Raw genomic sequence first — 70,866 nt, forward strand, 5'->3', positions numbered from 1 at the left:
TGAGGTTTGATTTTACCAAGTTATTTTTGACTTTTCATTTTTTTTAATGATATTTGACCTTTTGAATTTTTTTAAAAAGGCATTTATATAATATTTACAGGGCATTGTGATTGTTGAATGATTTTGAAAGTATTTGATAGTTAGTCAAAGGTAAGTGACCATTAAAAATTATTTTAATTTAATTTTCAAACAGTTAGAATTATAGCTTTTAATTTTATTTATCACAAAAATGTCTCTTAGCCTTTCTAAAGTTTATAAATTTCTTAATTTTTATCTTTTTAGTTCATCAGATTTTTTTTATTTTTAAGTTTTTTTTTATTATTTAACTTGTCAAGTTCAAATATGAGAGAGGTCACCTGATCTTGGGAAGTAGTGAAGCTTTTATGGTTCAAAGTCTAATTGTATCATGAAAACTCAATTGTGAATAAACTCTTTTCACATATTCAAAAATCCCCAAGTGATGCGATTGAAGTTTTAAAAATAACTATCTTAAAAACATATCTCTAAATTTAAGATCTCAATTCTTTTAAATTTTATTTTTGATTATCTGTTTTTTATCACCATTTGTTTCCTTCTAAAAGGCTAGGAGTAATTCACGTCTAAGTAAAAATGCAGACATCCCATCATATGTCAGGTGATGGGATCTATTCCCGCCTAAATATTTTGGTGGGGTGCACAGTATGCCTAGTTTAACACTACTGCATTAACTGCCTTTGTTATCAGCCACAAAAATACGGGTACGAAATACACAAATTGAAATTTGCTTAGGATAGGACACGTGGACTTACATTTTTTTTTGGCGGGAATGGATCCCATCATCTGGGTCCGGGCCTGAGTCCCACCGTGTTCAACATAAGATAAACTAGACTCGGACCATACCCATTAAAAGCATGCTATTTTAACTTTTTTTACATTGAAAATTAGCGGATCTTGGGTGAAACCCAGGTAGAGCCTGGGTCTGGCATTAAATTTCACAAACCATACTTGGCTCTATATATTAATCGGGCCCTTTGAATCCGATCCATTGATATGTGTCTAACTTATGCAGGTCAATTGGTTAGACAATATGCTTATAAATAGGGGTGGCAATTTCTGACCCGACCCGCCAACCCGCCTCTTAGGCGGGTTCGGGTTGGGCTTAAGCCAACCCGTTTAATAAACGGGTCGACCCGCGTAACCCATTTATTAAACAGGTCGGGTTCGGGTTGGGGGTATGCCAACCCGCCAACCCGGCTGACCCGTTTAATAAACGGGTTAGGCGGGTGGGTCAACCCGCCAACCCGTCTGCCCGACCCGCCAACCCGACCCGCCAACCTGAAAACCCGTTTACCCGACCCAACCCATTTATTAAATGGGTTGGCGGGTCGTGTCGGGTTACCCATTTAATAAACAGGTCGGGTTCGGGTTGAGGTATGCTGACCCGCCAACCCGACCCGATTGCCACCCTTACTTATAAACCTTATGGTTCCATTCTAATAGTGGAACATGTAAAAGACTCACTTTTTTTTCCTTTTAATTTTTGTGAGCAATCTTGAGCTTGCCAAAAATAAAAAAAATAAAACTTGAATTCTTGCTAATACTTTCATTCCCAACCTCAAACTCTACAAGTGTCAATTGGATGCTCGACCCCCTGGGGTCGAGGGGTAAGTCCTCGGAGTTTTACGCTGACAAAACAGCAACCATAATTAAGTACGGCAGGTTGAGCCAGCGCGGCTAGGTCTCTGCATCGTGGGCGGTTTCTCCTATTAAAAAAGAATTATAATAGAAATAAATAAAAGCATGCAAGAGGATGAGGTTTAGTAAACAAATCTGCTATGCACTTCTAAGAAAGAGCAAAGTGGTTCCACTACTCAAAAAGAAAATCTATGGGAGAATAATATAAATAACTAAAAATACATTTTAAATAATAGAAAAAAGTATGAAGACTCTAAAGAAAAATATAAAATATATAAAATAGTGTTTTATCACATTAATGTTGCAGTAAAATATAGTGTTCTCAAAATAAGTCTGAAATCTGAACCAGGTACTTATGTGCCCTTTTAAAGATATTTGATATTTTTTAAATGAAGATCAGATCGGATAGGAACAAGATATACAAGCATATTAGGTCCGGATCCAAATCTAGCAATATTGAAGTATGCATACTATTGAAAAGGACAAGGAGATCCGTTTTGTTTCAGCCTGATCCTTGAAGTGTCAGTCAGATCATTGTCGTTGATGTGGCTCTCAGCTATGGATTGCTAGAACTAGACCTGGACCCACCTGGATCCGATCCATTTTCGTCCTCCTATTTATTGCTACCTTGTCCTTAAATGACTGAACATAAATACAAAGGCATTGTGTGCAAGGGGTTCAGACTGTACCCAACCTGTCAAAAAAGCTGTTCATTGTTTCTTCTTTAGCAAATAGACTTATAAACTTCCCATAATTGACACAAAATTTTGGAATCTCCCTCATAAATGTTGGGTCATGGATCAGTGTTATTGTGTGAAACGTGGGCTCATCCTTGGATCCGATCCAAAATAGGTTCTCAAGCATGCGGTTGACAGTAGTGAACATATTGGCTCGTCAAAGCTAGTGCTATCATTCTCTCAATATACGCAGGCCTGATCTAGGTTGGGGTCTCACATTAATGGACGATACCGGTTCTAGATTATCCAAAACTTCATTTAAAACATGTATTTTTCATTAAAACTTTGAAAATGTGCAAAGTTTCTTACAAGAACTGCTGGTTTTTTTATCAGAAGCATGTAATTTAGTGTTTGATGCAGCAACACAAAGATTTATATATTTAAAATATTTTTCAAAAAATTAAATTATATATCCAATTAAATCGGATCATAAGTTAAAACCACAATGATTCTTGAATCTAATTCTCATAGTACCCTAACTTGTTTTTCAAGAAAAAATCTCGTATATATGTCACTTTTTTTTTTACCCTATTTGATAAAATTAAAATCTGAATTAAATCTGTACGCATTGTTAGCCGATTTTTTTTTATACTCATTTTATTTATGAAGTTTTTTCTACTTGTCTTTTTTAACCTTTTAAATAACGTATTCAATATTTAACAATGTGTCGTGATTGCATTAAGTGCTAACCATGTGATCGACATAATTAATGATCGTAGTTTTATAATGACTAGTGATCTTCTTAATTTTAAGAAATTTTACAAAAAAGAGTAATATTTAAGTGGAATTTTAAATACACCCCCAACTTCTCAAAACTCTCAAAAAATGTCCCAAGTTTTTCTGATATTTTTGAAAAAGGTAAAAGGTGGGCCTCCATTTGGAAAATTCCCTTAAATTTAGGGAATGTATTTATTCAAATCACGAGATCTTGATTTCTACTCCGTCGTTGACATCTCTCTCTCTCTCTCTCTCTCCGCTTCGTTCTGCGTCTGAGGCAAGTTTCCTCTTTGAAGAAGGCACTCTCTATTTTCCTGTGTTTCTTCTTTTTCTTCTTTTCTGTCAACACATATGTCCCTTTTTCTGAAATAATTTTTTTCGTAGATTTGTGCAATTCTTTTGGTTTCTACATGGCGTGTGGAGAATGCAAATTTATTCGTTTTTTTTTTTGAATAATTTCTTTGCCTGTTATTTGAGCTGAAAATCCGATCGAGTTTGATCTAGGAAATCCGAAAAGTGAAAACCCAGTTTTTGTTTGGTTTTGTTGCTTTAGAAGTTCGAATTTCCTGCGGGAATTGCTGTTTCCTTCAAGTTTCTGGGAGTTTTGTTGCGCTTTGAATCGCGAATTTCTGTTTTTTGGGATTTAGTTAGCTTGAATCTTGATGGGGTTTATGATTTCTCCAACGAATTAAATGATAGTAAAAAAGGTATTGTGTTTTCACAGAAGTTTCTTGGAATCATTCGTCCTGAAAATTTGATTGTTTCTTGGGTGCGGAATGCTGTGTTTGTTGAGGAACTGGGAACGAGAAGTTTGTTTGAATCGTTAATCGGATGAATTTCCCATGGAATTGGGTCGGAATTCTTTGAAGTTTCTTGGAGATTGAGTATTGGGAATTTCGATACTTTGAATGCGAATTAGGAGGTTCTGATGAATTCGGAATAAGGGGATCTTGTGAAGCTTTTGAGTTTCGAGGGGTTCGGAAATGGCTGTGAATCGAAGCATCGGGCGCGCTTCGACGTTTCTGCTGGTCGTGGTGGTGATTGGTTTCTTCTTTGCTTCTTATAACATGATATCTATGCTGATCCACCAAAGAGGGCAAAATGTAGGTAAAGACTCGGGTAGTGTGACCGGTGGCCGGTCGATGCAATTCATCAATGCTGTGACTGAGATGCCGGATTCGTTGAAGAAGTCGGACGGTTCGAAGGCGCCATTTCATGTGGCGCTTACGGCTACTGATGCGCCTTACAGCAAATGGCAGTGTAGGATAATGTATTATTGGTATAAGAAGATGAAGGAACAACCGGGGTCCGAGATGGGAGGATTCACTCGAGTTCTGCATTCGGGGAGTCCGGATAATCTGATGAATGAGATCCCAACTTTCGTGGTTGATCCTCTTCCATCAGGTCAGGACAAGGTAAGAATTAGGCATGTTTTTCCTTTTCAAGCTTATCAATTCATGTGCCAACCGTCTTTTGTACTCTATGAATGTGCCTGTGATTTGTTGGATTGATTGGAATCGAATGTGGAATCTCGCAGTTTGCTCACTTAAACTGTCTCTTGTTGCTTGAAACTGAAATGGTGTTTTGGTAGGGTTATGTTGTGTTAAACCGACCATGGGCCTTTGTTCAATGGCTGCAGAAGGCACCGATTGCGGAAGAGTAAGAGTTTACGCAATGCGTCTCCATCTTTTGATTGTTTTGTTTCTTGCAAGCTCATAATAAAATAATGGTTCTTGGTTCTTTCATTTGAACTATGAGAAATGCAGCTATATAATGATGGCAGAGCCCGATCACATATTCGTTAAGCCGCTGCCAAACTTGGCAAGAGGAGATTATCCAGCAGCATTTCCTTTTTTCTACATCAAACCAAATGAGCACGAGAAACTTATTCGAAAGTTTTTCCCGGAAGAGAAGGGACCGATAACTGATATAGATCCTATTGGAAATTCTCCTGTAATCATTAAGAAGGTGAGCTTTCTTTCTGGCTGCCATGGTAAATTGTTATTTTTCCAATGGTGGGTTACCCTGATGGTTATTGGGTTATTGTTATGTTGCTACTTGGATAGCAACTTGTAGCGGATTTGAGTCCACCTCTATTAACTTGCTTCAACCATATGTTTGGTATTTCATACTCTGAAAGTCATTTTGTTAGAGGCGCTAAGTTACCTATCTATTTCAGTCTCAACTGCAAAAGATTGCCCCTACTTGGATGAATGTTTCACTGAAAATGAAGGAGGATGAAGAGACCGACAAAGCTTTTGGATGGGTTCTGGAAATGTATGGGAACAATTTTATATTCTTTTTGTTGAACTTTTTGTACTGCTACGATATCCAGCACTCGAATTATAATTCATCATGTTTGCTTTCTGAATTTCTCTGATGTTTCTTATTGAAAATACAGGTATGCTTATGCTGTTGCATCTGGCTTGCATGGGGTGTCACATATTCTTCGGAAAGATTTCATGATACAGGTGTTTTGTCTTTATCCATGTTTCTACTTCAGCTTATATATGGCCATAGTCTATCAATGGAAATATTCATTTCATGATTACTTTTTAGATGGTCTAAAGAGATTTTTGCAACTTGATCTTTTCAGCCACCTTGGGATTTAGAGATTGGGAAAAAGTTCATTATACATTATACTTATGGTTGTGACTATAATATGAAGGTAATACTACCGTGCCTTTATGTTTTCCTCTTTGGAATATGTTTAATTTTTTTTGCTCAAGAAATACAATCATTGGGTGTTTTACATTGTCAGGCAATGAGCTTGTATTTGCTTGTTATATGATGCTAGCATTGGAGGTGATGTGAATTCTTGATAACACTTCTATTTAGCTTTTGATCATGAAATTTGAACCTTTTCTTATTCAGGGGGAGCTGACATATGGAAAAATTGGGGAGTGGCGTTTTGACAAAAGATCGTATCTCCAAGGTCCTCCACCAAAAAATTTGCCCTTGCCTCCTCCTGGAGTTCCTGAAAGTGTGGTATGTCATAGGCTTCTCTTTTTCTTTAAAAATGTTCCAACTTTACGTTTATGTGAATTCATAAAGGACAAGGTTTGGTAATTAAGCGTTAAAAAGGATTTTTTTACTTACTAATAGAATAAGTGGGGGTGGATATGGGAATAAAATTCAGTATCCGTGTGGTATAGGCCATGATGCTTATCACTGTTTAGCACTATGACTCTCAAACATACATGGTAGCACTGAGTTTCTGACGCCTACAAGAAAAGGTTGTTAGATTTGAAAACTATTTGGGAATTAACTAATAAATGATATCTAAAAAAACTTGGAAATTAAAATAAATATAGTTATCCTTTGCCTTGGTAGTTTGTTTACCTCATCCAAAGATCTTGAAGTGCCACAGATATTATGGTTCATATATTCCTCTACTCGATCTGTTCAATAGTATTTTGCAGAGAATTTTCCTTGCACCTGCTAGTCTTCCTTTAATGCTTACTTTTGTGCTACATGTTGCATACAAAGTTATATATTGTTTGTTTGCAAATGAAATCTATAAGCGTGCAAAAGAAGAATTATATTTTCAGCGGTTCCAAGCAACATCTTGAAGAGAAAGTTTATGAACCGTTAGTCATCTTGTAATCTTTTTAGTCTATTCATACGTATTATCTTCCAAATTATCTTTCATATGTTTGCTTGGCTGACAACAACCAGAAAAGCCTTCATTTTCATGTTGTTGCTTTCACAAAAATTGGGCCACTTTGGGAGTAGTTAAAAAGAAGGAAGATTTTTGGAAAAGAAACCTGTCAGACCTTTAGATGTATCAGATAGTTGGCAGGGCTTATTCTTCAAATTCAACACTTGGATCATGAAATAATTTCCCTATTTGCAATTACACACCGTGTACAAAAAGCTGTTCTCAACTGTCATATAAGGTGGTTAAACTCCTCACCGTCGTTGGAGCTGAAAGTCCTTATTTTGAATGGCATAGTCAGAGCACAACAGGCTTAAGTTTGTCGGTCATTTTTTGCAGTGATGTGTATGTATTATACTTTTACAAATGCTGGATGATACTTTGGGATCCTAGGTAGCTGAATGTTCATGTCTATGGTGATGAGCTTCGGTTATTCTGATGCGACCATAATTCTTTTGCAGATATGTGAGGCATGTTTGCTTCATTTATTGATTGATTATTGTACTTGAATTACAACCGCCTGAAGAATGAACATATAATTAACCATTTAAGAAAGCTGGATTAGTTAAATATATGAAACTTAAGGTTATTAGGAGATGAGATTAGTATGTTGATAAAGCTTTATTAAAAAATAAGTATATTGATAAAATCATACTTTCGTAAGTTAATGTACTACATGATTTGTTTATCTATCTATGCAACTTAACTATAATGATATAATTATTTGTTAAGTTATTAACAAAGAATTGTGAATAGTGCATGAAGTATGATTGATATTGTATTTCCAGCCCTAAGTTTCTCCTCTAATGTTTTCTTGTTCTTCTTTTCCATCCAAGGCTTGATACAGGTTTACTATCAAGCTTCTTTTTTTGTTCCTCTTGATGCAAGAATGACCTTTTTGAGAAGTTGCTGCTGCTTAAGAAAACTACATTATCAGCTTTTGTAAACTACACAAAGAATTTTTTTTTTGAATAATACTGAGGTTCAGTGGATCTCACACTAAGAGGATTCAGGATGTGAGTGGTCATCTTTATTAGGACTAGAGTAGATTGTATAATGTTTGATCTAGAGCTCTTAGTATGTAATCTTTCCATTACATAAGCCATCTTTATTACTAAAATACAGTAGTAGTAACTGAACCTATCTCCGGTCATAAAATTTAGTAAGTGGGAGCATATGTGGGGCTGTGGGAGAGGCACTAGGATTGTGTTAGTTGTCATTTTTGCATATAGAGAGCCTAAACTGTACTAAGAGCTAATTTGTTGTTGAGCAATCTATATGTTTAGGTGTCTTAATGTGAAATCCGGAAGCTTGTTTAGATTTCTTTGGTCATCATTTTTTATATTTAACAAGTTTTCTGTAATATAAAACAATTCAATAACCTGCTATAAGTTTTAATACTTAATTTCTTATTGATTTGAGTATGGGCAATTTTTTGGTGCTTTATATCTTGTTTCATCTAGGATTAACAAGAAGTTTGCATATGGGATCCTAATTTATGTGATTCAACATAGCATAAGGTAAAACTTTTGTGCACACACGTTTTTCCTAAAAGTGATTCCTTTAAGTTTGCTAACTTTTGTTATGAATATGTTTGTTCATGTATCTGGTCTATCATAATAATGACGGACTGCATACAGGCTGTTGGCTACCTAGCCAATTACTTTTGTGGTCAGTGCTATGAAAGGATCTTGCTATTGAAAATAATGTATAATAGGCATTGCATCACGGTATTGAGAATTGTCTCAAGGATTGTGAAAGATGTTGGCTACAGCATCAAATTTTAATCCAATATGCTATGCATGGTCACTTCTGAAGAAGCAAATCTGGTAATTCTTCAGGTATATATGATCTAATTGCAATAAAATTGTGGTGTCCATTCTGAAGTATTGATTTCGATTTTCACATACATGAAAATAACATATTATTAGAGGCCTTTGTATAGTCTTTCCTTAAATTATTAGTGTGATCTGTAATTTATATGTATCCTGTTTCCATGTTTTCTCCAGGAAATTTGTTAAGAAATTCATTCTAGCAATCTTGTATGTGAAACGTATCAAATTGTGAAGGATTACAATAGTCCACAAAGTTATGATGACTTTGTAGCTTGTAAAATAAATTACCACACTTATCTTTCTGGTCTTTTACTGAACCCAGTAACTTGGGTCTTTTGTTAGCAAATTGTGGATGCACACGTGTATAAACAACTTCAAATTAAAGGTATTCTATTCAAGAAATGTCTTGTTCATCTTTTCCTTGCATTTGGCTTACACTGATCCATTATGGCCTTCACGTTGTTAAATCCTCTACATCATCGAGGAATGACATTCTCTTAAGAAAGTGTAATAATCTTTATGTTAAGAATATTGTATCATGTATGTGTGTTTTCATAAGCAAAATTTCAATGTATAGATCCTTATATCTTGCAGTTCTGTATTAGTAAACTTTGTAGTTTGTAAGAAGATGAGTATTTAAATGTCCTAATTTATTGCTGTCTTGTAAAGATAAGGAATTTAAATGTCCTGTTTATCGCTGTCTTGTAATTATGCATTTAAATAAAATATATGACCTATATAATTTGCCAATTCATCTAAGAATCTAGTTTTATTAACATTCACTTTGGAGCATTATTTACATCAAATTTCATGCTAGGTTTAAAGAACATGCAGGTGCTGTTTCTTGGCTGGAGCTATTTAATTCGCCTAGCTTAATTAGCTTTGACTTTTTCGAATGAATATGCCTTTAACACAATATTCTCATAATTGTGGGAATTGATAATTTGTGGCTGTATTGTCTTCCTAGCTAATGGTTGTCTATTTGTCCTTTTCTTTTGCAAAAATTCATAGGTGACACTTGTAAAGATGGTGAATGAGGCTACAGCTAATATCCCTAGTTGGGATGAAGGAAAGTGATTGTTGACGAGCAACTGGAACAAAGTCTTAGTTTTGCGGGATTGTTCATCAAAAACAGGTCTCCAAATGTACAAGCCGCATGTCTTGATTTGTTCTAATCATGTAAGCAAGATTGAAATGAAAAATGTAAAAGGCCCATATCATGTTGTGATTCTGTTTTCAGATAAGCTGTAAGCATGTTCAGGTGCAGTAGAAAAAGTTGGAAAATGTTTTTGATGTCTCATTTTCTCATTAACCAAGTTTGGAAGCCTTACTTGGGAAGCATCTTTGTAGCCTACAAAAGTTTCTTCTTCTTCAAGCATTCATGTGTAATGATATCTTGTCAAATATGAAATTTGGAACCACATGCTCTCTTCGTTTCCATCAATTCAAGACAACCATATAGTCCAGGCCATTTGTGCCTGGAAGGAAAGCTGATTATTAGCTTTTATTGCCAGAAAACATCCTTGATCAATAAAAACATCTCTGTTTATCCATTGATTGTCTCACTCGAGAAAAATGTTCTTTTCTTGCATAAGTGATCAGAATCACTGTCAATCGAGGAACCACCTTACATGCCTTGATGGCTATTTGCTTTATGCATTTACATCATGATCTTGGTGGGCATATTGCTGACAACTTAGTTGTAAGAAAATTTTGAACATTTTTATTTCAAGTATTTTAGTTCATAATAATATTGGATAAAAAAAACTCATGCTGACTAACAATCCAGCTTGTGTCAAGTATCTTGCCAAAGGTCCACATTGTTTATATTGTTTCCTTTTGTTCCTTCCCTGACAGTGGAAAACCTAGTCCATAGGATGCCTTGTTGCAACAAAGTTTGGGTTACTAAACTCCAGTAGGGAGCCATCTTTACCCACCATTCCAGCTATTGCGAATATATCCAGTGTTCCACATCCAACCCAATCTTTGGATTCAATATAACCGATGATCGGTTATATACAGGATAACCTGATCTCCCATTGCACCATCTATGGTGGGATTGTTTTTGAGGGTGCATCCCCATGCATGAAGTTATTAAAGGTCAGAATCACCCGAAAGTTGAGAGAATGGAAAATGCTGAAGAAAGTAAAGATCGAGAGCAGCGTCATGCTTGCAGAGGTGTCAGTTTAGCATGATCATATTTAACGATGCTAATAGTATCTTCTAATGACAGCTCGTAATTGGAGATCATCCATCTCAATCACGGCATCGTAAGCAATATATGTATATGTTTGAAAATATCAATAAAATGAGAATGTATGCCTTCGAAAAAAGCTTTAATAATTGAAAAAAATTCATCTAGGGACCCTGTTTTTTCTTGATATTTTGAAAAGAACCTTCTGATGTGAAAATCATTGAAGCATAGCGAGGTGCTCCACCAGAAACTGAGGCAACACGTAAGCCTCAATTTTTTTTTGAAAACTAAAAAAAAAACTATAAAAAATATCTAAAACTACAAATAAATAAAAGAATCTTTTATTGATAAAGCAACAACCAACAAGAAATAAAAAATATGAGATTAACATATAAATGTAACTGCGACAACTTGATCTGCATAAGTATTTAAGAAATAAAATATGAGCATTCATTTAATAAAAAATTAACATTAACAAGTTGTTGAGAGAGCAGGGAGAGACACAGGGAGAGCAGAGAGATGTAGGAAGAGAAGAGAGAGAAACAAGAAGAGCAAAGAGATGTAGGGAGAGCAGTGAGAGAGAGTCACAGGGAGATACTGAAAAACGTAGAGAGAGTAAAGAGACGCAGGGAGAGAGAGAGAGAGGATTGGTATGTACCTTATTCTTCTTTGCCAGAAACGCAAGAAGACCAAGAGACGAGAATAAGAGAGCAGGGGGGAGGTAGCCTGAATTTTTTTTGAAGCTATTTAGCCCCAAAATTGAGTCAAATGAGGGATTTGACCCCATTTGACTCATAACTGTGAGGCACGCCTCATGCTTGAGGTGCACCTCACCCTATATGAGGCGTACACCTCAGGAAAATTGTGCCTCAGGCTTGTGCTTCATGGTAAAAAGGCTCTCAACTGAGGCACACTTTCTGCGCCTTGAGGTACTTTTTGAAGTGAGGCACACTTTTTGCGCCTTGAGGTACTTTTTGTGTCTTGAGATCGGGTTGGGTCAGGTATACCCGACCCAACTACACCCTTAGATGCTACTGAAGTAACAGTAAAGTCAGGGTAATTATAAATCACCAAGCTGGTTGCATCAGTCCTTTGCCAATGTATCTTTTGCCTAAAACACATGAGTATTGTTGGTTGCTTTAATCATAGTAATCCTCTGAGTATTAAATGCCTGCAAGTTTGTTATTAGAGAAGTATTAAATGCTTCATCAGTAGTGCTAATCTGATTAAATTAACAATATAAAGCCTATTGATTGTGGACTCGGTCAAACCCTTGTTATGATCCCAAAAGCACCTTGGCTAGGTCAAATAGCCAAATCTGGCCAAGCCTCCCCACAAGTCGCCAACTTTCATTACCCTCTTGCCTGAACAAAAACCTAACTAAGATGTATTTTTTATGCAATATTACATGAGATTGGTTAGAAGACCAGGATTTTCTTGAAGATGCTCCAGTTAACCTAATTAACTTGGGAGTCTTTATAAAATGTTTCATTGTCATTGCCACGGGCTTACTTTTTTCAATAAACTAGTGCGATGTGACAATCCTTCCTTACCATCGCAAGCCTACTTATCGCTCTGTCACGGGCATAAAATGCTTCACAAACCCGTGACGCGTCAAGCTGGCCAGCCTAACGGCCAAAAGCCGCGTACCAACACCTTTTCGTGTGCTGAATCATTTTCATTAACCCTGCGCACCATCCCGTGCACAACTGCCTAGCGGAAGCTGATCAAGCGCATTTCCAAATGCGCATTCCATGTAGTCCATGCTGCTTAGTGCCTAGCCGTCCCATACCAGCTATCACTTCCGAAAGATGCACAAACTTTACTTTAGCATTGCGTGCCATGAAGCGTATTGCGACTCCATGCGCACGAAATAGCAAAACCTCACCACTAAAGAAACACGACCTTGCGGCCCCCAGTCCGAAAACTAGTTGATGATTGAACATCATAGCGAAGAGCACCACCGAAACTCATTCGTCGGTGCCTAGGCATTCACTCGCCTGACCCGAGTCACCAAAATAAGTTGGAATTATCTAAGGTGATTTCTGGGAGAATTAGCCCTAACCCACACGCACCCCCGTGCGTTCAACCGCTACGCGTGGGAAACATCTTGCAAGCTGAGAGGTCCTTAACCAAATCTTCAAAGGCAACATCCTCTGATCCGCTGGCACTGCTTAACCAAACAACGCTCTACGTCTGTGCCGCCACATAGAGATGCACTAACGACGATACCGATGCCTATCGCATGCCATGCTACCATCGCACGTCACCAATCAAGCGAACGCATACCACACGTTCCTACACTCGATGCATTTTCTACTTAGTAGAGCTCTGCACTGCATATGCCCCATTCTGAAAGATCGGCTCAGAACATTCTCCCCCACCCAAAACCATTGTCATCCTCGACAATGTTGGTACAACTAAGAACACAGTCTTCACTGATATGCCAGTTTCTTTTTGTACTTATCTTTGGTTTACTCTTTTTCTTCAGCCTACTCAACTTGTTCTGGTTTACATCCACCATCACCGCAACCTTTAACACGCCAAGTCTCATACCTTTAACGCATCTTCGATCACTTAGACAACAGTCTTCTACTTTATCAACATCAAACATTCTCTACTAGTGAGACCCTAGTGTAGTCTCAAATACAAACGGGTCATTCTCGTCCGCACGACAAACTTGTTATCTTGATGCTTATGGCTAGGGTGCTTTCCAACCCCAGAAAGGGCAAATCCAAGCCCTTCATGGTCCTTATAGAGAATGACAAACACCAATGCGTGCCGCATGGATATCAACTTCCTTAAGCACAAACTTGCAATTTTTCAATGGTCCAAACTTGTCCTCAAGTGGGGGAACCCCAATGCGGTCCTTCAAAGTATCTTCGTAGGCACTCGCCCTCACAAGGGCACTTTGCCCCAATGCTGCACTCCACTCCCGGAGTCATCACATTGTACTGTCTCTCAGAGTCAGCAAAACGTTCCCGCAGGAACCAACGGACTACGAAAAATAACTTTTTCTACACGCGCAATTCATTAAAGATCTGTCAACTCAAGAGACAACAAACAACGAGCCTTCTACTCAACGTGGGCACTCCACTAACCTACAATCTTGGGAGAGTATTTCAAAGTTTACTCGAGTCTCCCATACCCAAAGGTGCAAATCCATCCAGCCGAATCCAACGTGCATTCTCTGCATGCACAAGGCAAACGACACACTCTACCTATAAGCCTAACACACAATTGGTAGAAATCTTTAGCTTATCTATGTTTCCTTAGTCAACTGAACAACAACCTTGCACTTCTGCTTATCATCGATAAGATGTCCCATACCATCTTGCCAACATCCTGCTTCTGTGCTCAGTCAACCACACTTCAACTGCACAAAATTATGTAACCGAGATAAACCATCACTGTCCTCTTCAGTGTCGCACACAATGAAGAACAAGGTTTCCATAAATCTTTTTGCTCAGATACCAATTTATCACGAGCTTACTTTTTTCAATAAGCCAGTGCGGCGCGACGATCCTTTCTTACCGTCGCAAGTCTACTTATCACTTTGTCACGGGCATAGAATGCTTCGCAAACCTGCGACGTGCCAAGCTGCCCAAGCTAGCCAGCCTAACGGCCGAATGCCACATACCAATACCTTTCTATGTGCTGAATCATTTTCATTGGCCCTACGCACCACCCCGTGCATGGCTGCCTAGCAGAAGCTGATCAAGCGTATTTCCAAATGCGCATTTCATGTAGTCCATGCCGCTTAGTGCCTAATCGTCCCATACCAGCTATCACTTCTAAAAGAGGCACAAACTTTGCCTTAGCCTTGTGTGCCATGGAGCGTATTGCGACTTCATGCACACGACATAGCAAAACCTCGTCATTGAAGGAACAAGACCTTGCGGCTCCTAGTCTGAAGACCAATTGATGATTGAACATCATAGTGAAGAGCATCACCCAGACTCATTCGCTGTCGCCTAGGCATTCACTCGCCTAGCTCCGAGTCACCATACTCGATTGGAATCACCTTAATTGGAATCACCTAAGATAATTCTTAGGAGAATTAGCCCTAACCCACACGCACCTCCGTGTGTCCAACCGCTACACGTGAAAAACATCTTACAAGCTGAAAGATCCTTAACCAAATCTCCAAAGGCAACATCCTCTGATCCGCTGGCACTACTTAACCGAATAACGCTCCACGTCTGTGCCGCCACACAATGATGCACTAACGACGATATCGATACCTATCACATGCCGTGCTGCCATTGCACGTCTCCAATCAAGCGAACACATACCGTACATTCCTACACTTGATACATTTTTCACTTAGTAGAGTTTCACACTGCACATGCCCCACTCTGAAAGATCAGCCCGAGACAGTCATTCTTCTTGAAAATAAAATACTCGTTTGACGAAGCCGATCTAGTGTTTGGGGCCGAACATCTAACAAGGAATTCGGCTCAACCGATAGGACTATTAAAAAGAGGGGCCCCACGCCTGCCCCCACCTATTAAAAGGGGTCTAACACTTAAAAGTTTTCGCCCTGAACACTGGATCGCAACTGTCAATACATGTGTGATCATCTCCTCCCAGCAAAGAATTTAAGGTTGTGGCTTAATAATAATGAAATGGATTCCAAATCATCATGATTTAAAAAGAGGGGAAGTTGCGGCTACTAAATTTATTATAGAATAGAAAAGAAGGCAAGGGAGAAAGAAAAACATGCTGTGTGTAATGAATGTTATTTAAAAAAAAAGATTAGATGATGGTCTGGTTACGTTTTCAAGCCATTTATTCATTAATTTCTAAAAAATATTCTTAATTTTTTTACGTGTGGCAGCATGAAAACGTTGGCCTGTGATTTTGGATTATACCATTAGGCCCTGTTTGGAAACTAGACGTTGGAGGTAGCCGCAGTGGGAAGCAAGGAGTACAAAGTTGTTTGGGATGGATGCAGTTGTAGGAAATGATGGCACTAGATTGTCATTTGACACCTCCAGTTTCACATATCACTTCTCACCTGGACTGGACTAGGTGGTAGTTACCAAATACTACACCAGTTCTCACACCAATGACTGCTCGACGACCTTCCCAATGCTCTTTGAGTTTTAATTTCAGCTTTTTCATCCTCATTCCAAACAGGTGAAAAGTGATAAATCCTCAATTGAACCGTTCCATTTGTCCCAAACAACTATGTGGATTTGCTAAAACCACAAATTTTGGGGATCCCGTAACTACATCCTTAGCTGCCAACGACTGGCACTTTCCAAACGGAGCCTTAGCCACACTATTAGAGATGCAAATGTGTCCATCGAAAGTTTGGAGTCCTCAAATTGGACAAAGTCTTTTTTAAGGTCATCCGTGTAAAGCTTATAAGAAAATCTCCTACCTGAAATTCGGAAGAAAATTTCTTACCTGGCATTCAATCTTTTTAAGTCAGCCTTTATAGTCATTATTATCATATCGCATATTTGTTTGACAAAAGTTTGCGTTAATTAATTGGCTAAAGGAAAATACATATCAAATTTTGATCATCAAGGACATTCTTCTAAGGATGTCAACAGGTAGGATGTAACCCGATATCCAACCTGAATCTGAACCCAATCCAATTGAAACCCGAATCCGATTAAGTGTAAATATCAAGTTTTGGACTAGTAGGATTTAGATTGGGTTCTATCTTTTTCCATCCAAATCTGATTAAGTCAGATCAGATTGAGTCGATTTCGGTAATGCCTAGATCCAACCCGAATCCAACCGGTTGACATCCCAACATTCTTCTTATGTCAAAATAATTTCTTTTAGCGCTAATACTTGCCACTAATGAATGTAGAAATAACTGTTTTTCCTATTTTTTTACCTTTTTTTATAGATGGGACCCAATGTATGTGATCTACAAAGATTTGTTTAGTAGAAAAATGAGTTTTGAAGCATGCAATTGTGACATGTAAGCAGGATTTTTTAAGGGCCTTAAAAATCAACTGCCCACAATGTACCAAAATTTTATGATTAAGAAGATCACATTTTCACATCAAAAAACATGATTCAAGCTGTGATCCTTAGCAAAGAAACCATGCTGAACACATCTATATGGTCTGGTTAAGTAGATACAACTTGAACCTATGATTTCCAGCTCCATAGTTCCATACTTTCATTAGTACCAAATATAAACCCTGCCTTATCATTGTTTAAGAATAGTAAGTAAATTCTTGCGCTTTATTTAGCAAGCACATAATATCATGCTATACTTTTGTATATATTTTTTATCGTGATCACGATGGTAAAAGTACTCCTGCTTCACTTGTGTATTTTGCATGCTAATTTTTTCAAATATCTGTAATTTACTGTAATATAAGCTTTTGGGGTTTTAATATAGTTTCCAATGCCCATTTTGTCTCTATATATGCCTGTTCTTACCCAAGAGCGGAGCAATGACTAGCCACAAATCAAAGCTTTATTCTTATAAATAGAGAACGTGTATATTTTGTAACTCTCTCTCTCATGCAGAGTAACTAGGGAGCACATAGCATGTTCATGACTAAATTTATTCTGAGGAGCACTGCCAAATCTAGCAGGAAACGTTTGGACCTGGGTCCACCCCGAATTGCTGGCAAAACCTTCGGTAGAAGTTGACCCTGCTAGCCACTTCAACTGGCCTTCCACCATTGCACTCCCCACTGTTTATAGCCATAATTGTTGAGGCAAAGCCACCGTCGGATGTGATCCCATTGTGGCAGTTGGACATCCAGAACCAGACTGCAGTCTTGAATGATATGACAGCATCCTGACCCACAATCTCTGGGTTACCCAACCCATCGAACCCAATGGCTTGTCCGGCTGCTCCATAGTTGTAATTCCTATACATTCACACATAATTAAAAATATATGAGAGAGAGAGAGAGAGAGAGAGATCAAAACTAGGGTGATGACACAACTGGAGTAGCAGGGAGGTCATGGCTATTATTACCAAGATAGTTGGATGGGTCCTCTGCCAAAGTATCTCTTGCCTGGAGCACATGGGTATTGTGTGTAGCTTTGATTACAAAAGTCCCCATCAGGGTTTTTCTCTTGTATGGAGCAAAAGCCTACACAAGTTGGTAGTTAGAGAAGTATTAGATGCTTCACTAGTGCTAATGGCATTGAACAATAGTTTAAAAGAAATCAAATAAACAATGTCTGTTATGTGTGCATGCGGTGAGTGCCACAGAAGGTTAGAGTGACATACTGCCAGTTTCATGCATGACATTAGCAAGGAAGGCAGCCAGCTCCCTCTTTTGAACATCGCCACCCCCGGTGGTGCCGAAGCCGGGGAAACTCTCGGCAGCTGATATGAAAGCATCATAGGTGTAGAAGCCATACCCCTCCTCGCAGCCACTACTAGGAAGCAGGCTATTGAAGAAATCAGAAGTGACTATTGTCCTAGGAGAGTCCTGGGCCAAGCCCACCTCCAAGACAAGAGCCACAACCAACACTCCAACAAGCCCTATGTAACTCTTCATTTTGAACACTCAAAAAATTTTTTTTGCACTTAGATGAGTCTCTTACGGTGGTATATTTATAGGCAACAAGTCATTTGTGGGGCAGTTCGTGTAGGAAAGACCTTAACAAGTGTCTTCCCCTCTCTTTCCTAATTAATCTAGGAAGCCTCCAAGAAACAGCCTACTGATTCTATAAGGGCAATGAGACGTGGAAAAAGAAGGCAAGACTTGCGCGTAGTTAGCACGCTTTGCATTCAATTATCTACGTCTATGTGGCCTTAGACCTCACCCAACACAAATCAATATAAAAGTACTGTGATATCATGTTTATATTTACAGCTGTCATCAGCAGATCCGGTTTTGGTCGGATACCCAACCCGACCCAGACCTTAATGCCGGGGTATGGGCATGAAAAATTCCTATCCGAATATTATTTGGATTGGCCCAAAACTGGATTTCTTATCAGACTCACTTGACCAGAATATTTTACATGTTTTTCTTTTTGTGTGTGCAAGTAGTGAAAGTATAAGGGTTGGGCTTCCGTCCGGATCGGGTGCAATAGGATTGCACCGAAAATATGCATTAAGTACCTGATCACCCTCCATCAGGTCTTGGGCCCCACACCTGACAACCCTATCCCTAAGATGGAGGGTGATGAGGTGCTTAATGCACAATTTTTTGTGCAATCATATTGCACCTGATCTTTTCACTGGGTTTCTGATTCATTTTCTAGAAATGACATATTTCTACGTACCTTTTGTGGAACCGATGATGTTACGAGTCCAAGTGAATGATTGACTTGTAAACACTGTCATCATCAACCTTGTGAATATGAAATTTCTAGTTTACTTCTTGGGAAATTTCAATTGATAGGGAGGCGGCGACTTGTGAATAATATGAAATCGAGTCTTCGTTATTTTTTAATTCAAAAATTAAATAATGATGACATCTATGTAATATATTAATTTTATATTTAAAAATTATTTGAAATGATAGGAGAAAAACCATCACCAGCCTTGAGTAATAAAATATTTTTTCATAATTAAAGTTATAACCTCAATTAAATATTTTATTATTATTTTTTTATATATTGCATCACACATTTTGTAAGTAAATTTGTAACTTCAATCACCCTTTTTTTTTTTACACTTCTTTCTTTTCACTAAACTTTACTGACAAAATCTCATCATGAATATTTGAAAAGAAATTGAATTGATTTAAAAAACTTAATATTTTATTTAATAACAGAAATAGACGAAATGGTTGTCAGTTTCATAAAAGAAACAGATAAAAAAACTTAATATTTTAGATTTCTTCCTTTAAATTTCTTTCATTTCAGTAAAAAAAATGGCTATGTGAGTTCGAGCTCGAGCCCAGCAAAAACTCCGCTTGTTTGGCTGTTCGAACTGCTCATGAGACAAGTACGAACAAGTATTGTTCGTGACAGATCCGAGCCAAGCTAAGCTCGTGACGAACACGAGCATAGTTCAAGCTATTCCAATTATTTAATGAGCCGAGACCGAACAGCTCCTGTTCGGTTCGTTCAGCTCGTTTACCAGCCCTGCTCATGTGTTTATAAGGTGCAGAAAGATATTTAATACGTAGTTTTTTAAATTTCTTTTTCTAAGATTTCAGAAGCATCTTCACCGTAAAGTTTTTTCGTGTGTATCAATTTCTTGGGAATTTCTTTGAAATGGTACGTATACCTTTGAAATGTAGAATCTGGGCCGGGTCACTATTTGAATATATTGTATGGGTAAGATGTCAAGAGCTTGATCGGTAAAGCCATGGTTGAAAGTGGGAAAATAGCAGCCAACAATAATCAATATAAAAGTACTGTGATATGATCATGTTTTTATTTAGGGATGTCATCAGCAGATCGGGTTTTCGGTAGGATACCCAACCCGACCCAGACCTTAATGCCAGGGTATCTGAATGAAAAATTCCCATCCGAATATTATTTGGATTGGCCCAAAACCTGACCAAACAAAACTGGATGTCTGACCACACTTGACCCCAGTATTTTACATGCTTTTTTTTAGTGTAAGTATTGGTTTTGAACGCCCTTTAAATTAATTACAAGGGTTGGGTTTCGGATTCATTTTCTTGAACTGACATAATTTGGGTTTCGGATTCCTAAGCACTAGACCACAAAATGATTTTGTCATCCTGCAATGGATGACAAAACTTGATGGCAAAATGTTTTTGTAGTCCCGCAATGGATGACAAAACTTTTGCATGTGAACTAAAAAGGAAAAAATGATAGGCGGAGACGACAAAACTTTTGTGATCTAGAACAGAAAGGGAACAATGCAACGGGGGAAAGACAAAACGTTTATGCCATATATAGAGAAAAAAAATTGAGTTTTACTAAAGTTCTAAGATTTACGTCTATTTTTTAAAGTTTTTCTAAGCTAAGATGTGTGAAATAACCTAAGATTTTGGAGATTTCAGCTTTAGAACCTGAGAAAATGTTTTTCAAAATATCAATACTTGGGCATCGCCAAAAAATTGGATGAATACATATGCCTCTCTTTGTCGTTAATCGAATGTGATTTTATTCATAACAAAGAAATAGACACCCCAACATCTTGTGAAATGGGGTCAGACTGACTTGAAAACCAAATAAATTATTGAGATGGATTGGATCACACTGAATGAAGTCAAGCCGGTTTTGAAAACAGGTTGCGTTGTCAAGATCGTTTGGGTCTCACCGAACGAGGTTGGGCCACTTTTGAAAACAAGTCGGTTGTCAAAACTATTTGGGTCTTGTCTAAACAGATTATGCTAGTTTAAAACTGAGAATTGGGTTGTCGAGACTGTTTGGGTTTCATCGAACAAGGTCAGGTCAATTTTAAAAATCAATTGGGTTGTTTAGTTCGTTTGGGTCTATTTAAAAACAACTTGGTATTGATCTTGACTTTTCTTAAAATGAGGAACTTAAGGGTTGTTGTACACCATCTCATTAAGCAGTATCCATCCATATTATTGACTTGGTATGAACTTGCAATTGCTCTTGTCTCCTATTGACTACTTTATTTCCACAGGAGAGGAAAAATATTGGGCTATCAGAGCAAGGCGTATCACAAGAAGGAGACACAATCCATAGGCGCTCCTACTGAGGAGGACCAAACAAATGTAGGGTGTCCCATCTTAGCGAGGGAGGTCAAAGGCACTTAGACCATGTGGTTCAAGATGCAAAAGGACATAGTTCTTCGTGCACACCTCAATCCTAGGATTCATGTGACTAGACTCTTGCATTTCTATGATGCATGATCTATGCAATAAAACTTATGCTTTTGTGAAAAAGTGGCTACCCTTGAGTGATTGGCTTGTGACAAGAGGGAATGATGATTATTTAAGATCCAATCAAAATTTATTTTTCTTTAAAATTTTTGAGAACATGTTTCACAAGTTCATTATTCTTATACTTGAGACTTTCTTCCTCTCAGGTTGGTATAAAATAGCAATATTTGGCTTCACATACATTTTGTTTCTCTCATTCTGCCTTGGTTTCACGCGACTAGATATATAAATATGAGATTAAGTATCAAAACATTTTTGTTAGGTCTAATTGTTCCTACTAAGACTCAAACTCTAAAGGACTAAAGCTTGACAAGAATACATCAAAATACAGTTTTTACCCCTAAGTGAGTTCTTTGAAGTCTTTATTTTGATACGAGACCTAACAATCATGGGTCTTATGCCTGCTCTGTTCAAGAGAAATACTATTACTATCTAATATTTGACTTTAAAAAATATTATGACCGGAGCCTGTCACCTTGTCATATGTCAAGAGATTAGTATTGACTTTCTTCAAACAAACACTTTTTTATTCTAACCTCAACCCCTAAAAATACAATTTTTTAAGATTTAATAATTTATAAAAAATGTAGACCATTGATTTTTATACCTTGTAAAAATCTACTCACTTGTCAAAATTCTGTGATTTGATAATGAATACCTATAAGATCAATAAGGTAGATCACATCTATGTGATCAGATTCAGTAAAAAAAGGAAAGAAGATTAAACTTTCGTTCATTATTGAATATATGATTTGACCGAATCAACCTTTGACTTGACCTAATTATGCCAAAATTTGTCCGATGGCTAAGTCAGCTCACGACCTGACCAAGGCGTGTGAGTTCCGGGTCATTCACTGGATTAACCTAGCAAGAGAATGAGTATGGACAAATCAACAGTCACCTCGTTGATCCGGTGAGTTTTCAAATACTGATCGGAATGTCTCATGCCCATCATATTCTCATCTTTGAAACAGGTTTATCCACTTGTGCTAAGGTAACTGGTGATGTGAGTCAGCACATGACTTTGTAAAGTACTCCGGCCAGAACACAGAATCTACCCTCATTATTAAGTGGTTAATGAAGGAAGAATGATCAAATCAAGTGGTCCTAGGCAGTCAAGGTTCGATTCTCATGGGTGTTGCTCCTTTACTCAAGCCAATGCATAGCATAGGCTCCTCGGGCAGGGGTACTAGCCACCGGGTTTTACGCTGCCAGCATGACGACCATAGGCATGGCAGGCTGAGCTAGTGCGACCAGGTCTTCAGGTGCAATTTCTTAGGGTTATAAATTCAAAAAATAAAAGGTGATCCTTTTCATCAATAGCAGCACCTTACATGGGCATCACCATCGTGCGTGACTGCCAATGTGTTTCAATCAACTTAGACCATAAACCAGCCAAGTTCCAAGCCATCTTACATGGGCATCACCATTAAGGGACCTCTCTTGTGCTTGGGTAGTAAAAATTTAGGTGCCAACTTTACGCTGTAACCGTCAGATAGGAGAGGGTGGTGTATGTTCGCCCCCGATGATAGAGACTCAAGATAATCTTACATGGCTATCGTTTATATAAAATATTATTTTTAACCTTTGGTTTGAAAATGTGTGTTTTTGCCTATTTTGGAAAAAACTTCATTGAGAGGTCTACCTTTTGCCCCTAATTACAAATATAGGTCTCACTTTTCTAAAATTCCTGATATGAGATACAGTAGAACAATTCAGGAAAAAGTAAACGTGTGACTCATATATTTGGAATTGGGGGCAAAAGGTTGGCATCCCTCCCTATTTAATTATGCTACAGGGAGCAGTTCAATAATTTTGTCATACATAACTCACAGTTGTCCTTAATTAATCCATCTGCGGTGTCTATTTAACATTTTCATTTAAAAGTTAGGTCTTGAAATGTCTTTTTTCAGAAATCATGGAACTCCTTTTAAAATATCAGGCAAATGTGAGTCCTCTAAATGGAATGTTCCCTTAAAAATTTAATATGATGCTAAAATTGAAGGGCTTGTGGAGAGTTTCGGTTGATGTTCAACATGCACCACTTTATCATTCTTTTCTTTTTTGGACAGAAAATATAAACAAGGTAAACTTTTTGCTTCTTATTATTGATAGAGTACAGATATACCTCTCTTTTCTGTTTACCTACTAGAGAGAGAGAGAGAGACCAACTAGTGATTACAAACTTTTTTTCATCTCATGGTCATCTCTTATAGGGGGTTTATGGCAGATCTAGCAGCAGGAGATATTTTGACCTGGGTCCACCTCAAATTGCTGGCAAAATCATTAGTAGAAGCTGACCCAGCTAGCCACTTGAGCTGGGTTTCCACCATTGCACTCCCCACTGCTTATAGCCATAATTGTGTAGGCAAAGCCACCGTCGGATGTGTTCCCATTGTGGCAGTTGCTGTTGGACATCCACTGCACTCTTGAATGATATGCCAACATCCTGGCCCACAATCTCCGGGTTACCCAACCCATCGAACTCAATGGCTTGTCCAGCTACTCCTTAGTTGTAATTCATATGCATACATGTGCATAATCCCTATACTAGTGAGGGTACCCGGGGCTGCTGCCCCCATTTTGGTCACCAATGTGTATGGTCCACGTACTAGCCCATTCAAAAAGACTTTTTGGAAGGAGCTTAAAGGAATTGGGAACAATTTTGTCCCGGGCTAAACTGCACATTGGTGCTTAATTAGGCGGTGATTTCAATTCACCTCTAAGGTTGGATGATTTCACTTTGGCCCAATTGTACTCGAGGAATATGCGAAGGTTTGCGAGTTTTATCGATGATCACAGCCTTACGGACCTTCTCATGCAAGGAGCACACTTCACTTGGTCGAATAAGAGGATGATGGCCCCTGTATTGTGCTGCTTGGATAGGTGCTTGATTTTCCTACCAATGTTGCAGCAATTCCATGATATGCATAATATAGCTGAACATTTTTCTATCTCTGATCATGCTATGATTTAGTTAAATTGGGGGTAGGTGGTCTTCGCACCCAAAAATCATTTTGTTTAGAGTTGTGGTGGTTCCGGGAGTCGGGTTTAATTGATGATTTACAGAAACAGTGGCTTGAGGCTCCATGCTTGAGTAGATGGGCTGTCTTAAAAATCCATGGTAATCTTGCCTTGGTGACAAGCAAGCTGATCGATGGGAACAAAATGAGATGTTTGGCCAAATTCAAGTATGTTGAGACTTGGGAATTGCAATTGCAGATTATCCAAGAGAAAGTGAAATGTGTTCATGACGCATTGGAGGCCATTAGGTTGGAGAGGTTGTGTCAAAATCTAATCCTAAACATTGGTTGATGGAGAACACATAAATTCATTAGATGGCGTCAATCTGCTAAGGCGCATTGGATACTTTCACATGAGGGCCACTTTGAGGAGAAGAGCCAATGGTATTTCATCGATGGTCATTTATATATGGCCAAGTTTTCCACGGTGAGCAAATCTTGGCGGTTGCTTCCACGCTCTTTTTGCAATGGTTTTCTAAGCGTGTTGGTATTGATTTCGACATGTCTGCCATGAATTTTAATGTCTTAAATGAAAGAAACCCATATGGCCAGCATTGTACCCTTCTCACTTGAGAATATTAAAAAGGCAGTGTGGAGTTTGCTCAATGGGAAAACACCTGGGGTATATGGGTTTCCTATTGAGTTTTTTAAGGAATCATGGGACTTTGTAAATGGTGATCTATTGCAGCTCATGTCTAAATTTCATTCTAATGCAAAGGTGCCCCACTCTTTGGCCAAGTCCTTACTCATTCTCATCTTGAAGGACCCGCAAACTAATGATATCGATATGTTTAGACCCATCTCCTTGGTGGGTTCGGTGTTCAAGATTGTCTCTAAGCTTCTGGCTTAGAGCATGAAGTTGTTTCTCAACCCGCTTATTTCTCAATCTCAAAGCGCCTTCATTCCGAGTAGGAGGTTACACGAGTCATGTATGGTGGCATATTAAGCTTTACACTCCATCAGAGAGCTTCAGGTAAGAAATCTTTCATTTTCAAAATTGATCTGGAGAAAGCTTTTGATTTCTTAGACTGTCATTCTTTATTAAATTGTATGCAAAACATGGGATTCGGAGGAAAATGGATGTTCTCGATGGTCGTGTCAATTAATGGGACGAGAGGAGAGTTTTTAAACCACTGAGGGGGCTGAACCAAGGTGACCCGCTTTCGCCTCTTCTCTTTATCATTGCCATCGAGGCCCTATCGGTTATGCTCTCATCCCTCCAATCCCTTGGATTGTTCTAAGTATGCATGATCTCACAGTGTGTTACTATTTCACACCTTTTTGCAGACGATTTATTCATTTTGGGTGAGGCCACAGAGCGCAACATGTGGTCTCTTTGGATGGTTATAAGATGCTTTGCTGAGATCTCGGGGGGGGGGGGGAGTCAAGTGTTGGTGTTGAAGGACTCCAATGGTGAGTTACCACACTCACTACCAATATTTTTAATTGTCAAGGTGGGATTGCTACTATATTCTCTAAAAAATATTTGTCGGATGGTTGGCCTTGGAACTAGTCGGTAAATAGTAGATGGAAGAGGGGATCGGGTGTTTGGAAAGGGTGGATCTTTGTGCTCAACGATTTTTGTCAAGTAGTTCGAGTGGACGATGGTGGGTCGACCCTGTTTTGGCAGGATCATTGATTGGGTGATGGTAGACTTCGTGATGCTTTTTCTAACCTCTACGAGGCAGCTAGAGGGAAATTTTTGAGGGTCCAGTAGGTATGAAGCGTACATGGGAATTTGTGTTGCGGAGAGATCCCATGCCTAGTGTTGTGCAACAGTGCTTGGCTTTGATGGACGTCCAGTCGGACCACCCCTGCTGGTAGCGGCATGATGCTCTTGTGTGTGTGTGTGCTGACTGGGGATGGAGACTTTAAAGCATCTTTGTTCTATTGCGCTTTGGGTGACCATGTCTTGCAATGGCTTCCGAACAATGCACTATGGGACGGGGGCCTACTGGGTAGAGTGCTGCTTGTGTGTGTGTGTTCTTCGATCTTAGGTAATTATTTCTTTCATGGTTCTAAACGACATGGTAAAGCTTGTTAGGTGTAAGAAGGAGGGTAGAGAGAATTCAAAGGAGAAACTGGGCTGTTTTGAAAGAGGTGGTCTTGATGAGGTGGAATAGTCCCATATTGCTTTTGCTTGAGTTTTCTGAGAGCTTTATAAGCAATTAGTGGACTCATACACTTGTTCCTGAGAACAAGGGAGTGGGATGACCACCACACACACGCGCGCGCATCTGCCCGCCGTGCCGAGCCGGTTCGGGTTCGGGTAATTGGCCCTTTAGGGCCATATCCAATATCTTTTTACCCAAAGTTTCTTTGGATTCGGTAACGGGTTATGGGAATGGTAGCGGGTTATGGGAATGAATAATGGGAGAGGTTGAGACAGGCGATTTCTGGCCGAAGCTCTGCGATTTCCCATCTCTCTGTTACTCTCTCTCTCTCTCTTTCCTTGGTTATCCCGAAAGGGGTTGTTCTGCAACTTTGGTTCGAAGAGACCCTGACTTGCACAGTATGTGGGGGCGAATCTTCTCTAAGGGGAGTACTTTCGTACGCCTTAGCCTATTACATAAACTAAACATGTTCCTGTTGTTTTCTTTATATTCTATGCATCTGTTTAATCTTATGCTGTCGTCTGGATTTTGGTCTGATGCGGAAAATGTCATGCTTGCTCCCTGTTACTGTTTCTGTCATCTGTTAATCATGTTATTTACACTGTTGTATTTCTTGATTTATTTCGTGTTTTATATCATGATGACGATTGTGAAACTGTGTGATCTGAAAAATGATCCAACAAAGCTATCTTTTCATTTATTAGTATGAACAACCTGGAGATCATGTGGTTTCATCATTTAAGTTCCTTTTGTTATGGGTGTGTTCTTGCATTTAGTTTGTAATTTTAAGTATTTTTTTTCATGGGCATTTAGGAACAGCTTGAAATTAATGTGAGACTTCTAATACATTCAGTAACACATCTGGGTGTTTGAACTTTGGATGCACCCTGCTTGCTTGTTTTTAGTCTTATGCTCATGTCCTCTTGATTCCCTGCTGCTCTTGCTGCCACTCTTGATAACTGTAACATAAAAATGCAGTGTCAAGTTTCTATATGTGGGCTATATCATGTGTTAAAATCGTGTGGGAATCATTCATAAAGTTGGTGTAAGATAGGCGAAGTGGCGACAAACTACTCGTCTATGATATGTTCAGCCTAATGCATGACTTTTTAATTGTTATCATGCATTAGGTTTCTTTTATATATCACTCGCTAGTGTCTTCTTTATTCATCTTTAGCATGCATAAGTGATTGCATATAAGTCCATTGTTCCTATAGTATTTTCTCTTCAAATAGGTTTTATCTTAATTCTCGGTCTTGGATGTGGCAGTATTTTCACAACTGGACAAGCAATAGGTAATAATGCTTTCATGGAGAGACAAATTCACATACTGAATGATTCATGTCAGGGTCGCAAGCCTAATCTTCACAAGAAAATCAATAATGATTAGTCTTTGTTTTAAGGGAAAATCTTAGTATGTTTCATGAATGGATGCAGTCCAGTATATGCTTTCAGGTTCTCATATACTTGAGTCGACCACTCATTAAACTCTATACCAAGCACAAAGAGCTTGCCACAAGTTTATAAATTGCCTTCTTATAAGGATAAATCTTTTGTTTTTATGTTCATATTCATGCAATGTTGGTGTAAGAGAGAGAGAGAGAGATATGAGGGAGAGAGAGTGAGACAGAAGGGGTGGAAGCTTGCAACAGCAACCTCGACCCTCAACAGGAAGTCGGCAGAGCCAACTCGGTTTGGGGGTAAACCCGACCGAGTTGGGTCTGACAGGTCTCAGATGAGTCGCTCTGGGTGAGACCTAGACCAACCCAGAAAAAAATTAAAGGGTCTTGGCCAACTGAATTAGTCTGGACTGAACCAAACCGGTCTGGGTATGAACCAAGACCAAGTTGAGTCTCACTAAAACTGACTTGGTTCGGGTTAGTCCAGGCTGAGTATGTTCAACGAGTCTTAAACCCGACTCAGTCGATCGAACCGGTTATGATTGAATTAGACCGAGTCGGGTCTGATAGGATCTCAATTCCCTGTTTGGGTTTGTGTTGAATTGAACCAAACCAAGTCTGGGTCCAATTCGATCCAGTTGACCTAGATTGATCCAAGTTGAACCAGATCCATACAGAATTGGGTCTAGATCTAGTATGGGTCTGGATGAATCAGTCCTAGATCCATATCAGAACTGGATCTTATTCGAGACTATTCATATTAGTTTTGGATCCAATATATAACTGAACCTTAATCCAATCTATAGCTAGATGGATTAGTTCTGGATCCATATTAGAATTGAGTCTAGATCCAATCTGATAGTTCTGGATCTAGATCAAGACTAGATCTGAACCTATTTTGTAATTTATTATAGATCTAGTTTGGAACTGAACTGGATCTAGTTCAGTCTATTTTTTATTGGGATAGAACTGAATCAATCCAGTTTGTTCCTAACTGAGACAAACTGAACTCAGTTAAAATGGTTGAATCCAATCCTGTTACACCAAACTGGATATGGATCCACACTTCTTAGTAAGTGGATCCATTATGGATTTTTGAGAATTCAATTGAGTTTGAACCCAAATCCAGTTGAGTTTGGACTATGTTCAGTGAACCTAGTGTTCCAAACTTAGACCGAAATGACTTAGGATGAGTTAGGTCAAATCAAAGAGTTAAAATGACCAAATTACCCTTATGTATATCCAATATCCAATTAAGTAAAATGGGCATAACTTCGCACCCCAAACTTATAATTGAGTGAGATTTGGTGAGTTGGATTCATATCATAGAGAGAAATCTTCATGTTCTATGGTTTTGACCAAACTAAGGGCACAAAAATCAAGGCCTGACAGATCACCTCGAGAGGGGTATTTTTTATAATTTTGTCAAAATATAAATAATGTTTGTGTATTCATATGAACATACTTATGTGATGATCAGATTGTATTGTTAGAGCCAGTTTAGACTCTATTGCGACTAGAGTGTAGCATTCACATTTGAGGTAAGAGATATTATAAGTAACCTTAGCTTTGAATAAATCATGTCGCATTGTGTATTATCATTGTTTGTTGTATGTTTGCATGTTTAGAATGTATCTCTTGAGTATGAGCATGATATGCACAGAATGATCATGCAAGAGTTAATTGCAATGAGATGAATGCATGCATATGTCGGTGATGATATGTTATGCATGTTAGAAATAACGATTATTTTTTTACAGTATATCTGTGTTATACTCTTTGAATAACATGTATGGTGATGAGAATTGTCATTAGCCTTGAGTCTCTTGAGTTTAGTGGTGTTATCTGAATTTAAATTAAGATTAGCATGCTTAACCTTTTAAATCTTGAAAGGGACGACCTGTGGAAATGACTACCTGGATCGCAGCCAGAGTGCAACCACCATGGAGAGTGGGTTGCTGATGATTTAGCATGATACAAAGTGTAAACCCTAGTATGATTAAGATTAAGAATAAGACCCATCGTGATTATTTCATGATGGCACTCGTGAGATAACGTGTGAAACACAAGCTTGAGAGTAATGTTCAATGTAATGAACTTAAGATATGACTTAAGGTTTTATATTCACAAAGTATCTAGGACTCTAGACAACTACAGATGGTTGAAATCCATTTATGGTTAGAATGTAACATAAACCATGCCGAGTTTGAGCCTGACCTCCCGACTAGTTACCGATGGAGCCGACTAGCTACCGGTGGGGTTCCCTTTGTTGTTTCACTGCAGTGCCTGGTGATCCGGGGATCACTAAGAATGTATGATTTATAGTTTAGCTAACAATGTATAATCGGGGTATTCTACACAAGTTATTATACTCATAAACAACTATAACCGGTATAGCTGACCTAGTGTTAAACTCTGTTGTGAGTGACTGTTAGATTAAGAGAGTTAAGGAAGAAATTTAAAATATACAAATCTTTTGTGGTATATCAAAAACTTAACTCAGAATAGGGGCTTAGAGTTCATTACAATTGTAAGTTAAAGTTATTTATTGCTTATAAATATTTATTATTTAGTTGTAGATTTACCTCCCTAAATAGTTACAATTATAGGTTTCAAGTACATGAGCGGAGGCCGGTGGTGATCAACTACTTTGACCATGCAACAAAGATTTTTGTTAGTTTCCATGAATGTTCAATTTTTTGTCATTGAACATTCATGTAATCTTTATTTTTATATGTTATGAATGATGAACCTTGTTAAAGAATTTGAGTCTATTAAAAAAATGTAGCCATGTTTTCTCTGTGCGAACTGTGTATATTTTTTCTTTGAGAAGTAATACCACACTCCTCTCAAAATGAGTGGTGGTTCAAAAACCCTAGGCACATTTGGAAGCAAGAAATTTTTTTATAGAAAAAGAAAAGTTTGACTATGAGAAGTTTTGATACGATAACTTTTTCAAACAAAAAATTTTTGCTTGTTTGTGTAGCATAAGAATGATGTAATGAAAAAAATGTGTATTTGTGTGTGTGAGAAAGAGAGAGAGAGAAAGAGGTGGGTCGATCACACACCCCCATCATCTCCTACCTCATTGTCTGCCTCCTCCTTATCCCCTTCTACATAGGGGAATGTGGAGAGCACGGTGCGGTGGAGCTTTGCCTGATGGTGGGTGGTGGCCAACCGGTGCAAGAGCAAGAGCCTTCCTGAAGGATGGAGAGGCTTCCGATGATGGTGTCATGGAGGTAGGTGGTGTCGAGGGCCATCTTAACGTGGATGGTGTCATTGGGATCGCAACCGACACTGTTTCAAAACTCGGGGGCCTCGGGGAAGGCCGGCAATAGCCGTTGTTTTTGCTACTGATTCTGCTTCTTTGGTGCTACCGGCTTAGCCGATGTGAAATGCATGAAGGCGGTAGCAGTGATGAGAAAGTGGTGGTGGTATGGTGGTGGCGGTGGAGAAGTGTTGCTATTGACGTTGCAGGGGATGGTGGTGGAGGATAGGAAAAATTCCTTCATCCCTCCCCCCAATGGTGGAGGAATTTTTACTATAAAAATTTATACTTTTTAGCAAAACTTTCTTTTTGAAAAAGATGTAATTTTTTTCTTTCCTACCCTCACTTTTTTCTACTATTTTCTCACTTCTAAACTTGCTCTATAGTGAAGGCATGGAAAAATTATGAAAATGAAGTCCATACTACAGGAGCTATGCCGCTGCAGTCTGTAGAGAGGTATATGGTAGGCAAGGCCCAAGCTACAATTCCAAATTCTTTGACAAAAAAGCTAGTAGTAGTTCATTAAGATGTGTTTACATCTTTAGTCTATTGACCCCAACCCAAAAAATCGTATACCACAAAGAGAAGAAAGGTTCATTTTAGCATCGGTGTTAATCAGGTTAATAGTTGCTACAGTCGTTTGTATGTGCAAATGAGTCGGCAACTTTAATTTTTTTTTATAGTTTTTGGTCCAAGAGACCCCATGGATGTGATCTACATATTGTTTTTAGTGGGAACCAGTTTTTGAATCGCCAGAATCTGACCTGTGTACAGGTTTTCCGGCTTTGCAAAAATCAACATTTGAAAATGCACTGATTTTTCTAGACTCAGAAAAGCATAAAAAAAAAAAAATGATCCATCAGTCGTTATCCACTTATGTACACATCTACGAGGTAATTAGATTGAGTCAAAACAACTTGTATCGTGATATTTTAACTAGATTGTACCTACAACCGATTGTATTAAATATAAACCTGCGTTAATAGCTCACATGGTCTGTGTTTTGCAAGGATGTCTAAACAAATCACAATTCCGAAGAAGCATTTTTCATAAATCTTGCATTTTTTCTGCAAAATCTCGGCAATAAAAAATAAATTAAAAATAAAAAAATATTTTTATAAGAAAATACATTAAAAAATAAAATCTCTGGGGTTTTCACGATAAATATCTGTTAAAAATGTAAATCTCAGCAATATTTGTTATGCTTTGAAAATCTTGCAAGAAATTATCGTTTTAAACTTTCAAGCAATTTCTCAAGATTTTTTATAAATCTCGCAATATTTGTCACAGACCTTTATACCAGGTAGGGGTGGCAATTTCTGACACGACCCGCCAACCCGACCCGCCTCTTAGGCGGGTTCGGGTTGGGCTTAAGCCAACCTGTTTAATAAACAGGTCGACCCGCGTAACCCGTTTATTAAACAGGTCGGGTTCGGGTTGGGGGTATGCCAACCCGCCAACCCGTTTAATAAACGGGTTAGGCGGGTGGGTCAACCCGCCAACCCGTCTGCCCGACCCGCCAACCCGCCAACCCGACCCGTCAACCCGCCAACCCGACCCGCCAACCTGCCAACCTGATCTGTCAACCCGCCAACCCGACCCGCCAACCTGACCCGCGAACCTGAAAACCCGTTTACCCCACCCAACCCATTTATTAAATGGGTTGGCGGGTCGTGTCGGGTTACCCGTTTATTAAACGGGTCGGTTCGTGTTTGCCACAGCCGACCCGTTTAATAAACGGGTCGGGTTCGGGTTGAGGTATGCTGACACGCCAACCCACCAACCCGACCCGATTGCCACCCCTAATACCAGGGATTTCAAATCCTTGAACTAAGATCCTTTGCTCACATAGACTCGAATCTCAACATGGGGCGGACACTACATTGGCATGCCCAAAGCCAACCCAGATCCTCGGATCTGAGATTCGAGGATCCTAACTGCCCCTTTAATTATGGAAAAGAAGCTTCTAACGGGCAACCCTGATATATATGCATTTTCTGATGCAGATTGGGCAGTAGTGTGGCAAGTCACTCTAAGATCCAACCCCATAATTTTCATTGATACTAGTCTCTTTCTAGACAAATTTTTCAATAGTGAAGAAGCATACTAGGACTTTCCCAGTTTGAGGAGGATGCTGCAGATGGTCCAGCGTCATGAGAAACTAGTTCTAAACCAGATCGGTCAATTGGGCGCCTGAGAAAGGCCAAGATCAATTTCAATTTGGTTCAGACTATCAGGACAGGACCTAGTCTATATTGAACTTGGCCGAGACTTTCAAAAACTTGCACCACAACCCCATGAAATTAAAGTCCTACCATATCAACCATACATGGACCCAAAAGTGGGTCAGTCCATGTCCATGGGGCCCTTCCCAATGTCCATCCCTGGGCATGAATTTTTGAGAGTCATATCCATTATTGCCTACTTTCTGACAGTTATAACTAGATAGATATGTACTCCATTTTGGATTAATTAAATACATCATTGTTCTGCCTAGCTTCCATTTCTTAAGATTAAGCTGTTGTCGGTCTATAGTGCATAATTAAGTGTGCTTTGTGCTTGGTTCGCTGAATTCATCGGGCCAGCTTGGCCCACTTAGGCCCATGATGGGCGGGCCATGGGTCAGCCATTCAGCAATGTGCCAACCAAACCAGGCCCAGATCCGACCCGTCAATTGATGGTTCTGGCTAACGGCCGATTGGACCGCTAAATTAAATTAATGGGACAGACCAGTCCGTGACCCATCCCTACACTTTTAGGCCGATCTATTTTTCCTAGCCAATGTCGCTGTTACGGGCTTATTTGAGGTATTTACATCAAGAAAAGAAAGGTGAAAACATGGCGCGCTGGAACAGTCGCAGGGGCACAACACTAAACTAAATTGGAGTATCCATGTGAAATATCTGTTGCCATACTGGGTGGTGCAATCTTTGATAAGTTGATGGAGCTAATTTTAACATCTCAATTCTTGTACCATCTTAAGTTTTCACATTTTTCTACATATTAAAACAGTTGAATTGGTATGCCTAACCCCAGATTGATTATCTTAAACAAAGCAAAAAAAAACTTAGGCCCATGAGGGTTTCGCTCATCTAACCGCGGTGACTCAAGAACGTCACCAAGTTGAAGGGACATCACGAGTTCGAAACACATGGGTTTGCATCCCTTGCTGCAAGGCTGAAGCTGGGTGTACTCCCTAATGAGCAAGGACATGGGTTTTTTTTTACATCAATTAACTTGCAAGTGAGTGAAGCAGTTGTCCTGGGTTATTAAAAAAGAAAAAAAGTGGAGCAGGTCACTGTTCTTCCATCTTGACCCACATCTTGAATATGCATAAACAAAATCCTTAAGATCCATAAAATTAATAATGATTCCTAGAAATAAATCTAATTGAACATTCAGGAATCTTGGATTCAAATACCACTCTTGTATCGCCAGTGCGATAGGACAAGGTCTTCATGCCCGGTGCGGTTTCTTCAGGTTATAAATCCAAAAAAAAATATCACTCTTTCCAAATAAAATAGAAAAGAAGAAACATGAAAAGAAAGTAGCATTTATCCAACATTTATGAAGACAGTTGTTTCACATTTATGATCACTGGACCTGCGGATAGCAAACCACGTTCTCCACAATCAAGTTGCAGGATGGGTCCATCTGGGTCCTGTGTTCCTTAACTTTCAAGTGACCTACAGCCTACAATGCATGTAATGGAATTGATCAACTCTTGCATCTAAGGTCGTGTTTGAGACTGGTTGAGGTCCCAAGGACTAGTAAACGCAAAAGTGTTCAAAGATTCAAACAAGAGTAAAGGGCTGAGCCAAACTTTGTTTTATCTGTAGATGGCTTTGGAAGCTTGTGGCAATAATTCTCGATGACCCAAATCATTTAATGCACGAGTTGTTTGGCATGAGAATTAATGAAGCCAACAAGGACTTGAATACTTTTTAAGGCTAAGAAAATGTTATTGAGAAACCAAGAAACCTTTCTTTATTGGTAAAAACTTCCAAATATTTTTTTCTCAACGTCTAACATGACGTGGTATTCAAGCTTGAGTTCAGCCTAGAGAAATGGTTCTTTTTAAGCTAGTGTACGTCACCTTGGGATGTTGCAGGTTCAAAACCCAATAGTATAGTTGTATAACTGGTAGGGGTCTGCCTAACCCCACCCTGCCTTTCAAAAAAAAAAAATGTTTTTTTGAAAGAACGGCCTAGAGAAATGGTATTGTCAACTTTCCACAACTATCTTGGAAGACTTTGAAAAGTTTGTTTTTCTCTCCAATTATGTTTTGAAGTAGGAAAAATAGGAATTTTTTGTCAAAAATGTGAAAAAAAAACACGAGGAATTATTCCCATGCTATCCCATATAAGAGAAGCGCTTAATTTTTTCATCCCGTTTCATGAGCGGAGAGGGGGGGCGCTAAGCGCAATTCTTGGAATCAAATATTTCATTATAAAAAGTGAATGAAAAGATATCCAAATCCAAATCCAAATCGCAACAATGGATGGATCTATCGTTCTATTCATATAGAAACCAATGGATCCTTGGTATAGAAAGAGATATACTTTTTTAATGAAAAAAATATTTCTCCTTAATTTTATCTTTTCGCTCTCAAGAAATTTTCTGCTGCCCTATACCTGATGGCCAAACTGCCCACCGAGACAAGGATGTCTTCACTCGTATAAGGGAGGTAAAAAGCATACCGAAGCTATCCCATTTCTCCCCACTTTCAAACATAGCCTTGGGCCACATTTGAGAGTTAAGGTCTATTTGTTTCATGCAATTTTCATGGAAAATTGCTGAGCTAATTACACCCCTTTCCCTCCCTTTCTCATTATAAAAGTGAAATAAACAAACATTACATGGACACCAGTTTTTTCCCACCACCTATCACTTTTCACGTGCAAATCCTTCCATACTTATTCCTATATAAAAGCACTCTAATGTGAAAGGCTGAACTGGAGGAATTTTTGAAAAATTAACGTCACTTCTCACGAAAATCTTCCATTATTTCCTCACCTCTTTACATGGGATGTACGGTTATGAAAATCTTCACCATTATCTCTCCACCTCTTCACATGAGGAAACTCTTTCTACATTCAACTGGTAAAAATCGTAGAGAAATATGCAAATTTCTCTCGTTTGGAAGTGAATGGTAAGATTCTAATTTTCCCATCTTGTACGGATCTTTCACATTTTTCCCACTTTCAAGCGTGCCCTGGTAGAAAGGGAAAAGTATGGAAGAATGAGATATTTAATTTGTTTTTGCTAAATCATTGTAAGACGATAAAGAAATAATCGTGTCCCAATAACATCATGATAAATTCAAATCTAGTGTCAATGAGGACAAAATTTTTTTATCACGAGAAACCCTCGCCGGTGAAAGCCACGGGTGGGACCCCACGACCACCCTGCCTTACGTGTCAATGAGTGACAATTATAACCATCATTGTCCCACCCATTGGGATCCCATCTCAACGGCTGGCGGTTGGTTAAGTAATTAAATGGATCATCATCAGGCGGCATATTGGCAAGTTGCAATATTTTGGTCTTACTTTTAGTGAGTGGATGTAAACCTACTTATGTAGAGACTAGAGAAATGCTTAGGTTGGGTATTCTCATATCACTGGTTACGGTTATCTACTTGACACTACTACTAATTTTCATGGTTTTTCAATTCAAGCATTTAATTTCACTATAATTTAATTGCCTTATAATGTAATTAACTTAAGGAGCCTTCTCCAGGCCAAAGTTTGTTCCATGGTTTAAAAGCTCATCACTTCTGGCCTTGGTTAAAAATTTCCCCTTGTATACACATTTTTTTGGATAGTCCAAGAGAAAAAAAAACTCATCAGCTTCCCCCCTCCCATTGGCAGCTCTCCCTTTGGTAAAACCCTTGAGGTCTTCCTGCCAATCTGCGAATACACCTAGCTTCAACAACCTTGCAACAAGGAACGTCATATGTGGATTTCAAACTTATGACGTCCCATCAACATGGATGTTGAATCTCAGTTTCACCATTTCACTCTTCTCAATTATTTATAAAAACCAGAAAGGGATGCAGATCATATTGAGCCTATGGTGGATGTGTTGATCTTCAGTCATTCATCATAGCAAGTAACAACCAGATGATAAGCGAAGCTAAATGGGCCTAAAAGCCCCCAACTGGAAAAAGAAATGGAATACCATTAAGAAAAAGGGAGGGCCTACATTATTGTTTTGAAAGACAAGTTGGGGTTAGGCAGACCATATATCTCTTAAGCTCCATGTGGCAGTGGGATTCAAACCTGAGCCTTGGCACAGGACCATGCTTACTGATCATGCATAATATTCGCATTTTATTCATTTTTATTTATGCATGATCCATGATAAAATCATATTAAAAACTCAATCTTTATCGTTGTTTTTTAGAATTTAGTTTAAATTGAAATTTTCGAGAAAAATCTCATTTTCAGAGCCTACCCTGCGCTTTTCAGTGTTTTTATTAATTAGAGTTTTTCTTAATTATAGCTCAATTAGATTAAAACTTACTAAATTAATTTGTAATTAGTTTAGAAAAAACCTTTTTTTATAAAACATGTTTTTCTCTGAAGAACTATTTGAAATTTCTGAAAATTAAGATGCGCTTTTCTAAGAAAAACGTGAGCCTGAAGCACTAAAGCCTTTTCTTTATTTTTAGTTTAGGATTTTATTTATTTCATTTATTTATTCAATTGGATTTGTAATAAGGCACTTTATTTATTTGTTTAAGCCTTATGCAAGAGCAACACTCAAGGCAATAAAGCATGATTTAGATTGTGTGTTTGAATGTAAAGTATTTTTTGTTTCCTGAAATCGACCCGAACTCCACCACTCATGCGAGATGATTTATATATTTTTTGTGTCTAACTTTCACTTGATTTTAATTGAAAATATTGTTTTAAAAACGTTTTAATAAAACTCACGCCACTCATCACATGGGATACCCCCATCCGTGGTAGGTAAAGCACATTATTAAGCATAAGCACATGAATAAAGTGCTGAATATTACTCTAGTCTCTAGCTAAGTTGGTTGGAATATGGGGTCTCATATACAACCTGCAGTACTGCAGTATTCAGTGTGCTGGATGCTAGAAGCTGACTCCACTTGATCTTTTCCCACAAAAAAACAGCTAAAAAAAACCGTGATATTGTTCTTCCATATGTTACAGGGGAATTAAGGTAGCATACTCTCCAGTAGAAAGACATGGTTGCAGGCATTATTTAGTCATCACACCATGTGTTCCTGTCATGATTTTTACAATAAGAAACAAGCTTCGGATCTAATTGTTTTGATGTAAAGATTGCCGTCTTTTGTTGCAAAGTTTTGTATTGTGGGATGTTGATATTTAAATTATCTTAAGAACCTACATGAATATCAAAACCTTTGGTTATTTTTTTAAGCCAAAGAAAACAGAATATGTCAAAGTTAAAAATATATAACCGGCTCGAGGGAGAAGCCTGCAAAGGGAGGAAACAAAACATGCAACTATGCACAGCCAAAACCAATGTCATTTTATCATTTAGAATTTACATTTAACAACTCAACTTCCTTCATGGGTCTTTTTTGAATTTACATTTTGCTTCCGTCCCTACCTTCCACTACCAGTTTCCAAACATAGCCTTAATGTAATGCACTCTGATCATGAAAGAAACTAGTGAAATCATACTTTAAAAAAAAAAAAAAAGACCAGGGAAATCATACTTGTCCAGAAGTCCGCGAGACATCGAATGAAAACGTACGAAAATCAATAGGACTACTAGAGAGTGTACGCTCAAGGGTACCTAAGAAAAGGGAGTAGAGAGTGAACCATGTGAAAGCCTATGTTGTCTCTTTTGAAATGAAGAGCAGTCATGGATTCTTTGTATTTTTGAGTGAAAGTCATGGATTCTTTGTCGAGGATCCATTCTAGGGACATCCCCTTTTGCAGAGCAAGGTTGGCTATCAGTCAGTGGCTTCCCCTCATGGAACTATGAGCCCTTCAACTCTGAAAGATATCAACTTTGGCACGGTATTTTGTGGTGGGAACGCAGAGTTGATAGCGATCAATCTTTAGCCGAAGGGTCTAAAGTTAGATTCCAGTTGTCAAACAGGGTAAAAAGTTGGGGACGTCCCTTTGATAATGTTCCCAAAGTGGTAGAAATGAATATAGAATACTTCTGGAGCAAGGTTATGGTACTGCATTATTGTGTTTTGAGGGAGGAAAGAACACGAGCATCATGATCATCACTGCGGCCCATTAACAAGGTTATGGCAAAATGACTCTAGGCCGTCCATCTTTCAAGATTGATGGTTGACATGAAGTACACAACTCATCAAACAAGTGACCTTGGTCATAGACTAGCTTCTAGCTAGTATTTGTTAACAGAGCAGAAAGAGATTTGATCCTACTACTCATGCTCAAGGTTCCCCACTTTCTAAAGTCTCGAAATTTTCATCCCCAACATCTTAATTTGCTGATCTATCTTCATTCATAGGTCCAAAAGACAAATTAAAGCAAGATTTTTGTGTCGTCCTGGAAGTGCACTATTGAACAAGTCTGGTAGCTCCATGTCGCTCGATTAGCTAGCTCATACCCAACCAACAGAACTTGACCATAACACTTGGTTAGCCAACTTGAGCCTCCTAGTCATCCTAACCTCCTTCACCGTGTCAAGAATGACATGGTTGAGTGCTAATAGCCAAGATTCGATGACAGAATATAGACGAGTAGGAACAGCCAAAGAGAATCTAGCAACCAAGTAGGTATAAGTTCATGGACCGAGTAAAGCCCCTTGGTCCGGAGCCTTGCATTACACCAGTGTGGGGGAGTCATCCCAGTTCATACCTGCCCATTTTTACCGATCATGTGTTGGTCAGACCCATACCAAAGCGTACCTTGTTGAGAGAGAGAGAGAGAGAGAGAGAGAGAGAAAAAGTATTACTTTTTAGAGAGAAAATTAGGGAGGGAAGCGCACCTTGTTGAGAGAGAGAATACCTTGTTTTTAGAGAGAGAGAGAAGTATACCTTGTTTAGAGAGAAATTGAGAGAGAGAGAGCACATCTTGTGCAGAGGCTGCAGGATGGGATGGGTCACGTTTGAGTATGACGGGGAATGGATGGAGATGGAGGGACCTTATGGTGGGCCCCGCAGACAGGGATGTTCGGTCGGCAGAATGACCCCTCCACAACCTCTGTGCCTTTACCTATCGATGAGACAAAACCCTAAGTTACCCTACCCACCCTTTTTTTCTCCTTTCCCTATAAAATCTAAACCCTTCTCGAACCCTGATAAAGCCAAACCCTCTCTCTCTCTCCATATTATATTGCTATTCCGGGGTCCAAGAAGATGGCCGCGGAGTACGTAGGAGGGGCGATGGTGGTGGTGGGGAGGGGAGGGCGGGAGTGCCCGGCGACGTCGGAGGACGAAGAGGCGGAGAGCGGAAGCACCGGCGGAGGAGGAGTAGGCGCCGTCGGCAAGGCCAAGAAGGCGGCGGCGGCGGCGACGACGATGGGGGCGATCGACGTGGCGCGGAAGCCGCGGGGGCGGCCGCCGGGGTCGAAGAACAAGCCGAAGCCGCCGATCGTGATCACCCGCGACGCCGAGAACGCGATGCGCCCCCACGTCCTCGAGCTCTGCGCCGGCTGCGACGTCGTCGAGAGCATCGCCCAGTTCGCCCGGCGCCACCACCTCAGCCTCTGCGTCATCAGCGGCAAGGGCACCATCGCCAACGTCTCCCTCTACCACCCCGCCGCCTCAGGCCGCCCCTCCGCCGCCACCCTCACCTTCCACGGACGCTTCGACATCCTCTCCCTCACCGGGACCTACCTCCTCCCCTCCTGCCCAACCTCCCCTTCCACCTCATCCTTCACCATTTCCCTCGCCGGAGCGCAGGGCCAGGTCGTCGGCGGAACCGTCGCCGGCAGCCTCGTCGCCGCTGGCCCGGTCGTCCTCATCGCCGTTGCCTTCAACAACCCCTCCTTCCACCGCCTTCCCGCTGACGACGAGGACTCCGGCAACCATAGGATGCCCACTGGAGGCGGCGCCTCTGCCGTAAGCGGTGGTGGTGTTAAGAAGGAGAGTGAGGCCGAGATGGAGGCTTGCTCGATGTCAATGTACAACCCTTTGAGTTGCCAACTCCCACATGACGCCTTCACGTGGGTGCCTTCCTCTAGGCCCCCTCCTCCTCCTCCTTACTGAATCAATCAATGAATGAAGTTTGTCTCGTTCTCAGCCTCCCCCATCCATTACACATGCATAGGATGTCATCCCGAATATCATGCATGGTGTTCTCATGCATGCATACGTTCTGCATTTAATGGTGTCTCTCTTCCTAGTGGGGATGCTGTGATTTGTACTAATTAATCTTGTCTTAAAATATCTAACTTTTGGCCTTTCTAGTGCAAGGGTGTGTTATGGTTCACTACTTCACTGTTGTTTTTGCTTCACGTCTTGTTTTTTCACTTGAAGGAATTAATTGATGTGATGTAATTGGAGCTGTGTGTGTGTGTGTGAGAGAGAGAGAGAGAGAGAGAGGCAAACGGGGGCAATAACTGAGGTGGATCATGGAATAGCTAGCTGGCTTCGAAGGATTGATTTGATAGCTTTGATGGAGGGATGAGATTCCCATCCGCACAAGTACACCGGGAACAAATTAAGAGAGAGAACCACAGGATACATCTCTGCATGAGAGAGAGAACATTCACCATTCAACATTACCAAAATACATCCAACAGAATATTGGATGGGAGAGACAAAAGAGAAATCTCTGCATGAGACAGAGAATCACAGAATACGTTCATGTAATCTTTTGTTTTTAACTTGTAGATAAAGCTTTTGCTGATCATACGATGGTTTAGTTCGCGTATGAGTGGTCATCAGAGAATGGGTAAATCACAAGCCATTAGTAAAAGAAACGGAAAGTGTCCTGAAATTGGTTTTGTAGCTGCTCTTCTTTTCTTGTTAGTAAATCTGGGAGAATGTAAGCATCACCCTGTTTGAAAATTGTGGAAAGAGTTGCCTTTCAAAAAAAAAATTATGCCTTTAAAAAAAGGAAAAAAGGTTTCGACTCGACAAGACCAAGTTCTTAGTCACTGCACTGAGGTCTAGCCCATAGAGTATAGGTGTGCCAAGTCGGGACATCAACGTGATGGGGAAGGGCATGTTAGACTTGGGGGGCAGGTCTATCTCTGATTTGACAAGTGAAAGCCATTCATGATGCCTCCTCCCAGAGACAGAATCTATGCCAAGTCATTCAAGCCTTTGGTTTTCTGATGGATGTCGAGCATTGTCTCAGTCAGGAAGAATTAAAGTATCAGAGTGCGCCATTTATATATGAAGATTGAATACGCTCTAGCCTATCTTGTGAGCCACTGATATAGACCCAACTCTCTTTAGCTGTGTTATGAAATCTTTATATTTATTTAACAAGCTTTGTGAGTTGAGGCGATCCTATCCCTTGTTCATGCTTGATCACTACTGGTCGAACTTATTTTACGAGTTTGAATGAGCTTTTGGTGAGTAAGTCGGGCTGTGCCACAAACCCACTCAATCTTGCTTCCCATCTATAGTTTAGGAGTTTCTGATTATGAGTTGCAATGATAAAATGGCATCTTTAAGAATTGGAAAACAGGCTTGGCATGATTAATTAGACCATGTCCTTTTGAACCACAATAGCCAGCCTTTAGGAGAGTATAATTTACAAGTTTTTTGCCACATACCTAGCAAACTATGCTAGAGTGAGGATCCGCAAGTCATGTAAGGATCATCCGCCGGGAGAGGATGGGGGTTCTGTGCAAATGAGATTCACTTTCTATATCTCATGAGAATCAGATATCATGAGATTCGAGTTCTCATGACATTTAGAAAGTGAATCTAGGTTGCACAGTACCCCAAAAGTAATCAAACCTAAAAAGTGAGTTGTGCACATCACCTCAAAAGCAAGCTTTTGCAAATTAATGAGACCTCATGAGATGAGTTCTCATTTGTGTTGAGAACTCGTCAGATAGAGGGTGTTCAAGTTTGGCCATGCTTGTGACAAGCCGAACCAAGCTCGAGCTCTTGTTGAGCCCCAGTTAAGCAAGCCTAACTCAAACTGGTTCATTAATTAAAGAATATTTTTTTAAAATTTAAAAGTAGTAATAGTTAAACACGAATTAAACCTACCACGTCAAGTTCAATCAGACTCATTAAAAAGTAATGCATTGTTTTAAACTGTAACTAATTGTGTTTGAACTCCAAACCTATTGCTTGCGAACCAAACATTTTAACCATATATATTTGACATAAAATATATATAAGTATACTTATTAATTACTGGTTATTGGTAAACAAGCTAAGTTTGCATTTAAGTCAGCTCGAGCTCGGCTCATGTTCGTAACTAGATGTGCCAAGCTCAACTGTCTTGTAAAAAAGTTGTATAAAAGTTTTTTTTTTTTTGATAGGCAACCTGGGGTTAGGCAGACCCCTACAAGATATCTATCAAGTCCCATGTGGCAGATGGATTCTAACTTGGGCCTTCAGGTTGGCACAAGACCCCGCTTACCACATGGGATACCACCTCGGTGGTAAAATTGTATAAAAGTTGCTATTTCGCAAACAATGAGATTTGAAACCTTAAACTTCTCTCTTACATGCCATATGCTCTAACCAACTGTACAGAATTAATTTTTTTTACTAAATATTGTACTTAATTTCTATATGATATATTCTCACGAGTTTACATGAGCCGAACTGAGCCGAGCACCTCTTGATCGTGTCTCTTGTTCAAGCTCGGCTCATTTTTGGTTAACGAACTGCTCGTGGCTTGGCTTGTCTTGCTACACAAACCAAGCATGAATGAGTTCATGGTGAGCTGAACCAAGCCGAACCACGAGCTGCTAGCCTCATTTCCCAGCCCTACTAGCCAAACATTTCAACCATATATATTTGACATAAAATATATGTTAACTGTACTTATAAATAGTTAATGAGCTTATGCAAGCTGAGCCAAGCCAAACGTTTCTTTGCTCGTGTTGTGCTTGCAAAGCCTATTTCGCAAGTTTGCTCTTTAGGAGCCGAGCCACGAGCGCCTCGTCCCCTTCCCCAGCTCAGCCAAGGAGTTCGTCAATCAACTCTTCAGCTGAAGTCTGGGGGCGGTGCTCTCATCCTTGGTAGAGAGAGAGAGAGTAGCGCTTTTCTTCAGGTGGTGCACGCGTGGTGTTTTGGTGCATGTGCAATCGAATCCTGCAGCAGCTGCAAGGTACGTCTCTCTCTCTCTCTCTCTCTCTCTCTCTCTCTCTCTGCGCCTCTGTGCTGATTAGTCATGCATCATGACCACACCCCCCTCCTCCCACTCACAAGGTTTTCTCTCTCCTTGGTTATTCTGCCTTACCTCGACTACAAAACCATCTCTCTCTAAAACAGAGATGAAAAAGGCTGCCACTAACGTATGGTGGCCTGCCAACTTTTCCCCCATCTTTGACAGCAGAAGATGGATGGCAGCTTCTCTTCTTTTTCCTCTTCCTCTTGGAAGGTCCAAGCCACCCGTACCACCTACAGACGTGCTGTGAGTGCGTTGTCTGTAAGTAACATTCTCCTCCTCCCCCCACCCACTTGCACTCATTCAAACTGCAACCGCAATGCTGTGCCCTCGCTAGGCTTGTTCTTGTTAGTACCACTGTTCCCCCCTAGTAACTGTACTTCAACAGCAGGCGGCAGCACGTAGGATTGCATCGTATTTATAGACTGTTGCTGTTGCTGCTGCTTATTAGTGTTATTGACGCCTTCTGCATTTATTTCAACACTACACATTCATTTCATCAGCAAAGTAACCAGAGAAAAAAAGAGCAGAGAGATCCACACCTCTGTCCCTTTTTTATTCATTTCATCCGTCCTACTTTATATATATTTTTTAGTTTTTTATAACCACTACGATTCATTCATCGTGCACATGATGCTTTACGCTTTCGAATCTGACCTTGGAAGCCTGTGAGTAGTACGGGTATCCTTCCATGTTTAACTTTTATCATTGCCTTTGCTTTTTTTTTTTAATGCTCGTAGCCTTTTTGTGGCCTTGTTCATTCGTTGTTAAGGATCGTTTCGTTTATAAATTAATTTATTTAACGTGTTACATACCTAATCAACCGAGAAAAACCGATAAACACGCATGAAAACATGAGGATATCCAACTTTTCAACATTTATTTTCTGGACATTACTAAAAAAAACTTGCAACTTTCTATTCGCTCCATAGTCAACATCATCTTATTTTTTTAATTTATTGAGGAAAATCGTCAGTTTTCCCTGTGTTAAATTATGCGAGGCTCACTAACTATTAATTGTTCCTTTTGTTCACATAAGATGGGACGAAGTTCACTGTGACATGTTTTGTCGAAACAACAAATTTTACAACAGTTACAATGTTTAGAAAGATATTTTTTCCCCCTTAATGTGAAAGGCGCACACCTATGGAATCTCTGAACATCAAAAATTTTTTAGATGACAAGACTTTTGTGAAACCATCAACAACTTGATCATTTGTAGAGCAATGCTTCAGCACTACTTCACCTTTTTCCACTGCATCTCTTATAAAATGATATCTAAGCTCAATGTGCTTTGTCCTACCATGAAAAGTAAGATTTTTAGCAATAGAAATTATAGACTGATTATCACAGTAGAGCTTAGTTGAAAGATTTTGTTCTACATGCAAGTCCTTCATCACACGCCTCATCCAGATTGCTTGACAGGTAGCAGATGTAGCCGCAATATATTCCGCTTCTGAAGATGATAGCGCTATTGAATTTTGTTTCTTTGAACACTACGACACAATGCCTGAACCAAAACCGAAAGCAAACCCGCTTGTACTTTTTCGATCATCCATTGAACCTGCCCAATCACTGTCAGTAAATCCAATCAAATTAAAGTCAGTAACATGATTATAAAAAATTCCATAATTGATTGTTGCCCGTATATAGCGGAGAATCCTTTTTGCTGCGCCTAGATGTTGCACAGATGGATTGTGCATAAACCTTGAAATCATACTGACCGAGAATACAATGTCTGGCCGAGTGTGAGTTAAATACATTAATCCACCGACCAAGCTTCTAAAACATCTTTCATTTGCTCTTGCCATTCCATCTTCCAAACTCAATTTTTCATTCGCATTCATTGGAGTTTCACAAACTTTGCAATTCAACATCTTTTATTTTTTGAGCAGTTCCAAAGCATACTTTTCTTGAGACACAAAAATCATTTCTTCAGATTGCACGACGTGAAGACCAAGAAAAAAACATAGCATCCCCAAATCTGACATTTCAAATTCCTTCATCATACTATGTTTAAATTCTGCAATAAGCTTAAATGAAGAACCAGTGTAGATATTATCATCTACATAGACACTTACAATGAGCAATTCATTCCCATTTACTTTGACATAGAGTGTAGGTTCACTATCACTTCTTTGAAAACCATTTTGGTGGAAGAATTTATCAAGGCAACTATACCATGCACGCGGGGCTTGTTTTAGCCCGTATAAGGTTTTTTTTAACTTATAAACTTTTTCTTCCTTTCCTTTAACAACAAATCCAGGTGGTTGGTCAACATACACGACTTCATTTAGAAAACCATTTAAAAATGCAGCCTTAACGTCAAATTGATAAACTTTCCATTTGAATTAAGCTGCAATCGCAAGGATCATTCTCAAAGTTTCAAATCTTGCAACAGGTGAAAACGTTTCAGTAAAATCAATTCCATATTTTTACACGAACCTTTTAGCAACTAACCTTGCCTTATATTTTTTCACATTTCCACCAGCATCATACTTGACCTTATAAACCCACTTTACTCCAATTGATTCCTTTCCAGGTGGCAAGTTGGAAAGCTCTCATGTGTCATTCTTCTTAATGACCTCTATTTCTTCTTTCATTGCATCTATTCATTTTTTATCTGCGCATGCTTCATTATATGATGATGGTTCTAGAACAACAAAAGCAAAATCACATTTATAAATATCCTCTAGAGACCGTACCTTTTTCGGAGGAGTGTCCACATCAAGTGTGGACTCAATATTTTCTGTGAATTCATCTCCCATACTTGAAGGTTCTGGAGATAATGCTTCAGTAGTATGATTTGATTGCGATGCCACTTCATCAATTTGCAACTTCACACTTTCATTGTTGGTCCATTCCCAACATGCTTTTTCATAAAAAATAACATCCCTCCTTATAATCAATTTTTTAGAAGAAGGATTGTAGAGACGATATCCCTTAGTTTCATTACTATAACCAACAAAGATACACTTTTCACTTTTCTTATCTAACTTGGTTCTTTTTGAAGAGTCAATCAAAGCATATGCTATACTGCAAAATACCTTCAACATACTTACATTTGGCTTTCGATTCCACCAGGCCTCATAAGGTGTTTTGTTTCGAACTGCCTTTGTTGGAGAAATATTTAAGATATGTACTGCAGTGTTAACGGCTTCTGCCCAAAACTCATTTGGCACCTTCTTTTCACTTAGCATGTTGCGTGTCATTTCTACCACTGTACGATTTTTCCTTTTTGCCACTCCGTTCTGTTGTGGTGTCTTTCTTACTGTTAGTTGCCTGCGAATACCATGATCTTTGCAAAACAAACCAAACTCATCAGATAAAAATTCTCCTCCTCTATCTGTGCGCAATATTTTTATAGATTTTCTTCTCTCATTTTCAACAAGGAACTTAAATTCCTTAAATCTATCAAATGCATGAGATTTATGAGTAAGAAAGTACGCCCAACTCATTCTAGTAAAATCGTCAGTTAAAAGCAAAAAGTATTTGCTATTGTTTAATGAAGGAGTTCTCATGGGCCCGCATATGTCAGCATGAACTAATTCAAGAAGTTCTTTAGCTCTCAATGCTTTTCCAACTGAGAATGATAATTGGTGTTGTTTACCATAAACACACCCTTCACATATCTCATTTGTACAATTAATGGCTGGCAAACCAATCACCATATTTTTTTGATGCAAGAGTTTCAAACCATTAAAATAAAGATGCCCAAACCTCAAATGCCACAGTTTAGATTGATCAAAACCATTTGCCATAAAGGCACAATCATCTATCTTGATCATTTCAAGTAGAAACATTTTATTTTGAACCATATCTATTTTTACAAGAACTGTACCATTCTTGTTTTTAATCTCACAGATGTCATTTTCAAATAAAAGAGTGTAACCCTTTTTAACCAATTGCCCTACACTCAATAAGTTCTGAGCCAAACCAGAAACATAATACACATCTTGAATGTATCATTCATTACCTGATTTTGTCTTGATTGCAACAGTTCCTTTGCCATTGACATCTACTTTATTATTGTCCCCAAGCCACACATTCAACTTCACAGTCTCATCAATATTCTTAAAAAGACTTCTATCACCGGTCATATGATTACTGCAACCACTGTCTACAAACCACATTTCACTTTTGCAACTGTTAGTATTCATGCTTGCAAGAAACAAATTTTCATTTTCATCTGCAAAATTTGCTTGTTGCTTTGCCTTTTCAAAACATCGGGCTTCAATATGACCAAATTTCTTACAAAAATGACATTGTTTCCCTCTAAAGAACAAATTTTGATTACCTTTTTTTGTTCCATCATTCCTTTGAGAGGAATCATAAAACCTTCCTCGACCTCTTTCACGTCCTCGAAAGGATCCTCTAAAACCTCCTCGTCCTCGACCTCTACCTTCACCCATTTGATCAAACTGAGTATTCTTTTCTTTTGGAATTTCAACTTTCGATTGAAAGGCATGTTCCAATGTTTTTTCTGAAGACCTGTTTATGCGATGCTCATGGGCTAAAAAAGACCCCATTAGTTCATCAATAGAATACACAGATAAATCCTTAGACTCTTCAATTGCAATAACAACATGATCAAATTTAGAAGATAGACACCTTAAAACTTTTTCTACTATTTTTTGATCATCCAAAATTTCACCAAAGGTATTCATTTGATTTACAATAGTAGAGAGCCTAGAAAAAAAGGTTTGAATTGACTCTCTGGTTTTCATAGAAAATGTTTCAAACTCTCTTCTTAAGGTTTGAAGTTTAACCGTAGTGATCTTCTTATCACCATGAAATTTTTGCTTCAGAAGTTGTCAGGCTTCTTTTGACTTAGTAAAACCGGCAATAGTTGGAAAAATGGTTTCAAACACAGCCTGTTGTAGTACTAACAATGCCTTTGCATCTCTCTTTCAAGCTTCTTTGACATCGATTTTTTCTGCTGCCTTTGTTCCTTCAACATCTGCATAATCATTTTTTACCAACTCCAAGAGGTCTTGTGAGATAAAGAAAGTCTTCATCTTAATATTCCAGAATTCATAATTGTCACCATTAAAAATTGGCACTAATGATTGTGACAAATTGAGAGAGTTAGAATTATTTGCCATACCAAACTTACTCAACAATTATCCTTCAAAAGAAATTTCAAATCTATAGGAACTCCTTGCTGCGGCAATGCTCCTATTGCATTTTCTCGAATGCCCAGCTCCTATTCGAACCTGTGCTCTGATACCAAGAATTAAGAGAAATAGAGGGTAAAAGCCAAAAGGTGCAGCACATGAAATAACACAAAATACAAGAGCTGAAAAGTAAAAACCTCAAATGTATTGTTATTCACGAATTCACTTTTTCTCTCTCTCACTACATTTAACATGAAGAAGTACCACTATTTAAAGAAGGCAAAGCCTTTACATAAAAATAGGAAACTTGAGCTAAAAGTTAGGAAGAAACCACACATACTCAACTTTTGAGACTCAACTAACAAAAAGTAAATCCTATAAACTAGGAAACTGAAAATACATGGGCTTTGAGTGCTCTTCAAGTCAAACGTGGGCATTGGATGCCTTACCCACTTCCTTCTACATTGAGCACCAAGCCATACGTGGGCTTAGGATTCTCTTGCCCACGACCTTGAGCATTAACCAACAGATATATAACATGCATATATATTTTTAGAGACAATAGATTTTGGAAAGATAAAACCCCCTGAATGGATTCCCAACCCTAACATAGAAGAAAATTCAGTTTTGCTGCTGCTTAAAACAGACATCACAGAGATATGCTACCAAAGGCTATGCACCCATGGACTTCCTAGAGCTTTCAATTTTTGTATCAAGTTCAGAAAAATATAAACCTCCTAACCTAATTGGAAGAACTAGATCATTGATCCCAATCCACACGTCTATCAATCCAAGTCTCAGAATTCATTCAATAAAAGATATGAATTGGTGGGAAATAATATCTTGACCCAATCATATGGAATAGAGATTCCATCAGATCAGCCTTAAACACCATGAATGGATAAGTTGTTTTTTTGGATAATTCAAGAGAACTCTGAGGTCCTTTCTGTCATCGGAGTTTGAAGAAGGATTCTTGAGGTCCTTCCTGTCATCAGAGACCAAGTCATGTTTGAAGAGGATTCTATTAAGGTCCATCAACGAGTGTTCAAGCTTAAGGAGGAAAGCCCTAGACAGACACTACAAGAAAATATGTCCCCACGATATTTATCATCGGCAATATATGATTTATGGTAGCCTAAGTCACACGGACTCGGCTAAAAGGTCGACGCACCCGCATCGCCCGTACCCGACACGGGTGCAGCTTCGGACATGGAGCGGACACGGTCAACGCATCGGGGCTGAGTCCGTCCACATTTTGGACTCAGTCAACTTTGACCAAGTCTATTTTTGTCAATTTATGATTTTATATATATATATATATATATATATATATATAGAGAGAGAGAGAGATGTGTTTCCGTGTCCAAAATTTTTGAAATTGCTCTGCACCCGTACCCGCACCCATGTGACATAGATGGTGGCCAATAACTTAAACGATAATATTTATCATCAATTCTGGCGTCAACTTTTTATGGTCGTTTATATTTACTAAAAATGATGATATTTATATATGGTTGATTTTATAAAAATAAATTTGATGATATGATATAGTCGGTATAAAATGGTCTGACTCTAGAATGTCATCGGTAATAGTATTTAAAAATGGTGATAATTATCGCCGGCTATACTAATTAAAACCAACAATAAATATAGTTGCCTATATTACTTAAAGCCGACGATAAATATCATCGGCTATACTAGTTAAACCGATGATAAATATTGTTGCCTTTATTATTTAATGTTGATGATAAATATCGTCAGTTATATATTAAAAGTGATGATAATTATTGTCGCTTATATGTTGAAAATTTATATATTTTCAATCATTGATTATAGTAATTAAATTTGATGATAAATATCATCGCCTATGTTATTTTAAGCCGACGATAATTATCACCGACTATATTTAAAATCAACGGTGATATTTATTGTCGGCATTGACTATAATTTTTTTTTAAAACCCAACAATATTTATCATCGACATTGATTATATATTTTTTTTATTTACATGTAGTGTCATAGATAAGCCAGAGAAGCATTTGTTGTATAAAAAGAATGAAATAAGAAGAATGATAACTTACAAGAAAGATCAATTATATTCTCATTACAATAGTGTATACAAACAACAAAACAGTGATATACAGCATGCACATATTTTGAGCCAAGATTAGCTTAAAACATGAATAGAGGAACAAGAAAAGAACAACACAAACAAGTCATGGTGATACAGGCCAATCAATCCCATCATATGTATCGTCCAAGGCAACGCAAAGCCTTAGCTCGAGACCATCCAACCCTTACCCAGTACCCCCAATGGATGCAATGCCCTTTTTAGAGATACTAGAGATTTGCAGTGTCAAGAGAGACGTTTAAGCATAAAAGAAAAGAGAAATCATGTACGTGGTACGACCATTTGTGAGACCTACATCCACGGAGGAAAAAAGAAGAAGATTTTACTAACTCAATACCGAGTACAAAAGGAGCATAAGATAGGACACACACACAAAGGGATAAATATATATCAACACCAGAATCCAAGTATGGCAACTAAACAGCTAGAGATGAGGATAAGGATAATTATGCGTAACAAGAGATGAACATATGAAAACCATATAAGAGATATCTAAGGAAATCAAATCTTAACACTCCCCCTCAAGTTGGCGCACTGATATCCATCACAGTCCCAACTTGTGATTAATTTCCTCAAACTTATCACGTCCCAATGCTTTAGTAAAAATGTTTGCAAGTTGATCTTTAGTTTTCACATGGGGCGTAGAGATGATTTTAGACTGAATCTTTTCTCTTATAAAATGGTAGTCCATCTCAATGTGCTTGGTGCGCTCGTGAAACATTGGGTTGGCTCCTATGTGAATGGCAACCTGATTATCACATTTCAATTCAATTGTGTCTCAAACATCTATTCCAATATCCGCTAAAAATTGTTTTATCCAGATGAGTTCACACGTGGTTAATGCCATAGGTTGGTACTCTGCCTCAGCACTAGACCGAGCCATGACATTATGCTTTTTAGTCTTCCAAGTGACAAGGTTGTTTCCAACAAACGTGCAGAAACCAGTGGTAGATCTTTTGTCACTAGAGTTGTCTGCCCAGTCTGAATCAGCATAACCTTCAAGTTTGAGATGACATGTTCTCTTCATTAAGATTCCCTTCTCAGGTGTTCCCTTTAGATATCGTAGAATCCTTTAAGCAACTTCAAGATGAGATACCCTTGGTTGATGCATGTATTGACTGAGGAGGTTGACCGCATAAGTGATATCGGGTCTGGAAATGGTAAGATATATAAGTCGTCTAATCAATTGTTGAAAATTGTTAACTTCTTTTATCAACTCGCCCTCATCTCTGCTAACATGATGGTTAACCTCCAAAGGCGTGTCAGCTGGCTTGCACCCAAGCATACCTGCATCTTTAAGAAGATCAAGGGTATATTTTCTTTGGCACATGAAAACACCTTTTTCCGAATGGGCAATCTCAATACCCAAGAAATACCTAAGACACCCCAAGTCTTTGATTTCAAAAGTTTTGTGAAGATGTTCTTTGAGTTTTTTAACAAAGGCAACGTCATCCTTTGTGACAATTACGTCATCAACATATATAAGCAGAATAGTTATCCCATTAGGTCTTTTGGCTACAAACATAGAGTAGTCGGCCATACTTCTTTTAAAACCAAATTTGATAAAGGTGCCACTTAGTTTTTCAAACCAGGCACGTGAGGCTTGCTTTAGGCCATAGAGGGCCTTTTTTAATTTGCATGCCACATTCTTTTCAGTGATTTTAAGACCTTGAGGTACCTCCATGTATACTTTTTCCTCTAGGTCTCCATGAAGGAAAGTGTTCTTTACGTCTAACTGGTGAAGGACCCAAGACTTGTTAGCAACAACTGAGAGGAGAATTCTTATAGAATTGATTTTGGCGACTAGGGCAAAAGTTTCATTAAAGTTGATGCCTTCAGTCTGCGTGTATCCCTTAGCAACTAGTCTGACCTTAAATCTTTGAATGAACCCATCACTATTGTGCTTGATTTTGTAAACCCACCTAGAACCAACCACCTTTTTTTCTAATGGTAAGTCAACAATTTCACAAGTTTAGTTTTTCTTCAATGCATCTAACTCATCCTTCATAGCCAGTCTCCACTCGGGGTTTTGACAAGCTTCTTCATAACTAGAAGGTTCAATGTCAGAATAAACCTTGCCAAGAAAGGCAAAATGCTTAGCAAATTTTTTTTTGAAGTCAAATTGCTTCTCAATAGGATGAGAGTCAAGGCCTCTCATGTGGTATGTATAGAAGTCTTGCAATCTTTTAGGAAGATGACTGACCCATGAGCTCTTTCTAAGAGGTCCATTAACATTTTCAGATTGAACTTGGCTATTGTCATGTGTGTGAGCATTATCGCCAATATGGTCAACTTGATCAAGGTCACTACCAGCTTGGTGTTCACGTCCAACTCCACTACCATTTATTTCATCTCCATTGACTAATGGAAGGACCACATCACGTTGAGTTTTGTCCTCCCCCTTATTGTCATAATCCCATGAAAAATCTATTTGTTCATAAAAAAAGGCTCATTTTCAAAGAACTCGACACCTTGAGAAATATATTGCTTTTTGTCTTTTGGATCAAAACATATAAAGCCCTTTTTGACAGTCGAGTATCCTAAAAAAAATGCACTTAATAGCTCTTTTATCCAACTTATCATGAAAAGAGTTTTGAAGATGAACAAAACATTTACATCTGAAAGTCCTGAGATGAGCAACAGAGAAATCTTTTCCTCTAAGAAGCTTCATGGGAGTTTGGAAACTTATACTTTGACTAGGCAACCGATTGATGATGTAAACAGTTGTGGATATAGCCTCAACCCAAAAATATTTGGGAACATTCATATGTAACATTAAGGCACGAGCAACATTTAACAGGTGCCTATTCTTGCGCTCGGCAACTCCATTCTGCTGAGGAGTGCTAGCACAAGTGTTTTGAGGCACAATACCCTTTTCATTCATATATTCTTTAAAATCATCACTAATATATTCTCCACCATTGTCCGACCGAAGTCCTTTAACTTGAACATCAAATTGTGTGCTAACCATAGCACAAAAATCTTTGAAAACACTCAATACTTTTCCTTTGTTTTTCAAAAAATAAATCCAGGTGGCACGTGAATGATCATCTATAAATGTAACAAAATACTTAAAACCAGCATGTGAAGCAATAGGGGCCGGACCCCAAATGTCGGAATGGACAAGCTGAAATATTCTATCACATCTATTGTCTGAAGAATTAAAAGGCAATCTGCATTGTTTGGAATACTGACAAGCATCACAAGACTCGCTATTTGAAATAAAATCTGGTTAAACCTTTTTTAACACATGATCTGATGGGTGACAAAGTCTAATGTGTTGTAACCTGTTAAGATTATCATTTTACTGCGCCAAAAAAACTTGAGTGTCGTCATCAAGAATGTAGAGACCATCACATTCACGACCCTTACCAATCACTTTCATCGATCTTAGGTCCTGAAAAATGACATAATCAAACGAGAAAATAGTTGCATAGTTATGTGCTTTTGTCATCTTGCTGATGGATATTAAATTGGTTGGGAATGTCGACAAATACAAGACTCTAGATGTAGTGCCTTGTTGAAAAAACTGAACCTGTCCAACACCTTGAACAGGAACGAGTGCCCCATTGGCAATAGAGACAGGTTTCATTTTTTGATTTTCAACACTTTGCATCCATTCTTTATGACCAGTCATATGATAAGTCACATCTGAGTCTAAAATCCATTTATCTTTAAAAAAATTGGTATTAAAAGCAAGAGACTTACCAGCATCTCCTTTGTCAGCATCTGATTCTTGAGCGATAGCTAAATGGGATTTGTTGAGTTGCTGCAAAAGTTTAGCAAGCTCCTCCAAGTTGCCGACACCATTAACATTCCCTCTGCCGTCACCTTTGTTAGAAAAACGTCTGTTAGGTTTCCCATGCAGCTCCCAACATTTCTCTTTTATGTGTCTTGTTTTCTTATAGTGAGTGCACTTTAGCTTGGGTCGCCCTTTTTGTTCGCCTTCACCAACATTAGTTGTCTCATGATAAGTATTGTAAGCCACATTTTCACGTGACTCAGCTCGCAATTTGGTTTCAACTCCCATCACGGCTCGCCTTGTCTCTTCCTGTTGTATGATAGAGCAAACAAAATTTAAGAATAAGGGCATGGATGACATAAGGATTTGGCTTCTAAGGGCGTCGTAATCTTGGCTCAACCCTGCTGTAAAGCTACAATGCCATAAGGACCCAATTGCTTTTGATGACACTATTGCCGAACATATCTAAAGCCTTTGTACTACTAGTTTAAGAAGAGAGACAACGTGATCTTAGGGTCACGACTAATCAAGAACCAATGGTGGCAATCACAAACAGATCCAAATAAAAATCGGCAAAATTGTGTTCGTCTAAAATGCGATCATTGTGAAAAACTCGACCATGTGAAGGTCAAATGCTTTTACCTCCACGGGTTTTTGAATCGACCTAGTACACCCTCCAATGCTTGTCAATGGAGCCAGGCCAACGACAATCCTGTGACTTTCGAAGGTAACAAGTCAATGTCAGTCCAAAGCCCCCAACGACTTACCCAGGAACAACTTGACAAAATACTAGCTGCAATAAATTTAGGTAATCCCAAACCAGCACTTGTGGTCAACCTAACTGCCCCTTTTATTTGTTCCACATCACCTGAAAATTGGATTATAGACACGGGCGCAACAAACCATATTACTAATTCATTATCAAATCTAATGCTTCCAAAGTCCATCATTTTTTCTTCTATTGAATTACCAAACAGATCTTCTACACATGCTACTCACATGGGTAGTGTCCTATTGGCGCCAAAAATTTTCCTCTCAAATATCTTTTTGTCCCAGAATTCAAATTTAATCTTATTTCTGTGAGCAAATTGATCCAAGATCTAAAATATGATGTTTCCTTTTATCATGATCATTGTATTTTTCAGGACCATCTCTTGAAGAGAAAGATTGGAGTGGGTAAGCAACATAGTGGACTTTATGTTTTTGACATCGATGATAACTTTCTCTTGAATAGTTCATCCTTTGATTTCAACATCTAACACTTAAGACTTGGACATCTTTCAAATACTAGATTGCAAACTCTTATAAATGATAATAAAGTACATGGTTGTGTTCCTCACAATCATTGTGATATATGTCATATGGCCAAACAAACTCATTCTCCTTTTTTCAACGAGTTGATTTTCTCGTCAAAACCTTTTCAATTAATCCATTGTGACATATGGTGGGATATCAAACCATATCGTTATCCCGAGCGCAATATTTTTTTACCATAGTAGATGACTATTTGAGAACCATGTGGGTCCACCTTATGCGGCACAAATCGGAAGCCATAGTCCAGATAAAAAAAAGTACTTGTTGAAAATCAATTCAACGGCAAAATTTTGAGTCTCAGATCTGACAATGGAACTGAATTTTTCTTAAATGATATGCAAAATTTTTTAAAGGAAAAGGGTGTTGAACACCAACATAGTTGTGTTGCGACTCCCCAACAAAACGGCGTGGTCAAGCGCAAGCATAAAGATCTTCTCAATGTTGCGAGAGTCTTGAGATTTCAAGCCTCTTTATCTATTAAATTTTGGAGAGAATGCGTTTTAACAATTGCATATATCATTAATCACATTTCCTCCAAACCGTTAATAGGCAAAACCCCTTACGAGTTACTTCATGAAAAGAATCTTGTTTATGATCATTTTTTAGTTTTAGAATGTTTGTGCTATACCCACAACATACATCACTCTCATAAATTTGATAAGGTTTTTGTTAGTCAGGATGTAAAGTTTTATGAAAACGTGTTTTCCTTTCAAGATCATAACAACCCGAATAAAGAGGAAAGGCATAACCTACCCATCTCCATATTTGAGCCTCAACCTTATGAGACTCAAGAACCCAATGATATTCAAGTCAATGAGATTCTTAATCCCAATCATCTTCATCCAAATCTTGAATCTCTCAATCTTGAAGTCATTGAGCTAACTCAAATTCATCTTCGAAGATTTGAAGGAACCCGTCAACCACCATCGCATCTTAAAGACTACAGTTTTTACACGGTTGCTCCCATACTCCAATTGACTGACACGAGAGAAAAGGTCCACAACACGGCTCATGAGTTGTCCAAAGTCATAAATTATGATTATTTTTCTAAAGGACATTATGTCTTCTTAAGTGCCATTTTTCAGCACTCATAACCCAAAAGCTTTTACCATGCCATGAAGTTCCATCATTGGTGCGATGCTATGACCTCAGAGATTAAGGCATTAGAGGAGAATAACACTTGGTCAATCGTAGATCTACCCATGGACAAACACTCCATTGGTTGCAAATAGGTGTATAAAATTAAACACCACTCAGATGGCTTCATTGAAAGGTATAAAGCTCGACTCGTGGCCAATGGCTATACCCAAATTGAATGATTAGATTATAATGAGACCTTTGCTCATGTGGTTAAGTTGGTAATAGTGTGATGCTTGATAGCTATTGCAACAATAAAAAATTAGCATCTCTATCAAATAGATGTTAACAATGCTTTTCTCTACAGAGATTTTGATGAATAGGTGTATATGGACTTGCCACCAGAATTTTCTATTCAGGGAGAGCATAAAGTTTGCAAGTTGCACAAGTCACTATACAGACTCAAACAATCATCTAGAAACTGGTTTGCCAAGCTTTCACATTATCTACTTCAAGAAGGGTTCGTCCAATCTAAAGTCGATTATTCATTTTTTTTAAAGGCTACTAATGTGACACACATTTTTATTCTAGTTTATATAGATGATATCATCATTGCAGAAGATGATATTACATACATCGAGGAGCTTAAATCTCACATCAATCAATAATTTTGATTGAAGGACCTTGGACGACTAAAATATTTTATCGGCATTGAAGTTGCAAGATTTAAAAACAGTATTTTCTTATCTTAACTAAAATATGCTCTTAATATCCTGCAGGACATGGGTTACCTTGGAGCCAAGCCAAGTCAATTTCTCATGGAACTACATACTAAACTCAGCAATGAAGATGAAGATGTGTTGAAAGATCCAGGGTCGTATAGGCGCCTAGTAGGTCTATTGTTATACCTTACCATAACCCGACCTGACATCATTTTCGCGATCAATATTCTAAGTCAATTTAGTAGTCAACCGTGACAACCTCATATGGACGCTGCCATGCGGGTCCTTCGATATATCAAGGGTTCCCCAAGACAAGGAATTTTAATGTCGTCTACTAGCAAGATCCAAGTAGTTGGTTGTTGTGATTCAGACTGGGCCTTCTGCCCGATGACTCGTAGATCCACATCAGGTTATTGCATCATGATTGGGGATAACCCTGTGTCTTCGAAGACTAAAAAGTAGTTTACCGTATCACGGTCATCGACTGAAGCCGAATATCGATCCATGGCCCTAGCATGTTGTGAACTCACATAGATCAAGTACCTGCTATTGGATTTCAGCATTGATCACCCTCAAGCCATGATGCTACATTGCGATAACCAAGCAACACTTCACATTACCACCAATCTGGTTTATCACGAGCGCACCAAACATATAGACATTGATTGCCACCTCGTGCGGGAGAAAATTCAAAGTGGTTTAATTCAAATATGATTCATTCCTATGCATTCCCAGTATGCGGACCTTTTCACCAATGCACTCGGCACCGATCGTTTCACTCACCTCAAAACCAAGTTGGGCGTTCTCAATCTGCACGCTCCAACTTGAGGGGGAGTAAAAGAATCATTGTACACGTGAATGGTTATCATAACAATGGTTATCGCGAATCAGGTTATCTAATGTACACGTGAATAATTATCAATAACCATTGTTATGAATGGTTATCAATAACCATTGTTATCAGAACTTTTTTGCTAGCCTTGCTATATCGATAATATCGTTATCGATATTAGCAAGGCTATGGTTCAACCCTATCAACAATCAAAGGTAGCGTCAAATGTAGACTCTTATCGACAACTGAAGGTCGGTTGTTGTTGGTTGTAAGATTTTTGTTTTTTTAAGTAATGTGTAATATAAGTATGTACAACACGCTGCTTAGTACGAGTATTCAAAAAAATATATATTTCTCACATTCTCGACTCTAATTTCCTACATATCTACATTATTCCCTACTGATATCACATCATCAACATATAAGACTACCAATGTTCTATCTTTATCGGACACTGAATACACAAAGCATGACCATGATAACTTTGCTAAAGCCTTGTAAAGTTATTGCAACACCAATCTTATCAAAACAGTCACAGTGTAGGGGTGGACATTAGACCAGCCCTACCCAACCCTGTCCCATAGAAAACCTGACCTTATCTTTATCAGGTTCAGTTTAGGCCCAGGTCCTATTGGGTTTGGGTTAGCTCAGGACAGGTAGGTTCTTTATGAACCCAGTTATTATCGAGTCAGGGGGGTTGGGAGACATTGAAATTTGTTTTGCCTATAACCGAACCCGGCCAGAGCCTAAGTCTTTTTAGACTTGGAACTGCACAGGCAACCCAAAGTCGGCCGACCTCGCAATCCAATGTTCACACCCTACCATGTGGCTCGCGTAAGTCCATAAAGACCAAACCTTGCAAACCCAACTTTGATTTTCATTAAGGTAATTCCAAATAAACTTTACATTGTCTTAAACTTTCCAACCAATATACCAGTTAAAACTTTTGAAGGCATGTCACATCAAAAGTGAAACTAGAACAGAAAAGATCATTAACTAAAAGAAGCAAAAAAAATGTAACTAAAACTAACCATAAAACATGTGATATTACAAATGAGAAGAAAGGCATGAACAATACATAAAAAAACCTGCTACGATTAAAGAAAAAAAAAACTAAAAATCTTAACTGTGTTGAATAGGTTAATTTTACCAATATCTTTCTCATTTGTACCATTAAGGTCGTTATAGGTGGAGAGCCCAAGTGATATCAAAAGTTTGTTGCATCCTTGTTTTTAATCTGTTTCTGCACTGAGATATCATATTCTATAGTTTTCTAATATGCCAACTCCACCTACTTCTAAAATAAAATAATCACCATCGAGTTTGATCAATCCAAGGGTTTAGAATGAAAAATCAAAATTCATATTGAACACTTACGAGTTAATCAAATCCCCACAGTTCCCAGAGTATTGCTTCCTCAAATAGGAAAATTTTTCTTAGTCATCGTCCAATGGAATGAGAATGATAAATAGCTACTTTTATACAAATTACATCCACATAAAAGCTCGTAAAAACATTCCAACCCCAGTCAATCCACTTCCATATTGATTACCAAACAAAGAAAATCAATATTACAATTGAAGCAAACACACATACCTAATTTAACTTGCTAAAAACAACCACCATTCTCAATGTCAATGGTTATGTGCATAATGTTGTATACTTATTTTTTGTCAAAGCATCAGACCTCCACTAGCACCTCCTCCACTAGAAGACTCTGTTGATTCACTAGCACCTCCTCCAACACCATTTTGGTTCTTCTGGTCTCCATCAGCAGCACTCTTCAACCCACTAATTTGGTTCTAATTCTCACCATTATTCCCTCCACCACCACACTTCTATACCACGATATGTATGTGTTTTGCAAATTCATATGCCTAGAACATTGTCCAAGTAATAATTCATTCCCAATGTAAAGAAACAGTACAAATAACATCAATTCTATGATGATTCATTTCATAAGGCTCAATAAAAGTCTTGTGCTGAGCATCCTTTTACATTGTTAGAAATCCCATAAGAATCACTACAAACTCACAAAAAAAACCTGTGCATACATAATCGATATTATACAAGTACCTACCAGTATACATGAGAAGAAACAAAAAACAAGAAGTATTTTGTGACCAATCAATGAAAAAGAAAGGGTCAGATCGCCACTCGATCAACTGTGAATGCTCGATCCTAGAGGAGATAGTGATGCCAAGGAGACAAAGAGCAGAGAGGAGATAGTGATGCCAAGGATCTTTTGTGAATGCTCGATCCCAGAGGAGATAGTTACGCCCGCGAGAGTCTAGCTCTGCTTCAGCCACACAGGGCGAGTGGGTGTCCGGCAGTGGCGAGGTCGAGCGGCGGGTGTACGGCAGAGGGCGAGCGGCGGGTGTACGGTAGAGGGCGAGCGTTGGGTGTCCGGTAGTGGTGAGAGTAGGGGCAAGTGCAGTGGCAGAGGGCGGAGGAGAAGGGTTTTCGAGAGAGAATGAAGAGAAAGGGAGGAAGACCTCTTGCGAAAAGATTAAGAATAAGATTAATATCAACGACAATATTTATCGTCATTCATGTTAAACTATCGGCAATGATAATTATCATCGTCAATAAGATTAGGGATAAGTTTAACATCAATGACGATATTTATCTTTGTTGATGTTACTCTTATTGGTGACGATAATTATAATGATCAATATGATTAGGGATAAGTTAAAGTTACACTATTTGTTAATAAGAGTAAGTTTAACATTAACGGCCATATTTTATCATCGTTGATGTGATGCTATTGGTGATGATAAATATCGTCCTTAATAAGATCATGGTCAAAAAGATTAGGTATAAGTGCAACATAATGATATTTATCATCATTGATGTTTACTATTGGTGATGATAAATATCGTCATTGATGTTCATTATTAGCAACGACAAATATCGTTGTTAATAGAATTAGGGATGAGTTTAAGTTACACTATGGATGATGATAATTATCATCACAATAAGATAACGTCAACTATGATATTTATCGTCGTTGATGTTCACTATTGGCGATGATAAATATTGTCGGCAATAAAATTAGGGATGAGTTTAAGTTACACTATGTGAGACGATAATTATCGTCATCAATAGATTACAAATAATCGACATATTGACGATGATAATTATCATCATTATGCTGATTATTTATAATCTATTATGTGTCAATAGATTACAATTAATAGTATATTTATGACGATAATTATCATCGTCAATTGTTGAAAATAAGAATATATGTGACTATAATTATCGTCGTCAATACTCGAAAAATATAAAAGATAATTGGTGTCGATTATTTGTCATCGTATTTGAAAGGCGACGATAATATCATCAGCAATATTTAGTCTCAAACAACTTTCGTGTGTTTCTATTCATATTATCGACAAGATAAGAGTGACCACAGTATGTTGTCGGCTATAGCTATTTTTACTACGTCATTGTTTGTCATCGGGATTAATTTATTATTGACAACAATAATTTATCGTCACCGTTTTTATGGCCAATAATGACGTGTTTTCTTGTAGTAAGAGCTATGGAATGAAGAGTCCTTTTAAGACCAAGGAAAGAGATCTAGTTGATTTAGAAGATCTCAAGAGGAGTTTGACTCCTCATGAAACATGAATGTAAAGTTATAAATGCTTGCCATGTATCCTTTTATCACTCATTGAAATAAAAACAAGCATTGAGAGGGTAAGGCTGTGGACGTAAGTATATCTTGTATCTAACCACGTTAAAACTTGTGTGAGCTTGTTTATGTGTTTTCTTTTGGTTAGATTTTATATGGTATCAGAGCTATAGGCTCATCACCATGAGTGGTTCAACGGTTTTGTCTTCAAGCTCCTCCATGTCGTCTGGTAATACTACACTTTTTTAGAATCCTAATAGCTTTCAGCATTTCTTATGAATCAAGCTTACTTGCTATAGGAGAGCCAATTTACTCTCATTTTGATCGCTTATGATTTTCTTGGCTTTGTTGATGGATCAAAGCCAACTCCTCCTAAGTATAAGGGAGATTCGCTGAAAGAAAAGTCTCATCCTGCATGTCAAACAAGTTTAAGAAAGACAACATAGATGGGCCGATCAACGTGAAAGCATTTCCCCGTGCAATCTTCAGCATCTCATTCCTAAGGTTCAATAGGAACTTACACTGGAATAAACATTAGCTTCTTTCAGACAAATTGTTGCAAGAAATTTCGACAGGCAAACAGCCATAAACAAGTTAGTGAAACTGCCCAACATTCTATGCCACTAATGCTAAATCAAAAACTAAACTGCCAGCACCATTGAGCTCAAAATGAGCTCCTATTAAACTCCATAAATAAGAAACAACATGAACAAAAGTTCAGTAACTATGTACAGGGTACCACCGAGTCAAGGATAAATAGGCTCAACCAAGCATCGGTAACTTGCAGTATAATCTTCACCTGCACCATGTCTTCAGAGCAAAGATGATTCAGGCTCTCCTTGCCCGCCTACCAGTTTTACCTTTTGACACCTCTTTCTTACGAGGCCCGCGTGATGACCCGGCCTCAACATTTTGAAAGTATTGTGAGTGTGCAATAGGCCTTGCTTCTTTGTGTCCGCCTTTAATATAACCATTATCCCCCCACCTTCTATTTCCGATTCGTAAATTTGATGAACCACCGAAATAAGCTTCCTCAAAATCATCATCATAATCATATGGGAGGACATCCTCTTGTTCAACAGTCTCAGGTTGTGATTCAACGGTCAACAGCGTGAACCAAGGTGCACGCAGCAGCAAACACACACTTTCCTCAATGAGATAGCCATTGACACTGCAGTAGGAAAAGGCCAATAACCTCATTGCTTGAAACATGCAAGAACAACAACCCTAAAAAAGGGAACCCAAAACAAAACAAAAAAACTATGTGGAACACTTATCTAAATCACATACCAGCCGTTCAGTGACCGATGCACACTGAGGGAAGAGAACGGCATCTTACACTGTGGACAACAGGGCACTGCACTATATGATGCCCACCTCAAAATGCATGTCACACTGTATAAAAGAAGAGAAAAAACGAAGAGTGAAGAAGAAGAAAGTCCCCAGTTTACCCCTTTTCCTAGTTGCAGACGAAACAGGGACATGTATCACATTGTTGTTTCAAAGTTTTGAATTGAGATATTTCCTACGTCTACCTAGAACAAGCAGCAATTGTACTCATTTTTGCAAAAACTGAACAAAAACAAAAAATAAAAAATCATCAATTAGTGATCCAACTCCAGTTGACGCTAAAGATTGAAGCAACAGAATCATAAATTTTCCACCAAACACAAATATCAGTTCACAGAAAAATATAATTAAGGAACAGCAACTCGGGTTCAACCTTAAGAACTTTTATTTTTCAAGGCCAACAAGAAACTACTTTAACCAATCTTAGAAATAGATCAGCAGGGTTTAATAGTTTTATTAAAATAAGCACGTCATATGCACACACAGGTTAGAAGAAATGAGAACATATCATATGCATGCACAGGTTAGAAGAGATAAATAGAAGATAAGTTACCTGAACAGGCCAAAAGAATGAACAGAATAAAAAAAATCCAGACACCTTGTGTCCAACTATAGGTTTGTGAGGACAAAAATGACGATGTAGACCAGAAAGGAACATTATGCCAGAGAAAAGAGACATAATTTGGGAACTATGGCACATGGGTCAATTGATTCTTTCATTTTCCTGTGTCTTTTAAGTCGCAGCTCGAAATCCTCAAGTTCAAACAGCAGAAATTGCATTTAATGTTTTTTCTTATTTGAAATGCTTGAATCAGAAATAGCTATATAATCAAATGACCTTCATAACTGTTAAGTGGTATTGAAACAGTTTAATACAAAGCATGAAGAGAAAACTAGTTTGCTTGCACCCGCTGCATTCATTGTCCATTTCCCTGAATTTACTCTACCTTTACAAATTTACATATTAAAAGATTTTGAATTAATAATATTTTGTTATGTTAATGGGAGATGAACCATGAGCCTTAACCTTAAGATGCGATCTCATTTCAGCCATGTCCTTCATATTCCATTTTAAGAAAAAAAAAACTAAAAGTGGAAAATAAATAAATAAATGTAGAATTGTGCATGCATTATGTCACTAGAGTTTGAGACGCTTAGACAAACCAATATGCATGCTCGCAACCTTTTACATGGGCAGTTTCTTCAAGCAATATCTCTTCCAAACAAATTGCACAAGTCCCACAGTAGCTCTCTGGTTTGGGAAATGTATGGCTTTCAATAGCCAGTTCTCCCTCTGAGACCTGATAAAATTGAAATGGAATACCACAACTATTAGAAAAATTTAGAATCCAGAATTCCAACTTCACAAAACTTTCAAACAATCAATGAGTTGATAGATCTCTTAACATACAGTAGGCAGTACAATTAATTTGCCAAAGGCTGAAATGGTCCACATAAGCTATTTTAGGTGGAAAACATCTAAGACGAATTTAAAAGATCAATTAACATGATAAAAAATATGCAGATAACCACTTATATAGAGGACACTATGAAGTTTTAACACATTCAGAAGTAATGGAACTCCAGCATTAACCAACTTAGCCATTGATGCATTTTCTACATTAAAATGAAAGTAGAGGACTACACTAGCACTCCTCTAATAAAATTTTCATTCACATGAACCTAAGACGTTGGGATAAAAGTCCTTTTACAACACATATCATTGTTAGAGGAAGCTCACCTGAACAATAGCAAGTCGGATCTAAGATGACTGGAGTAACATCCAGCAAAAAGGATAAAAAAAAGTCAAACAATACAGCCAAAAAGTAGTACCATCCAATGGAATGCAAGTAATAATGAAAAAACAAAAGGTCATCAAGGAGACAGCATTGGGAGAGAAGAAATGAGCCACTGTCCAGAAAATTCTTTGAGAGAAGGTTAACACAAAAAGAGAAAAAAAGAAGCATGTGTAACTATCGTGGTATTATGTCTTCAAAGCATAATAGTAACATGATTAAAATATCATTCCTCAATATGTTACAAATGCATTATATTATGTTTATGCAAAGGTGTAGAATCTTAAGTTACAACCTACAGAAACATAGACATATATTGTCCTATCTTTGTAGGTCACCCTCATAAGTCCTATTTCTCCATCTGATCCAGTTCAGTATCAACACAAGCTAGTCTTTCTTAGTTTATTGTTTCCCTCAGAGTATTTATTGATCTACTCTTTCCTCAGTTCCTTCAATACACATATTTTCTCAAAGCTCCATACTGGGGACAATACAGGCCTCCTAATAACATTCCCACACCAACTTAAACAGAATTTCTTTCTCTTCTTGATTGGCATTTCAAGACAAGACCTCTGCAGCACCCAAACTGAACTCGTGACTGCTAAGATTTTTCCTGCAGAGGAATTAGCAAACAAATCCTCTATCATTTGCCGTTTCATTTCCAGAATTGTTTCCCCGTCATTTCACGCCCGTTCCACATGAGCCTAAGAAAAACCTTATTTTCCCCTGTTTCCCATACCGACAACGTTCCTTCTAACCTTCACAAATTTGCAAATAACTTGTAATCAAAACTCTTTCGACATCGGGCCATGTCATCTTGCATCTAAACATATCCAGATGCAGACCAAATACTGTGGGATTCAGTTCCTCAGACGACCACATGCTCAATTATCATAAATCAGATAAAATTCTAACGAGTGATGAAGGTATCCCTTCTCAAAACCCATAAATTATTTTTAGATGAATCATACCCACAAGTTTCTCAAAGGAAAAAGAAAAAAAAATACCCCTTTTATGTAGGATCTCATTGAAGCCCATAGTAAGCCTCATTAGCCCAAAAGTAACCAATCATTTGTATACTTCTGGAAAATTTCTCAACAACCAACAAAGAGATTCCTATTTTCTACCAAATTCAACTCATAACGAACCAAAAAAAACGAGTCTTTATTCAGAGATCAAGTAAATCATGATTACTACTTCCTACATCAACCAATAATCTAGAATCCCAACAACTTAAAAGGGCCTATCAAACAAATTGAAGGAAAAACTGCGAAATAGAATGGTCGGTCATCCATCTACCTTATCTACGGTGAGAAGAGAGATCTCTTCTGTGATGAGATCCATTGAAGCGTTACAGAGGATGCCAATGGATCGACCAAATCGATGAGGGAAAAGAGACGAGATCGAATCAGATTTTCTGCTGCCTATTCAGCCCCTGCCCATCAAGAGAGAGAGAGAGAGAGAGAGAGAGAGAGAGAGAGAGAGAGAGGCCAAACCAGAGGGGGTATGGCGACTAAGGAAGGGAATAAGGGATGCCTCCCTTATGAATTTCTAACCACATTTTTTTATTATTTTGGTTAATAAATAAAAAGGGAAAATTTGAAAGAAAAAAAAAGAATGGTTTCCCAATCCCTACCTCATATTTCTTCTACCTTTAATTGAAATGACCGACATTTTCTTCAACGAGATTGTGTGACAAAACTACCCTTCTAATCGTTAATAATTTCGGTCGAGCAAAGTCCACCTGAGAAGCCTATGTCACATGGGCACGCTAAAAAAACGTAGGATACGACATTTTGGTCTAACAAAATGTCTCACAGAGATTCATGGGGACGCATCCATTGATATAGGATTGAAGCTCTCACTCAGAAATTCATGGATTGACCATTCTTGGATTTCACTAGGGCTGTCAATGGATCGGGTATCCAACCCCATCAGGGTGTACTCGAAATCACCCAAATAACAAGTTGTGAGATTCAGGCTGGAGAACCAACGGGTCTCCGTTTGTTTGGTAGGAGCAGTGAGTGCACGTCACCTTCTGTTTGGGACGTTTCAGGTTCAAATCTCCATGGTATTGTTGTATAACTGGTGGGGGTCTGCACCTCAGCTTGCCTATCAAAAAAAGATTCAGGCTCGAGTTCAGGTTTTGCGGGATTAAAAAAAATGAAGTCTCAAACTTGGATATGTATAATTTCATGAGCCTACTTTCACTAAAAATACATGTAAAGCACTTGGTCAATAGGCATGCCTAACGAACCGGGTTGCTTCGCGCTTGGATAAGCCCGACCCGAAGCTCACCCGGTTCAATAAATGAGCCGAGTCTGTACATGAGTTCAGTCTCGGCCGGGTAACGAGCCCAGGCTCGATCGACCTATTAAGCTTGACTAGGCTCGATATATAGCTCAGTATATATATATATATAGTTTCTAATCTGAACTGTTGATCATTAATCGATCTGCTCCTCCTCCTCGCCCCCCTACAGTCATGGCTCCACCACTCTAGCTCTCCCCAACACCTGATCATTGATGCCAATTTGGGGCTCCTCCTCCTTGCCTCCCCCATCAGTGTAGGCCATTGGTTTTTAAAGCTCTTAAAAAAGCAACTTACATTTTTGCAATAAAATGATTTAAAACCATTTTTCTATTAAAGGAACTACATAGACCACATTTGTAAGCCTAAATTTAAAAAATTAAAAATCTGTGAAAAAATGGTGCTTTCTATCATATTTCATGTACAAACTACTTCATGGGCACATGCGTGCACACACAGGTATACATTTTTTTAACTTTTGAAGTTAGGTTTTGAATTTGAAAATTTTTGGACTTGAACAAAGTTGACCATATAAACAAAGAAACAGAAAACAAGTAGAAGAAAACAACTCTTAGCGTGGTTCCGCTAGAAAAAGCCTACGTCCACGATAGTCGTTTTTTCTCTCCCTTTTTCTCGATAATCAACAGGAGAGAGAGTCCATCTATTTATGTTTATTTACATGGGATAAGATCCACTTTGTTAGGATCTTGTTTACATTTTGTAACAGTTTTACACATGTCAAGTTTATCATCACATTCGGTTTTGCTAACAGCACTGCGTTTGAGATTATCTTCAACGACGTGTTATCCGTCTTTATCTTTTTGGACTTTCAGCTGGTCCGGCCTGCTCATATTAACATGCCCCTTCAAGGTGAGCCTTGTGTCAACAAGGTTAAGCTTGTCTTTTAGTTGATTAAATCGTGGTCCCGGAAGAGCCTTAGTGAAAATATTTGCGAGTTGATTTTCAGAAGTGACAAACTGAATTTCTACTTCCTTCTTTGCGACCTTTTCCCGAACAAAATGAAAATCTATTTCAATTGCTTTGTTCGAGCGTGAAAGACGGGATTTGCAGATAGATAAGTGGCTCCGAGGTTGTTACATTTTAATGTAGGCGTTCCTTGCAATGGTATATTCAATTCTTTGATAAGAGTCATTAACCACATGAGTTCTGAAGTTGCTTCTGCCAACGCCTTATATTCTGCCTCGGTGCTTGAACGAGCAACAGTATGCTATTTGTTTGATCCCCATGATATTGGATTGGTTCCCATAAATATGAAAAACCCATTAGTAGATCTTTTATCATTAGGGCACCCAACCCAATCTGCATCTGAGTAGGCTTTTAGGGTCCAAGATTGAGATTTCGAAATTTTAAGCCCACATTCTTTTGTTCCATTGAGATATCTCAGGATTCTTTTGACATGCATCTAATGAGAGATGATTGGTTGATGCATGAATTGACATGCTTTGTTAACTGAGAAGGCAATATCAGGCATGATTAACGTTACGATATTGGAGAGCTCCCATAATGCTCTTATAGGTAGTTGCATCTTGTAAAGTTTCTCCCTCATATTTTGAAAGGGTGACATTTGGAGCGGTTGGTGTAACAACTGGTTTGGCATTTTCCATATGTGCTCTAGATAAAAGATCTGTGATATATTTTCTTTGTGAAAGAGTGATCCCAGATTGTTGATATTTGACTTTAATTTCAAGGAAAAAATGTAATTTACCCAATTCTTTTGTAGAGAATTCCTGCCCAAAACTAATCATTATGTCCTGCAATTCTTGATTAGAATTTCCTGTAAGAATAATATCATCCACATATATCAAAATATAAATAGTAGAGGTGGAAGATAATTGAATGAACAAGGATGAATCTGCCTTGGACCCTTCAAAGCCAATGGATTGTAAATATGAACTAAGCCTTTCAAACCAGGCTCGGGGGAGCTGTTTTAGCCTATACAATAATCTTTTTAGGCGGCAAACATGTGTGGGATATGCAGATTTTTTAAATCCAGGCGATTGACTCATATAGACTTCTTCCTTTAAGAAGCCATGAAGGAAGGCATTATTCACATCTAATTGATGGATGTTCCATCATTGAGCAGTAGCCACAGTTAACACCATGCGAATAGTAGTAGGT

General features: G+C 38.5%; 3 protein-coding genes and 1 pseudogene across 4 annotated transcripts; 2 read left to right on the plus strand and 2 right to left on the minus strand.

Moving 5' to 3' along the window:
* The first annotated feature begins 3,852 nt into the window (after window positions 1–3,852).
* LOC149836717 (hydroxyproline O-arabinosyltransferase NOD3-like) lies at window positions 3,853–9,959 on the plus strand. The gene is made up of 8 exons (XM_090007085.1): window positions 3,853–4,543; window positions 4,720–4,787; window positions 4,895–5,096; window positions 5,308–5,405; window positions 5,530–5,599; window positions 5,725–5,796; window positions 6,003–6,116; window positions 9,633–9,959. The coding sequence occupies exons 1-8, from the start codon at window positions 4,112–4,114 to the stop codon at window positions 9,696–9,698; spliced, it is 1,122 nt and encodes a 373-aa protein (XP_089863211.1). The 5' UTR covers window positions 3,853–4,111; the 3' UTR covers window positions 9,699–9,959.
* Window positions 9,960–17,239: 7,280 nt separating this feature from the next.
* Window positions 17,240–18,325, minus strand: LOC149836718 (endochitinase 4-like). The gene is made up of 3 exons (XM_090007086.1): window positions 18,038–18,325; window positions 17,780–17,897; window positions 17,240–17,669 (listed from the first exon to the last, which is right to left on the minus strand). The coding sequence occupies exons 1-3, from the start codon at window positions 18,309–18,311 to the stop codon at window positions 17,381–17,383; spliced, it is 681 nt and encodes a 226-aa protein (XP_089863212.1). The 5' UTR covers window positions 18,312–18,325; the 3' UTR covers window positions 17,240–17,380.
* Window positions 18,326–40,694: 22,369 nt separating this feature from the next.
* Window positions 40,695–41,827, plus strand: LOC149836719 (AT-hook motif nuclear-localized protein 28 pseudogene; annotated as a pseudogene). The gene has a single exon (XR_016432047.1). The product of XR_016432047.1 is annotated as an AT-hook motif nuclear-localized protein 28 pseudogene (transcript).
* Window positions 41,828–63,776: 21,949 nt separating this feature from the next.
* Window positions 63,777–67,974, minus strand: LOC149836720 (uncharacterized). The gene is made up of 4 exons (XM_090005545.1): window positions 67,717–67,974; window positions 65,786–65,922; window positions 64,562–64,666; window positions 63,777–64,442 (listed from the first exon to the last, which is right to left on the minus strand). The coding sequence occupies exons 1-4, from the start codon at window positions 67,759–67,761 to the stop codon at window positions 64,100–64,102; spliced, it is 630 nt and encodes a 209-aa protein (XP_089861671.1). The 5' UTR covers window positions 67,762–67,974; the 3' UTR covers window positions 63,777–64,099.
* Between the last annotated feature and the right edge of the window lie 2,892 nt (window positions 67,975–70,866).

The sequence above is a fragment of the Nuphar pumila genome, chromosome 5 (assembly GCF_984573655.1).
Source record: "Nuphar pumila chromosome 5, dmNupPumi1.hap1.1, whole genome shotgun sequence".
Taxonomy (NCBI): domain Eukaryota; kingdom Viridiplantae; phylum Streptophyta; class Magnoliopsida; order Nymphaeales; family Nymphaeaceae; genus Nuphar; species Nuphar pumila.

What these genes read in the sequence shown, in the direction of transcription:
- LOC149836717 (XM_090007085.1), top strand. Translation starts at nt 4,112, where the DNA reads ATGGCTGTGAATCGAAGCATCGGGCGCGCTTCGACGTTTCTGCTGGTC. An exon ending in AAGGCACCGATTGCGGAAGA is followed by an intron (nt 4,788 to 4,894) that starts GTAAGAGTTTAC and finishes TGAGAAATGCAG; the next exon opens with CTATATAATGATGGCAGAGC. An exon ending in TTTGGATGGGTTCTGGAAAT is followed by an intron (nt 5,406 to 5,529) that starts GTATGGGAACAA and finishes TTGAAAATACAG; the next exon opens with GTATGCTTATGCTGTTGCAT.
- LOC149836720 (XM_090005545.1), bottom strand. Translation starts at nt 67,761, where the DNA reads ATGGATCTCATCACAGAAGAGATCTCTCTTCTCACCGTAGATAAG. An exon ending in GGTTGCGAGCATGCATATTG is followed by an intron (nt 64,667 to 65,785) that starts GTTTGTCTAAGC and finishes TCTTTTATACAG; the next exon opens with TGTGACATGCATTTTGAGGT. An exon ending in CATCGGTCACTGAACGGCTG is followed by an intron (nt 64,443 to 64,561) that starts GTATGTGATTTA and finishes TTCCTACTGCAG; the next exon opens with TGTCAATGGCTATCTCATTG.
- LOC149836718 (XM_090007086.1), bottom strand. Translation starts at nt 18,311, where the DNA reads ATGAAGAGTTACATAGGGCTTGTTGGAGTGTTGGTTGTGGCTCTTGTC. An exon ending in TGTCATGCATGAAACTGGCA is followed by an intron (nt 17,898 to 18,037) that starts GTATGTCACTCT and finishes CAACTTGTGTAG; the next exon opens with GCTTTTGCTCCATACAAGAG. An exon ending in GGACCCATCCAACTATCTTG is followed by an intron (nt 17,670 to 17,779) that starts GTAATAATAGCC and finishes GTGAATGTATAG; the next exon opens with GAATTACAACTATGGAGCAG.